The sequence below is a fragment of the Callospermophilus lateralis genome, chromosome X, assembly GCF_048772815.1.
Source record: "Callospermophilus lateralis isolate mCalLat2 chromosome X, mCalLat2.hap1, whole genome shotgun sequence".
Lineage (NCBI taxonomy): Eukaryota > Metazoa > Chordata > Mammalia > Rodentia > Sciuridae > Callospermophilus > Callospermophilus lateralis.
This window is the reverse complement of record NC_135325.1, coordinates 125,025,926-125,095,812: the sequence shown is the minus strand read 5'-3', so window position 1 is coordinate 125,095,812 and position 69,887 is coordinate 125,025,926. Positions and strand designations below refer to the sequence as shown.

The 69,887-nt window shown below is 48.8% G+C and overlaps 3 protein-coding genes across 4 annotated transcripts; 2 read left to right on the top strand and 1 right to left on the bottom strand.

Moving 5' to 3' along the window:
• The first annotated feature begins 9,459 nt into the window (after window positions 1–9,459).
• Haus7 (HAUS augmin like complex subunit 7) lies at window positions 9,460–35,833 on the top strand. Of its 2 annotated transcripts, none has more exons than XM_077106970.1 (10): window positions 9,460–9,594; window positions 10,409–10,524; window positions 14,821–14,888; window positions 16,538–16,599; window positions 23,433–23,524; window positions 24,058–24,216; window positions 24,366–24,462; window positions 25,218–25,442; window positions 26,819–26,933; window positions 35,676–35,833. In XM_077106970.1, the coding sequence occupies exons 1-10, from the start codon at window positions 9,484–9,486 to the stop codon at window positions 35,744–35,746; spliced, it is 1,116 nt and encodes a 371-aa protein (XP_076963085.1). In that variant the 5' UTR covers window positions 9,460–9,483; the 3' UTR covers window positions 35,747–35,833. The 2 variants fall into 2 exon arrangements, with proteins under 2 accessions (XP_076963085.1, XP_076963084.1); XM_077106969.1 differs by having other exon boundaries at window positions 9,473–9,594; window positions 25,230–25,442.
• A 1,962-nt stretch (window positions 35,834–37,795) lies between these two features.
• Window positions 37,796–39,310, top strand: Trex2 (three prime repair exonuclease 2). The gene is made up of 2 exons (XM_077106971.1): window positions 37,796–37,856; window positions 38,466–39,310. Exon 2 carries the CDS (start codon window positions 38,500–38,502, stop codon window positions 39,208–39,210), a length of 711 nt encoding a protein of 236 aa, XP_076963086.1. The 5' UTR covers window positions 37,796–37,856; window positions 38,466–38,499; the 3' UTR covers window positions 39,211–39,310.
• An 8,622-nt stretch (window positions 39,311–47,932) lies between these two features.
• Zfp92 (ZFP92 zinc finger protein) lies at window positions 47,933–63,066 on the bottom strand. The gene is made up of 5 exons (XM_077107183.1): window positions 62,580–63,066; window positions 56,100–56,151; window positions 55,659–55,785; window positions 54,414–54,518; window positions 47,933–54,082 (listed from the first exon to the last, which is right to left on the bottom strand). The coding sequence occupies exons 2-5, from the start codon at window positions 56,130–56,132 to the stop codon at window positions 52,848–52,850; spliced, it is 1,500 nt and encodes a 499-aa protein (XP_076963298.1). The 5' UTR covers window positions 56,133–56,151; window positions 62,580–63,066; the 3' UTR covers window positions 47,933–52,847.
• Window positions 63,067–69,887: the final 6,821 nt, after the last annotated feature.

Here is a 69,887-nt window from a genome sequence, read left to right as displayed (position 1 = left end):
GGCAGAGGTTGTTGGGGGCTAGGCAAGCCCAGAGGCCACCTTGAGGGACTGTCAGCCATTTCAAAGGAGGGGGTGATACCTTCTGGGGCCTCTCCTGTCTCTACAGCCCAGCAGCAGGGGGTACTATTCTTCTTCATGGTGCAAGGGCCTGGACCCACCCAACCACCCCTCCTGCCTTGTGTCTAGGTCTGTGGCAGGAACATCAAAGCATAGCATCAACCACAAGCCTGTGAGACAAAGGCTGTGCCCATAACCCTCATCCTTGAGTCACTGGAGCCCCAGAGCACCAGTCACCCCACCCAACCAGGCCTACCCTTTCATCCCCCCAAATTCTCCTGGTCCCAGTAGGTCTTGGGGCAACCAGATAAATTCCCTACCCAACAAACCCAGATCCGTTCTTCCTTGCCACATCCTATGCAGTAAGCACAAGGCCTCCCAGAGTCTGCAATCCCCTCTTGCCTGCCAGGGAGGCCTCTATGAGGGCCTACAGGTTCCTCTCAGCCCTGCTTGAGCACGCCAGGTGGGCACCAGCTAGGCAGCCTCAGGGGGACCAGCTTTCTACCTACTCACCAGTAGAGGAGCTTCAGGGGAGGCAGGCCCACAGGGGTTGATGGAACCATGGGGTTTCTCAGGCTCAGCCCCTGTTTGGCCAGGACTCCTCCAGAGTAGCACCCTGCCCAACCAAAGAGCCAGGATGAGGAGCATCACACCCTTCATGGCCCCTGCGGGCAGGCCCTGCAGCCAGTAGAGGGCATGGAGAGCTGGGAGACGCAGAATGGTGGCCACAGAAGGACAAGTCACAGGGACACACACAGTAATGACTGGATGGCATGTGACAGTGCTACTCCCTGAGCTTCTGGTCCTGGCTGTGGCACTGAGAGTCATCCCCACCTATCCAAGCCCTCCCCCTGGAAAACTCCCTTCTGCCAAACAATCACCTCCCCAGGCCTTGCTTCCAAGTCCCCTGTGCCCCTTGCTCTCACCTGAGGAGAAAGACAGACTGATTCTTTCCTGGACCTGAGTTCTTGTGCTTTTTCTATAAGACCTGCATTGATTCCCCACTGGCCCAGGTCCAGTGGCCCCCATGAATGGAGCTTCTGTCTCCACACACAGCAGGCCTGTGAGGCCCATCACAGAGCAAAATGCCCACCACAGGCTGCCAGGTCATACTCCCATGGCTGGAAAAGGAGAGGCACAGGGGCCTCCTGGGTCCCCTGGAAAGGGGGCAGTTACAGGGCTACCTAGGCAATGGTGGTCCTGGCTTCTATAGAACCTACTAATCCCATGGGTTTATGCCACAGGTAGCAGGACTCCCAATCCCTGAGGAAACAGAACACATGGGCAGAATGAGGGCAATGAACATGGCCCCTCTGGCCCTCAAGGCCCCTGTACTACCTAGGCACTGGCCTGCCTAGGGACAGGACCGATTTCTGGTTCTTCTATTAGGTTTTTGCCTACTTCTGGGCAATTCCCTCCCCTCTAGGCTCTATTTCCTCCTCTGTAAATTGGGGGGGGGAGGGGTGTCAGTTTGTATGTCTTGTGGCACCCCCATTGAAATTGCATATACCTGGCACTGCCTATGTCCCCCAGACTTCTTGGCCAAGAGGCCCAGGTCCCAGTTGTGACTACTGCCTCACACACTCCCCTGATGCTCCTGTGCCTCCTCTAGACACTGGATCAAAGGGTCCCACGTGGGTCAGGATGGCATGGAGCAGGCAGAAAGGAGGCTGGACTGAGGGCTAGGTGGAGGCAGATGGGCAGGTGACAGAATAAGAGGCAAAGAAATAGCCCTTGGAGGGCTGCCAGCAGTCTCTGCTCCAGTGGCTGGGGTTGGACACCAACCAGAGTGTCCTTGAGGCCCCAGCCCCACACCAAGTTCTGGATCCTAGGGCGGCAGGCGGAGGAGCTGGCAAGAAGCACTGAGCTTACCACAGCTCAGCTCTTTGGGGCCAGAATTGAGGAAGCTTTTCCTACAGCTCTGTCCAGTGTTGACTTATGTTTGGAAGCAATCTGAAAAAATGAGTTAATTGTGGGTGAGGCAGAGGGGGAGGGGCAAAGGCCACAGCCTCCATCTCTGTCTGGGTGTCTGAATCTCTGTCTCAGGCCTGGGGGCAGTGTGTGAGACCCTGGAGGGGTGCAGGAGCCAGTCGAGGTGGTGAGGAGACTCCGGCAAGGGGAGACTCATCGGGTTCCTCAATATTTACCCACTCAGGTCTGAGAAAAGCAGATGTACTGCATGTAGAAGATGATGGGGGTACGTAGGAGCTGCTGTCCCAAAGGAGCCCCCACACCAGCTGACAGCCATGTATGAGCCATGCAGGGTCCATGGTTGCCCCTCCCACCCCTGCCATGCAGGGCTCTGGTTTATGATCTGAATTTGGGACTGAGCCACACACAGAGCAGAAACAAGGACTGTCTGGGGAATGAGCAAATGCCTTGGAAGCCAGGGATGAGGCCACTGTCTGACCGTGCACCCTGTGGGTGACACAGTATGGCCTAGGCCCAACATCCTGCCTGATGGGGGGGGCATTGCTGAAGCCAGGGGTGGGAAGCACTTAGGCAAGAGAGGCCTGAGGTGTGTTTGAGACAGAGTGAAGTCTGCCCAGGGAGCCTGGGAGACTAAGCACCACCAACCTCCCATTTTACAGAGAAAAAACGTGGAGGGGGTGGGGCTCACTCAGTTACCATGTGCCTCCTGCCTCCCGGTCCATGTTATTGCCTGAGCCAGGGGCTGGGACCCTGTCTGAGGTGGGCCTAGAGGTGGTCTGGGGGCGGGGGCTGGAGATGCCTGCTATGGGAGCCCTGGCTCTGCCCCTCCCCCTGACTGGGGACGGATTCTGGAATCCTGGCCCCCTACCCATTTCCCCTGTTCTCGCTGCTCCCCAGGCGCTGACTAAACATCCTGCCATCTGGTTCCCATTAGCTGGGCTGGGGGTGGGGGGGGGGAAGCCTGCTCCCAGGTTTCTCTGGCACAGCCAGTTTGGAAGAAGGAGGAATCCCCACTCTTACCCACCTAGGCAGGAGGGGATGGAGCCTGGGGTGCTCTCAGTTCCCTAGCTCCCACAGAGCCCTGTCCTGGCTGCCCTTTCCCTGGATTGGGGATCCCGTGGCCACGTAGGTGTGCACATGGGAAGTGAGTGGTATGCTTGTCACCTACTCTGTCTGGTCTCAGGAGCCCTGCCACCTTGACCATCCTGGGACTTTGAAGGAACCCCTGCAGAGCAAAGCCAGCCTGTAGGGCATGGGGGGCCTTAACAGAACAGAGGTTCCCAGCAAGTTTCTGTCTTGCCCTCCCTCTCCAGCTCGTCTCTCCCCAAGAGCTCACTTGCGGAAGGACTCCACTGAGCCAGGCAGGGCCCCAGGCCAGCACTGATCCTGGAGCAAGGAGCGGTGTCTGGAGCAGAGGGTGGGAGGGGCATTGGGATTTTCCAGGAACTAGGAATGAGGCCTGGGGGTTGCTGGAAAGAGCTGTGGGCTCCCTGCTCTACCATGGACTGACTGGCCATGTGATCTCAGGAGCAAGCCTTCCTGCTCAGTGCTTCAGTCTCCCCTTCTCAATATGGTGGAGATGGGCTCTTCTAGGATCTGAGAACAAGCAAAGAGAAAAAGCTGTGTTAGATGATCAAGATCACTTCTAGCTGTATAATCCCAGGATTCTAAGGGCAAGGAAGGAATTCCTGCCCCTTCCCTTCCATGCAGCCAGCATGCTCACCAGTATATACAACCCTCTGTAAGTCAAGACTCACTCAACTTGGCAGTGGGGAAGATGACAAAGCAATGCTTTTTGTCCTTTAAGTCTCCTTTCAGTTGCACAGCTGAGAGGTCCCCTCTCATCAAGAGAAGACTAGAGAATGGAATTCTTGCTTATGGAACATTCCTGAGCTCTAGCATGCTGGCTGTGAGAGCACAGGGACTCCTTCAGAAAGAAGCTGGCTATAGTGGCTAGAGGGAGGAACACTTTTGTCAGAGGATCAGATAAAGACCATGAGAAAGTGCCTTGGGCAGGGATGTGAATGAAGAAGTAGTCTTGTAAAAAGAGCTCCAGTAAAGGAGGGCCCTGATTTGAGAAAGAGCAAGGAGACCAGGGTGGTGGAACAGGCTAAATGAGGGGTTGAGACTGGGGAGGGGAAGAAAAGCCCACTAGAGTAAAGTGTTAAAGGGTGGCTGGACACCTCTGCCTTTGCCCTTGAAAGAAACAAGAAGCCTCTGTGTGCGGGCTGCTCTGCAGAAGTCGTAGGATTTGACTTCTATTATAAAGTGGTCCCTGGGTGGCAAGGTGGAGCACAGACTCACTGGGACAGGGAGCCAAAGGTAGCAGTCAGTGAGGAGTTGCTGAGTAGCTCAGGGGACAGCCTGAAGGAATTGGCCCTGGATGGAGGCCATAGGTGGGGGAAGTGGGCAGAGTGAGACACAACTGTTAGGACTCCCCAGAGAGGGGCAACAGGCCCATTCTCAAGCTTTCCAAACTTTTGAGTGCATGTCTCACATAGATGTGGGTTCTTCACTTGCACATGTGGGCAGGTCTCCGGGTACATGTGCCTGTAGCTATGTTTTATGGCAATACAGGTATGGGGGACCTTTCTCTTCTTACTGTTTTGAGAAGAAAAATCCAAACTTTCCATACCCTCTTCCTGTTGCCTATGATCCTTCCCAAGAGGAAACACATCTCATTTTAGTGCCATCAAAACCTCAGAAGATCTGGTCCCAATTAAATAACTTTTGTGGCAGATGTTTTGTGAGCACCAAAGACAGCAGCAGATTTGGGTTCAGACCTACCCTAGGGCTTCCCTGCCTGAGACCTGGTTGGGGGAGGACACAGAACAGACACAGAGGAACACAGAACCTCTGCTGGCACAGGGATGGTTGGAGACATGGTGGAGGTGAGTGAGGCATATGGACTATCAGGCCTTCAGCTGCTGGGGTGTGGGCATCCCTGGGGAGGGTGCCAGTGGAAAGTGACCTGGAGACGGAAGCATGCACAAGAGGGGCTTTGGGGCAAAGGTTCCACTTGGCCCGTGTGGCTGGATGGAGGGAGCTGGCGTGTGGTCTAGATGGGGACCACTTTCCCATCCTTCTTCCTGGACAGAAATTCCAGTTTGTTCCTGCCAAAAAACGTGGGCTCCACTTGACTCCCAGTGAAAGCTGTCCTGCCCTGCTCCTTCAGGCAGTCTCAGACAAGGGACAGAGGCCGGGCACAAACTGGGGCTCAGACTGGGCTGGGGAGGGCACTAGATATAAGAAGGTGAGACTGAGTACCCCTTCCCCCAACCTGGCCTGGCTCTCCAGAGTGGGCACGTTCATGTTCCAGTCCTGGCGTCCGCGTCTCCAGCTCCAGACACATGTGACTCAGCCCTGCTGGCCTTGCCAAGCCGTCTAGACCCAAGAGTCTCCCCATGGAGGGGGCTCTCCCGCCGCCGCTTCCTTCGTTTCCTTCGTTCCTGCTCAGGCTGAGCCCTGCACACATGCGGCCAGATGTCCCCAGCATGTCCCCCACTCCCTACCCCCATCATGCACCAGGACCAAGGCAAAGAGGGAGTGTGGGTGGTGGGGTACTGGGTGGGGTGAAGATGGGGGTGGGGGTGGGGGGGTCATTCAAATGCAAAGGTACCCAGAGGCCCAGCCTGTCTCCCCATTTACAGGGCCTGGGACAAGAAAATGAATGAATACCTTAGTGGTTACCTTTCCCCTGCCCCTGCCTTTCTTCCCAGGCTGATGCATGCAGGCCAGGTACCATCCACTGGTTCCACTGAGCCCACACAACCAGGCTTGTCTGTATCCTGACCAAAAGTGGACAGACTCTAGGGACCCATGCTGGCTCTGGGAGTGGGCTGGGATCCCACTGGAGTCTTGGGTTGTTGAATGTGTTCTTGTAGGAAATTGTAGCCAGGTGAGGGCAGGTGATGGTGGCACCCCTTGGCTCTGAGCACCCCTCAATTCAAGATTTGAATTTGAATTTGAATTTTAGGGCTAGGGCCCTAAAGCAAGAGGCTTATGAAAGATTCTTGTAGGATACTAGGGTGGCACTGCTTTGGACTCCCCTTGGGGAGCTGCCTTTGCCCCAGCATAGATACTAGATATGACAGGAAAAGGAGGTCAAGGTCCAATGGCAACCTTCCCATTTTCATGTGCCAGTAGACTCCCAAGGTGGACACAGTCCACAGTCACCAGACTTTAGTCAGCTCCAGACTTGACAGTCTTATTCATCCAGAGCTAGGACCAGAAATCACCAGACTCCCAAGCTATAGTGATGGCAGGCCCACACCTGCGAGTCCCACAACTTCTCATCCCATAACTGAATTCTCCCTCTGAAGTATTTTCTCTTTCTCAATCCCTTCCCCCACAAGCTCCTCCATGAGCCTGTATTTGGTGCTTGCTGTCTTACTAGGGAACTTCAGGGGTGGGGAAAGTGGACGCAAAGGGAGCTTTGGTTCCTGGCCCCTTGAATGCTGCCTGGGATTCCTGGCTCTGGGCCAGGTGTTGATGAGCCTGGGTGGTGCACTGTGAAGCCTGTTCACCCTCAGGAGGGGAGCTCTTCATCAGGCCTAACTCTAGCCCCTGAGGGCTGCAGCAGAAGAGGACTTCACCTTCCTCTTCAGTGTCTTCCACCAGGAGACCATGAGGGCAGCTGCTAAAGACGACTTCTTGATGACTTTCTCTTGTCCTGATGCCTTCCAAGCCTCCTGTGGTGATCTGCTGCTCCAAGGCCCTCAGGCTAATTCTCAACCGGCAGCTTGGCCATACATTTCTGAGCCCACCACACAAACAGAGGGGCCTCACATGCTTCCACCGCCCTCCAGCCCATCCCCAGCACTGTGGGCCAGTGCCTGTCAACTGCTCTCATTTTCCAGCCTGTTTGCCAAGCACCGAAACGTGGCTAAGGCCCTGCTGGGACCCATGGCCAAGTTTCCCCCTCAATCAGGAGGTTGGTTGCTGCTGCCTGCAAAGCTCAGCCTCCCCCTGCAGGTCAAAGGGGCCTTCAGCCCCATTTTTGGCCCCTGACTCATGCAGCCCTCCCTCACAGAATCCACAGTCTCTGGCAGGAATGCCCCTTAGAGATCTGCCCAGTCTCTCCTCCACTGCAAGCATCCCCCCCTCCACCTTGCTCCCTCCCTCCATGGGCCTACCAGCCCAGGTGTACACACCTCCCAAGTCAGGGAGCTCCCTCTCTCTCTAGCTGGTATGTAGACTGTGCTTCCTGGGAGTAGTGCTTCCTTGTGTTGAGCTTGAGTCTGTTTCCAGAAGCTTTTACTATTGGGCTCCTTCTTTTCCCCTCTCTAGAGGCCCATCACTCTTTCTGTTCACACACCAGTTTCTCTCCAGCCTTTCCTGGAGAATGCCCAGGAGGTGCCATGACTTGAGTAAGGTGGGGGGGCAACCTGTCTTTAGCAGGCATCTCTATGGGCTGGACAGAAGCTTCTCCATGCAGGGGGATGGCCTCCATAACCTCTCTGGATGGTCTTGGCCCCTTCAGACCCTGTCAATACCTCCATGCCCCACCCTGTGCCATAGACAGAGCTGCTGAGTCGGGAAAAGGTCTGCTTAGTGTACTGGCTCCCTGGAACTGGGTGGAGAAGGGGGATTTTCTTCCAGAATACACAGGGACTGGTTTCTTCCCTATCCTCAGGAGCAGAGGATATGGGGAGGGCGGGGGCAGGCGGCCACATTGCCATGCTTTCTGCCGCCAAATTCCCCAGTCCTAGGAAAGATCCACAGAAAAACCCACAAGAATTTGAATGTCTGAGCTGGGGCTGTGATTGAAATGAAATTTTCTAAAGAGAAAGGAAGAAAAACAAAACCAGAAAGAGAGGGGAAAAGGAGTAAAAAAAAAATCTTCATAACCAAAGCCTCTTACAGTTCTCTTCTCCCAAAAGGGCCCTAGGCAGCCAACATGTGGAGAGGGGAAGGGTGCCTTAAGGTGATTTGCCAGCTGCTGGGACCCTGGGCCAGGGCTCTTGGGCCTTCCTCTCCCTAGGTCCCTTCAGCTCAAGTTTGGAGGCTCCATGACCTCAGAAGAGCCTAAAATTTCAAATCATTCAAAAAGCTGGGCCTGGGTCAGGGCCTCCCAAAGCCAGGCAGAGGTCCCTTCCTGTTAGCCCTAGACTCTGCGTACTCCTTCCCAGGATAGATCCGAGCCTTCTCCTGTCATTTGGATGACTGCAGTTTTCCATTAGCAGGTCCCTGACTTCCCTGCCTCTTGACTTGCCCCCCAAGATCCCCCTCCAGGAGAATGTAGGGCAGTTGACAGATAAGGGACAGTTGCTGGCAGTGGCTGGCTATCTACTGCCTGTTGCTGTCTCCCAGCTTCTCCGCACCATCCTTCAGCTCCTACCTGCCTTGTCCAGTCAGCAGAGTCCAGTGAGGGGGCATTCAGCAATCTGAGGGCTTTGGAGTTCTGGGGAAGGAGGGGCTGACAAATTTCACTCCAGTCTGATTCCATAGGCCTGAGAGATGCAAAGAAACCTGTAAGTGGACAGGGCAGGAACTAGCCACAGGATCATCCAGGAGAGTCAAAAGTAGACTGGGGAGGAGGGTTGGCTGGGGCCTAGCATAATAATAGTAAACATCTGCCTGGTGTGGGGGTGCTCATCTGTAATCCCAGTCACTCAGGAGGCTGAGGCAGGAGGATCACAAATTCGTAGGTCAGCTTCACACACTTAGCTTAGCGAGACCCCGTCTTAAAAAATAAAAGTCTGAGGATATAGTTCAGTGGTAAAATGCCTGTAGGTTCAATCTCCACTAACAAACAAACAAAAAACCAAAATAATAGTGAACATTTATATGGTGCTTTTGACCTATTATTTCATAGGAATTATTACCTTAGGTCATTCTCACAGCAACTCAATGGGGTAACATTTCTCATTATCTGGTTAGGCGAAGGCAAGGAGGCACAGAGAGGTTAGGTAACTGGTCCAAAGTTACAGAGCTAGTGTCAGAGCCAGATTGAATTTTAAAAACTTCTAACTATAGTGTGAGCTAGAGAAACAGGAGACAGCACCCCGCGCTGGGAGATGAGTCGCTCAAGTCTCAGTTCCGTTCTGCACCCAAGGTCGCTCCCCTTCGTCCTCCTGGGGACTAGGGTCCGCCGAGCTCTGACCAAGGAGAGCTGTGGCAGGAGCGCCCTCTCCCGGAAGAGCCTCGCCTCTAGGCGTTCTGCTCCCGGGTTGCCACTAGGGGCGATGCCAGCAGGCCTGCAACAGGAAGCAAGTTCCAGCCCGTCCCGCCTCCCGTCCCGCCTCCCGCCCCGCGCGGGTGGCGTTAATGCCCACGCTTGATCCGCTCTCGGCCCGCGATGGAGCCGCTGCCCAATAGGAAGATGCAGTGGGAAAGTGGCGGGGCCACAGATGCTTTAGACCCGGCTGAGAGGCCCCGCCTCCGCCGTGCGCGGACGACGGGACGGGGAGAGTGGGAAGTGTGGTGTGATTGGCAGCCTGATTGGCGAGTGAGGCTGGGGGAGTGGGCGGGGCTCTGCTCGAAGCGCGAAACATGGCGGGGCAGGACGCTAGTGTTGGTGGCGGCTCTGGGGACGAATACTACGAAGACAAAGGCGAAGACAGCGTGTCCAAGGAAGCCATGGAGGTGTTCAGGAAGCTGAAGGTGCTTCGGGTCCAACAAGCCACCCCAGGGAGGGGGGATGGGTAGGGTTCAGCCCACGGCCTGCTCTTATGGGCCGTGCGTCGGCGACGCACGCAGCCACTGTCGTGGGTCCGGGCTGTACTCTGTTGACCCGCAGTGCGGGGCTGCTTGTAGCCCATTTGCCCTTCTCTTTGGGGTTCCCTGGACCTTGGCTCTTGCTGGCTTCACGGCCCGTGCCCAGCCATGAAGTTGAGTTCAGCGCCATGCGTGGAACTCTACAAGACCACGTCTGGGAACTCGAGGCAAGTGCAGAGACGGAAGATGCAGGCCCGGACGTCAAGGGAGTTGTATAGTCTAGGGTGACAGATGAGTAGAACTCAGTGTCACCTGTCAAGTCAGAGAGTTGGGGGGCAGCGTGGTCAGGGAGCTGCCTGGGCCCTTTGCCCTCCCCACACACCCCCTTCCACAACAGGCTTCATGTTCCTTCTTGCTCCCCCTCCCTGTTTCCAGTCTGAACCTGGGATCTGAGTATTTCTAAAGATCAACTCTTTAGCCATTATTTCTAGTCTAGTTCTGCTGCCACCAGAGCCCAGAGGGGGCACACTTAAACGTGATGGGGCAGCAGGCTGCAGCATATGTAGAGATGAGGATGAAGGACTTGCAATTCCTGGCAAGATGGAAGTAAATTAGGAGGAGTGTCCAGGGGCGACCTAAGGGCACCCTGCCCTAGGTTGCTGGCCCAGGAAGGGATACAGAACACAGGCTGGCAGAAGTGCATTGCCACCCTGCCGTGACAGATTTCCTAAAGCTTCCAATTTTCCTTTTCCTTGCTTAGGACCTAAACTGCCCCTTCCTTGAGGGTCTTTATATCACAGAACCAAAGACGATTCAGGAACTGCTGTGTAGGCCCTCGAAGTACCGCTTGGAGATACTGGAGTGGTTGTGTATACGGTAAAACCTGGGTTTCTTCCTCTTCTTATGGGGTGTCCACCACACCAGCAGTCCACCTGGGGGAGATGGGATGTATCTTGTAGGGCTTCATAACAGCCTAGCTGGAGAGCAGCTGGTTATTGGCTACAGAGCACAAATTGGGGGCTAAGTGGTCCTCAGCAGTACTGGGGCTAGTACAACCTTACTCGGACAGTTGGTTTGGCTTGGCTTCTGAGTGTTCTTCTAACTTTAACTACAAGTTTGGAAGTCCAGGGCTGGCAGGACTGAGAAATGCTCTGCTTAAATCCTTCTCAGACTAGAGAGCTGAGGGTCACCTGGATTCATGAACTGTCTTGGATCTGTGGTAGAGGGGGACCAGGAAGGTCTGTGTGATGGGTTTACCAGGTGGCTCTCATGCAGTACCAGCTCTTGATAGCTTCTGTATCATGATCCTGTTTCCCAGTCCTTTTGGTCAGGTGTGGCATGGGGTATGTTCTTCCTGGGTATGTGTGCTGGGAGCAAACCCTGCCCAGGGGGCAAAGGGAACACTCCAGAATATGCCACAGAAGGTCTGCTTCTCAGCAACACCATTACCTGAGACACATGTTCTTTCCCTCAGCTCCTGGGCTGAGCATCTGTCTTTAAGCTGCAGGTGCAGAAGTCTTACCCCATCCTCCCTGGGGAACACAGACTCTTGTGGGATTTGATATGACCTTCAGGAACTTCTCTGAAATGGTGATCATCTGTTGGTATGGGAGTTTCTTATGAGGCCAGACCTGGGCCTGTCTACCTCAGCCTGTGGCCTGCTACCCTTGCCACTGAAAAGGGGGGCTGGGCTAGCTTGCACTCAGCTCATATGACCCGTCAGGCCATAGGATATCAGGAGGACAGCCAGAGGATATAAGCATTTTCACATTTGAACCTCTGCCTTTCCATCAGACCTTTCCTCAGGCTCCTCCCCAGGCCTCAAAATACCAGCACTTTATAACCTTTTGATCTTACTATACTATTTTCCTTCTTGGAAGCATGCTTTAGGTCTCTGCTTGTCATACATACTCCTACAGACCCTCAAAGGTCCAGCTCACATGCCCCATTTCCTTATATATTCATTTTTGTTAATGATGAAACCCAGTGGCACTTTACCACTAAGCCACATTCCCAGTCCCTTTTTATTTTAATTTTGAGACAGGTTCTCACTAAGTTGCTAGAGTGTCTTGTTAAGTTGCTTAGATTGGCCTCAAACTTGTAATCCTCCTGCCTCTGCCTCCCAAGTCATTGGAATTATAGGTGTGTGCCACTGTACAGCTCCATTTCCTTGTATAATGTCTCCTGTTTGCATGGCATGGTGGCATATGCTTGTAATCCCAGTGACTCAGGAGGCTTAGTGAGGCAGGAGGATCACAAGTTGGAGGACAATCCAGGCATCTTAGGGACATCCTATCTCAAAATAAAACATGAAGATGTGTTGTGATATGGCTCAGTGATAGAGTGCTTGTGGGTTCAATCTCCAGTGTTAAAAAAACTAAAAAGTGTCTCCTGTTCCTGGGGTGAATCATTTCTTTTCCCCCTGGATGCCTGCAGTCATTTGAACATACCCACCCCTGCTGGAGTCCTTAGCCTGTTGTTCTCTTGGACCATTGTCCTAGCTGGATCTCCAAAGCATTGGTTCTAGCATGGTGTGGCACATGGTTGGGAGGTGCTCCAGGGTGTAGCCTGATGGGCAGGTGCACACATGCATGTGCACTGTGTGCTGTTTCAGGTGTCATAGGCATAGATTGATATCCTCAAGGATCCGGGGCCCTAGTGGGCCTGGGTTCCGGTAGCAAGCAGAAATAATAGTTGCATGCTGTGGTTGTTGGCAAGGAGCAGTTGGCATTTAATCTGGGAGAGAATAGGTAATGACTAGGTGGCTATGGGTATAGCTCAGTGGTAGAGTGCTTGCCTAGTGTGCATGAGGCCCTGGGCTCAGTCTAGCACTGAAGAAAGAAAGGAACAAACAAATGAAAGAAAGAAACAAACAAAAAGGGAGGGGAGGGGAGGGCAGCACAGCAGTGGCCCAAGGTGGCATCTTGGTGCAGCTCACTCAGGGCCTGACAAGCCTTGTGAACTTCATGTTCTGGGTATGGCAGGCAAGGGCCCAGAGGAGTGAGATGCCAAAATTGGCATTATGGGGGCTCTGTGGCAGATGAAGTTTTAGAGAGGAATCCTGGAGGTAGGGCTACCAATACCACAGGAAAGGATGGTAGAAACCTGGCTTAGAGTACATACAGCCTTTGTGACAGCTATTGCAGTCCTGAAAGGACCAGTGCTTGGGTCCAGGAACCTGGGAAGAAAGGTATTAGTGGCAATGGCCTGGCCAAGTATAAGGTCTTGAGTGAGGCCCCAAGGAGGATGCTCTCATGGGAGGGAGCACAGATTTGCCAGGCCCAGGCAGAAGCTGGGACCAGCAGGAACCAGGGTATTCTGCTGGCCAGAGAGGATGGGTAGGGGGCTGAGGCCACATCCCTAGAATGCTTCCAGTACTTCTAGTGTATCCTAGAATACTTCCAATACTTACTAGAAACAGAATCCTTTTAAGAAGCAGCCAAGAAAATATAATGCCATTTTGTGATTCCAAGTTGGTAAAAGCACCTTAGGCCTCTCAAGGGATGGAGCATATGCCCCCATGCCCCCCTTAAGGAGGAGATTTGGTGGAGTGCCTAGGTGTTGCCAGACTTCATGACTTATAGTCTCATCTGGAACTTGTTCTACTCAGAAGATTGCTGTCTTAAGGCATGGTGTTTTCTGGAGTGATCATTGTGACCACCGTCAAGGCTGGGGCAGAAGATCTGGGACATTGACTATAGATTCTATTACAATAGGAACTTCACATGGCTTAAAGCGGCTCTCAGCAAAGCCTTTCTGGTGAAGGGCTAGTCAACATTGTTAGTCTGTGTTGTGATCACTCCTAGAGGAGTGGAGGTGGGTGGGTGCTGATAAACCTTTATTCACTAATTGTTCTGCACTACTGGGGATTGAACCCAGGACCTTTTGCAGCTAGGCAAATGCTCTACCACTGAATTATGGCCCCAGCCTTCAATAAACCTTTATTTACAGAAATTGGGAGCCTACTTGTGGGCTGTCCCCATCTTTCAACTCTGAATTATGGGTCTTTTTTTTTTTTGATACCAGGTACTGAACTCAGGGGTGCCACAACATCCCCAGCTAGTTTATTTTTTATTTTGACACAGGATCTTGCTAAGTTGCTTAGAACCTTGCTAAATTGCTGAGGCTGGCTTTGAACTTGTGATCCTTCTACCTCAGCCTCCTGAGCTATTGGGTTTATAGGTATGTGCCATCACACATGGCTTCTTTTTTTTTTTTTTTTTTTTTACATTTGGAGATAGGGTCTTGTTAAGTTACTTAGTCTTGCTAAATTGTTAAAACTGATCTTGGACTTGCAATCCTTTTGCCTCAGCCTTGCGAGCCACTGGGATTACAGGCACCTAGCTGAATTAAGTTTTGTTTTTTTTTTTTTTAAACAGGATATCTCTGGAAAGAGGTTAGCATCAGTATTTACTAATAGCAGAGGTGGTGGTCATTCATTCATTACACACTCACTGGCCTCCTCTGGGTTGTTATCCAGAATTGTGCTAGGCTCCAGAGATATAGAGAGAAAGCCAGCTTCTGGCCTCAGCAAGACTGCACTCCAGCTCTGCTGGGATGGAGGGCCACCAGAATGGTTGCAGGCTTCCCTGGGGTGGCCTTTGTGAAATGTTAGCCACTGACTTGGGGATTGGAGTTTTGCCCACCTTTATTTATGTACATTACCAGGTTAAGGACAGTTTCCGCCAAAACATGATAGGAAAAAAAAGAGGTTACAAGACAGCCCCATAGGGAGCAACCAGGGTGCTTCTAGGAGTGCCATGTGGTTGGACCACTGGTAATGCTGGCAAGAATCACTGTCTCTCTGCCTATAAGTGCAGCAGTGGAACAACATACTTTTAAAGTGGCTGTCCCACTGGCAATGCCTGGGAGACCCTCATTCTAGGCTCTAGTAATATCCATAGGGTATGCACCTCCCAGAACAAAACACCAGTCTGATGGAAAACTCAGTTAAGAAGGGGGATTCTCCATGGGCTGGGGTTGTGGCTCAGTGGTAGAGCACTTGCCTAGCATGTGTGAAGCACTGGGTTTGATTCTCAGCACCACATATAAATAAATAAATAAATAAATAAATAAAATAAAGGCTCATTAACATCTAAAATTAAAAAGCGGCGGGGGCGGGGGGATTTTCTAGTCCCTTCAAGCCTGACTGGCTTTGCTATTTTCCTGCAGGATCTGTCCCTCCTTGCAGGACAAGTTCAGCTCATTGAAGGGGGCCCCAGTGGAGGTGAAGATTCAAGGTAGGTTTCTTTATGGGAGTGTGGAATGTGATGGTAAATTCTGGGCAATTCTAAGCTTGATTACAGTTCTTCTTACTAACAGCTGTGCTTGCATGCTAGGGATTGAACTTACGAGTGCTTTACCTCTGAGCTATGTCTCCAGCCCTTTTTATTTTATTTTGAGGCAGTGTCTTATTTAGTTGCCCAGGCTGGTTTCAAATTTGCCCTCCTCCTGCCTTAGCTTCCCAAGTAGTGGGGATTACAGGCCTGTGCTACTGCACCTGGCTTAGGCTAGTTCTTGAATTCATTTGATGTGCAAGGAGCTTATATGTTAGGTAATAAACCAAGAAGGTCCTAAAATTCTCAGTGCATGGGATGGTAAGAAGAACTATAAAGACTTGGGGGAAAAGGAAGGTGGTGCCTATGGTGTCTGGGGGAAGCATGGCCCTGTTGACATAAAGATGGCAGGAAGGGAGGAGATGAGCCTGGGTGATACCCTGGGTGTTTAGGGTAAAGGGACAGCAAGTGCAAAGGGCCTGAGGTGGGCTTGTGCCTTGAAACTTTGAAGAAGAGTCAGGAAGCAGATGTGGCAGTAGAGGGAAGAAGAGGGAGTGTAGGAAGTCCAGAAGTGTTGGGATCACATTAGATGAGGCCTTGTGGCAATAGAAGTCCATTGGCTTTTACTCAGAGGAAGGCTACAGTCCTGTATTGAATTTCCCATGTTCTATGGGCTCACTATGGTTAGAATAGGAGCATGTTGGCAGAGGCATGGAGACCTGTGCTGGGCTCTTGCAGTGACTGATCTAGTTGAGAGATTGTAGGGGAGTGCTAGCCAGGTCCTGGATTTATAGTTGAGGGAGGGTCAGCTGGACTTGCTGAGGGGAAGAGATGATTCAGGGAGGACGTGGGTTTAGGGCTGTGAGTACAGCAGGCATGCTTGTGGGGAGCAGTTGGCATTTGTAGAACATTTCCAGGGATATTGAGAGCTCACACAGATTCTTTGCTTCCTTCTTGCATAGGCCTCCCAAAGCACTGGCCCCAGGCATTCTGGCTCCACATCTTGGCCTTTCTTCACACTCTAGATGGTTACAAGATGCCCTGGGCACCCTGGAAGATGTGGCTAGGTGTTCTGTGGCCTGCGCAGGGATTTGGGCTTCCCATCTATAAAATGGAGCCATTACCCTCTCTCAGGGTTGCCACAAGATGACAGAGAGGAAGGCATGAAAAGCCCTTAGGGTGTGAACCAGTGTGAACTGTGGTTCCTTTTGCTTTGGCTTTGAGAGGGCTACGCACACTGCATTTCAGAGGTTCCCTGACCTCTGTTGGCTCCTCAGGCAGCTGACTGGTCTCTATTAGAATCCAGCATTAGAGAGTTCCATACATGCGAGAGCACAGAGGATAACCTCTCATTTTCAGCAAGGAAACTTGTTCAGAAAGGGGCAGCGAATGGGTGCAGGCCACATAGCAAGGGCACCGGGTGTGTCTTTTACTTGCCTTCTTGTCCTCCTGTTCTTCTATACTCAGCCCAGCCTAGTGGGTGCTGCTGCTGCTGCTGTGGCAGAAGCCAACTCACTGAGGAAGAGCCTCAGCACCCCATTGCCGTGGCTTACTGGGTGTCTGGTGTCCGCTGTTTGGGTAGGTATTGTAACAGGGTCTTTGTACTCCAACAGAAATGGTGAAACTAGCCCATGAGCTGATGCTGTGTGCGCCGGATGACCAGGAGCTTGTAAAGGTGAGAAAGGGTCCTTGTCTGTCCCTGCAGAGGTAGTGCACATTTCCTTTCCTAGGCTGGGGACTTCAGTGATGCTATTGTGGGGATGGGAGGGGTTTCTGTTTCCTGTGCCTTTGAAAGTTCTCTTGCCCCAGAGTCAGCCTGGTGTCTGGGAAGGCTGTTTCTGAAGGCGTCCCTAGGGCAAGAACTGCTAGGAGTCTCTTGGGTAGATAACTTTAATCATCCCTTAGGCGAAGTGGGGAGGACAGCCATGGAGGTAGAGGCAGGTCTGTGGTTTATGATAACCAAGGGATGGGGGAGGTGCTCTTTCCTCAGTTGATGCCATACTTGCCTGGCACTGTGGTAGGTACTTTACATCAGTAATTGTCACACCCACCCTCGGTACTAGGTGTTTGTCTTAGCCCTATTTCAGTCTACTTACTCAAGGTCACATGGTGACAGAGCCAGATCTGAAACCCAGGTCCCTGGCACCCAGGCCCATGTACTTTCTCTCTCACATGGCCCACCCAAGGTTTGTATGCAGAGTTGCCTGATCCACCCCACAACTAGCCAAAGAAACCCACTCCCTGCCATGAAAATGTGTACATTTCAAAGTATTTGTTTCCACTCTTTGTTGTATACAACACAGCTATGCAGTCTTATTATTATTGTTATTATTTTTGGTTGTGCTGGGATTGAACCCAGGGCCTTGTGCATGCAAGGCAGGCACTCTACCAACTGAGCTATATCCCCAGCCCGCCTTGCTTATTTTTTTGAATGAATCCTTCTTTTCACTTCTTTTAGGTGTGTGACTTCGAGTGGGATTGTTGGGTGAGGTGGTGGCTCTGTGTTTAACTTTCTATTCTTCTGTTAAGTCTATCTGGTCAGGTTTCTTTTTTTATAATAAGTAGACTTTAATACACTAATAAAAGCCAAAAAAAGTAATATTAATGTTAAACAATAAGTACAGAAAATTCTCACAGACTCCCCCCACAAGCCTCTCTCACTATCAACATTTGTTACAATCAGTGAACCAACATTGACACATCATTATCACCCAAAGCCCATATCCAGTCAGTTTTTATTTCAGCTTATTCTGTTTTTCTGTTCTCAAGTTGCTACATGGTTGTTGTTTTATTTTCTGCTTCTTTGCTGATGCTTCTGGTTTTAACTTTTGTTCATGTTCATAGTTGCTTATTCAAGCATTTTTATAATGGCTGTTTTAAAATCTTTGTCAGAGCATTCCAACATCTGTGACAGCTTGTCATTGGCATCTATTGATCATCTTTTCTCGTGCAAGTTGATGTTTTTTCATGTGCCAAATAATTTTGGATCACATCCTGAACATTTTGGCTATTCCTTTGATTCTGGGTCTCATTAAATTGTGTGGAGAATGGTAACGTGTGTTCTAGCAGGTATTTGACCTGGTTAGGCTCAAACAGCAAGGTGCAGCCATCCCCTGTGGCCTGCGGCTCTGTTGGCAGCTCAACTTCTTCCAGTCTGTCCTACATGTGCTCCACCCAGTGGTCATCCTGGGACCTGGGCCTTGGTTTAGTAATCCAAGTCAACTGTTAGGTCGAAATCAGATCCATCCATGCACAGGTAGGGCTCAGCCCAGGCATTCAGAAATAGATGAATGACGTTACTTTCTTGAGCTCCTTCCTCTCCACCATCTCTTTAAGATGTTTTCTAGTTTGTTGGGGCTTCCTGTTCCCATTCTCCATGACCATGGTGCAGTGGTTTCTGTAGAGAGAGTAAAATGTAGTAAGAAGGTTATCCCTGTGCACTTGATGCTACTATCTCTGTGCCCCTCAATGGAGCAGAGGCTCCCCCCATCAGAATTTTTATTTTGAGAGAGTCTCAGTAAGTTGCTGAGGCCGACCTTGAACTTGTGATCCTCCTGCCTCAGCCTCTCTCTGGGATTTTAAAGGCATGTTCCAATGCTCCAGCATTCATCAGAGTTACAGCTTCTGCAGATTTCTCTCTTGGCTACTTCTGTCACCCCCACCATATTGCCTGGGGTCTGAGTGACAGATTTCCTACTATCTCTGAGCCTTGTGGGTTCTCTTCTCTGCTCCTTGAGCCAGAACTACCTAGTAGGTATGTCCTAGGGCTCTGTACATCTGCTCTGAAGCACTCCCTTCTGGTGTTCCATCTGGCGAGCTCTCCACCAGGCTGAATGATGGCTTTGAATTCTGGTGTTCCTCCCCGACCACCTGCTGGCATTTACTGTCCAGAGATTGCAACTCCTGCACCCTGCCTTCCAGCTCTGACAGACGGGTCTTCAGTGGGAGAAAAAGATGGTGTATTTTCTCCTGCAACTGGAACCTTTCTCCTCTCTTTAGTCTTTCGTAGTATTTATTTTGGCAAGCTGCACATATTATAAAATCCACTATCTTAACAATTTTTAAAAAATTTTCCAACAAGCTCTGAGAGGGCTCTACTCTTTTTGTTTATTTTTATTTTTATTTAGAATACCTTTATTTTATTTTTATGTGGTGCTGAGGATTGAACCCAGGGCTCTGCACATGCCAGGCGAGTGCTCTACCGCTGAGCCACAACCCCAGCCCCAGCTCTACTCTTTTTAAAAGAAACATTTTAACATACATATAAGATAAAATTTGCTATTTTTATTATTGCCACTATCCATGTCTAGGATTTATTCATCTTCCTGAGTTGAAACTCTATTTTTTTTTTTGTTTTGTTTTGAGATTGAACTCAGGAGCACTAAGCCACTGAGCCACATCTCCATCTCCAGCCCTTTTTGTTTTTTATTTGGAGTCAGGGTCTCACTAAGTTGCTGAGAGCCTCGCTAGGTTCTTTTTTTTTTTTTTTTTAATTTTATTTTTTTATTGGTTGTTCAAAACCCTACAAAGCTCTTGACATATCATATTTCATACATTAGCATACATTAGCTTCAACCTCGCTAGGTTCTTGAGGCTGCCCTTGAACTCACAATCTTTCTGCTTCAAACTTGTGAGTCACTGAGATTACAGTTGTATGCCACTGTGCCTGGCTGTACTCAAAGTTTTAAACCATTTTTAAAAGCATAAAAGTGGCATTTAGTGCATGCATTCACAATATACTACATCCGCTGCCTATAATTAATTCCAAAACATTTTTATTCCCTGAAAGGAGACCATGTACCCATTAAATAGCCTCTTCCTGTTCCCCACAACCCTGACACCCATTCATTTAGTATCTTTGTGTCATTTAAATGGGATTTTTCACTGAGCACAATGTTTTCAAGGTTTTTCCAGGTGGCAACACAGCATATCAGGGCTTTATTCCTTGTATGGAATGAAAAATAGAAGCAAATGTATGATTACATTGGCATTATTGAGACATGGGAAAAACATTTGTAAGACTGGAAGGTTTGGTCAAACTCTGTCATCCTAAATTTTAATTGGGAGTATCAATGCTAATGTATTTTTAACTTTAAAGTGTATATGCATTCCCTTCCCTTGTCCTCCACAAAGGTCTAGATCAGTGATGGCTCAATTGTAACAGTGATGGCTGGGGGGAGGAAAAGTACAAATTGAGCCAGGAATACCTTATGACAACAAGGAGGAAGGCAGCCATCCATGACTTAGGGTGACGTCTGTGGGACTCTGGAGCCAGGTAATGATAGAAACCTTCACTGGCCAAAGAGGGGGCACACATGAGTGCCATGAGCACAGTAGCTGCTGTGGATTGCTGTCCTTCACATACACTCCAACCCAGGTGTTCGTAATGGTGGTTTAAAGAGTCATCATTTGACATGAAAAGCACAAGAAACAAAAGAAATAGGGCAAGTGGACTTTATTAAAATTAAACACTTTGGTGCACAAAAGGACACCTTCTAGTAAGTGAAAGAGCAACCTACAGAATGGGTGAGAATATTTGGAAATCATCTATAAGGGACTTATCCAGAATTCATAAAGAAATCAATAACCTATTCAGAGAACCCAATTCAAACATGGGCCAAGAATCTTGAGTAGATACTCCTTCAGAGAAGACACACTGATGACCAATAAGCTCATGGAAAAATGGTCAGCATCATTGGTTGTGAGAGCTCTTTGAATCAGAACCACAGTAAGAAGCTCTTCACACATACCAGTGTTTTTTTTTTTAAAGGAAAATAGCAAGTGTTACTGAAGATGAGGAGACATTAGAACCCTCACACATTGCTGATGGGGATGTGAAATGGTGCAGCCACTGTGGAAAACTATCTAGTAGTTTCCCAAAAGGTTAAACATGGAATAGCCACATGACCCCAGCAATTGTACTCCCAAGGGAATTGAAAACACCCGTGCACACCAAAGCTTATATGTGAATGATATTACCATAATAGCCCCAAACTGGAAAAAACACCGAAATGTCCATCATCTAAATGGATCAACTGATTTTCAACAACAAAGAATAAATATTGGGGCTGTGGTTGTCAGAGGTAGAGTGCTTGCCTAGCATGCATGAGGCCTGGGTTTGATCCTCAGCACCACAAAAAAAAAAAAAAAAAGAAAAAATATTATAGCTAGGCACAGTGCTATAATCACAGCAACTCAGGGTACTAAGGCAGGAGGATTGCAAGTTTGAGGCCAGCCTGTCTCAAAAAATGAAAAGGGCTGGGGATGTAGTTCAGAGTGAGAGTGCTCCTGGGTTCAATCCCTAATACTGTGAATAAAAAGAATAAACTATATGGGGATCCTTGAGGACATTAGCCAAGAGAAAGTACTCAGGCACAAAAGGTCACATACTGTGATTCTATGTACCTGAACTGTCTGGGAAAGGCAGATCTATGGAGATACAAAGGAACTTGTTGCTAGGGGCTGGGGACAATGAAAAATGACTGATAATGGTGACAGAGATGTTCTAAAATGTGACTTTGTCAACAACCACCAAACCAGTACTTTAAAAGGGTGAATTTCATGGTATGTGACTTAAAACTTGATAAGTATCAGTCCAGCCACATGGAATGACAACATCTGGGAGAACAGCAAGTACAAAGGCCATGAGGTGTTGTGTTCTTGGTTATGTTTAAGAAATCCCAGCAAGCCCGTTAGGCCCTGGTAGAATGGAGGGGTGTGTCAAGGGTATGGAGCAGGGTGGGAGGACCATGAATACCTTTGTAAGTTCCAGGAGGCCTTAGAGTGGTGGTGGTGGTCATCAGAGAGTTTCAAGTTCAAGAACACTGATTTCCATCAAGTATCACTGAGACGATTATGGCTAAGGCATAAAGGTTGGGTGGAGCAGGGGTGACCATTGGGAGGTTCATTGGTAGGTTGGCAGTGTCCAGATGTGTGTAGTTGCTGACTTGAATGGTGGTGGTAGCGGAAAAGGTGGGGGACTTTCTGGGTTTGGCCAAGCCCATTGGACTTGCTGATGGATGGTTTGGGGTGGGGTGCAAGGGGCTTTGTCCTGGGGTTCAGCATGGTGTGAGGCCTTATGGATTCATTCTGTAGATCTTTCCAGAGTGCCTTTGCTGGGGAATAGGGAGAAGACAGGGTTCCAGCAAGGTGCCTGCAGACCTGTCTGGGCTATGTACAGAGGCCAGCAAGTGCCCTCAGGCCTTGTAGGGGCTGGGCCCTAGTGATCCAGAATAGACTGGGTGGCCAGCCCTGTGGCTTTGGAGAACCATAGGGAGACACATGCCAGGACTGCCCAGGGGAATCAGTGCTGTGGCCATAACCTGAACTTAGGCTGGCAGAATGCTAGATAGGCTACTCACCTTTTTCTGAACATTGGGAGTAGGGTTCCTGGAGCTGTCTCTCCACTGAGGAGGTAATAGCAGGCAGTGGTATTTCATCCTAGGCCACTCATCAAAGCTTTGTGACGTTTTGAGTAAAGACACTCTGTGTTTTTGTTGGGGTCATCTCTTATCTAGACAGTCCCACCATCCAGTGTGTGTGTGCCCTGCAAGTGTGTCCTTTGGGTCGATTGGGAGACTGAATCAATAGAAAAGGAATAAGAAAGTCCCAGTGGCAGTCTATGGTCCTGGAGTTGGAAACTTCTAGAAGACACTGGTCATTTTCAACTTGGTCACATCAGTGGGAGCAGGCCTGCTGAGAATGGCAGGCAGCTGCAGATGTGGGACTTGGTACCTATGGACAGAAATAGGGAGCTGAGCTACCCCCAAGTCTCCTCACCAGGGCTGACCAGCCCTTTTGTTGAAGCCTGTGCCTTCAATGTGGAAGTTCAATATAAAGGCTTGTTGTAGGGCATTCTAGAAAGTTGCCAGTGATATTCTCTGGGTCAGTTTATTCACTTGTGCTCCCCAGAACAACAATGAGGTAAAATCTGTGAGACTGACCCGGCTTTTATCCTGGTGCTCTTACTTTCTCAGGGCTTTCTAGGGCATGCATGACCTCTGAGGTTGTTTGGTTCTGGGGATCAGGGCCCTTTCTGGAAGGAGGCAACCCTTAAATTCCTGGCCAGGTAGCTCCTTCTAGGAATTTCAGCGCAGGAGATCAGGTCAGCCCATCAGGAGCTGCTTCCTGAAGCCTTCCTGACTGGACCTCCAGTCCCCTGCTGGAGAGCAGGCCACCTCCAGGGCCCCCTCATATCACACCCCATAAGCCATGCAGCTGGTTGTGTGACAAACACACTGCAGTATGTTTCTACAGCATTTGTCATTTTTCAGAGTAGTCCTAGGTGTCATTGCAACCTGAGGTGGGGGCTGGGCAGGGAACACTTCATGGCAGCAACTTTTGAGACAGTCCAAGATGTTGCTGGGTGCAGACAGGGAGCTGGTGGGCCAAGTCCTTCCTTTTCAGTGTCCCCCAGCAGGAATCCACATGAGAATAGGGCATCTAAAACAGATAAACTGGGCTTAGCCTGGGTCTAGCCAGCAGACATATGTGACCTTCCCTGTACAGGGCTGTGCCTGTGCCCAGAAGCAGCTGCACTTCATGGACCAGTTGCTGAATGCAGTTCAGAGCTTGAACATTAGATGCTTCACTTGCTCCAGGTAATGGTTCCCATAGCCCAGCAGGGCACCCTTGAGAGGCTGGTCTTGTTCTTAGATATGGAACTGGAAGGGACCAGGACACCTTTCTAGCCGGGATCTTGCTGTCTCCCTCCTGTGGCACCAACTGCTTACTGGTCCAGGAGCTGGAGGTACAAGCTGAGAAGGACTGTGCTCTGGGGGACTGGCTGGCTGGTCAGAGGCCAGCAGTGTACTAATAGGGTGAGGTACATCCTTTGGATACCAGGTTGCTGCCCAAGGTCCCAGGCACTGAGCCTAAAGGGGTGCTGTGGTCTTTGGAGAATACAGTCTGGGCACATTGGAGGAGGGTGAGCCCCTGGGTGCCCATGCAGATGAGTGGGCTTCTTGGAGGAGCCAACAGCAGGCAGGGGCGGTGAGTGATGCCGAGCAATGGGCTTCATACTCCCTTTCCTTCTGCCTGCTCTCCTCTTGCCTCTTGGGTCTTTCATGTGGGCTGTGGGCTCATTTGGTTTGTGTTCTGCCAGTGATGATGTGTCCTGGGTGTGCCTTTGCAGCCTGAAGGAGCATTTGGAAGACACCACAGACAAGAACGAAGCATTGCTGGGAGAGCTCTTCACCAGCTCCCACCTGCGGATGCTCCTGAACCCCAGGTGTGACCCATGGCCCCTGGATGTGCAACCCCTTCTCGATAGACAAAGTGACAACTGGTCAAGGTAGGGGTCACAGAAGGCTCCTGTCCCAGCTCCAGCCCTGCTTACTTCTGTCATCAAAGGCAGATCCTTATGTGTGGCCCATAGTGTGCCCCACTGCCCGTGGCAACAGTGGCAGACAGCTGGAAGTGTCTCCCTTTCTTTCCCTATAGGGCCAGCCCCTCTGCTCACTCAGAGGAGGAGAAGGTGGTACAACTGGCCAGGCAGCTGCAGGAGAGTGCCGCCAAGCTGCAGGCACTCAGGGTAGAGGTGAGGGGCATCAGCTTCCATGAGCTATGGGGCTTAGGGACTAGACCCTGCTCTGTGTCCTAGGGCAAATGACATCATCCCCAGCATGGGGTGCTCTGAGACTTCATTGAAGTGGCTTGTGTACATGGCCTGCTGGGTTCTAGAAGGTAGAAGGTGCTCATTTCACATGGAGTTGGGGAGGTGGGTGCAGAGGTGGAGCTCCCTCCATATCTGGAAAGCTTCTGAAAGAAGGGGAAGGCTTGGCTGGGTGCAGTGGTGTACGCCTGTAATCCCAGTGGCTCAGGAGGCTAAAGCTGGAGGATCACGAGTTCAAAGCCAGCCTCAGCAATGGTGAGGTGCTAAGCAACTCATTGAGACCCTGTCTCTAAATAAAATACAAAATAGGGCTGGGATGTGGCTCAGTGGTCAAATGCTCTTGAGAGTTCAATCCCTGGTACCCAACCAAAGAAAAAAAAGGAAGGGGGGAAAAAAAGGAAGGGGAAAGCTTGGTCTTGGGCAGCAGCCATGTGCCAGGCATATACCAGGCCTGAGCTCCATTGCTCCTGTGTACCTTGTTAAATGTGGCCCTCCCAGCAGCCCTTGACTGGGCCTCTTTGTTGAGCCACTCGAGCATCAGCAGCAGGGCGCAGGCTGTGCTCAGCTCCTCCATCTCCTAGTTTCTGGAAGCTTTCCTCATCCTGCTTTGCAGTGCTTAAGATGCTGGCTCCTGGCCCAGCCAGGGCAGCGTCTAGGGACTGTCCCCTCTGACTTTGCAGTGCTTTGTGCAGCATAAGCCAGGAGCTGCTGCAGGTGGAACTGATGCTAGTACCCTAGACCAGAAGCTGCGCCTGGTTGTCTCCGACTTCCACCAGCTCATCTTGGCCTTCCTCCAAGTCTACGACGATGAGCTGGGAGAGTGCTGCCAGCGTCCTCGCCCTCACCTCCACCCAAGCGGCCCCATCGTCCAAGCCGTGTACCAGACTCTGACTTCCTGCAGCCAAGTAAGCATCCTCCTCTCCTCTTCCCACTGAGAGCTCACACCTTCCCAGGTTCAGGAGCCTCAGCAGCCCCTGATGAGGGACATGAGGGCTGGGACAAGGGACTGCAAAGGGCTTGACTTTGGCTCCCCAAGCTAGTGGTATGGCAGGGCTCTGGGCTCTAGGCCTGGGGCCTTTGGTGGGTTGGAACAGACACTCTGTGCTTATGCAGTGGAGGGGATGAGACCTGATGTGGATGTTGTCCCCAGGAGACCCACTGCCTTCCAGTAGAAGGGGCATTAACCAAGCCAAGAGCCTGAGTTCTGGAGAGGTCTGCACATGGCCTGGGTTGGGTCTTCATTGATTCCATTTGAGATCCTTTTCCTGGCCTTCCAGCCCCTGTCCCTGTGGTGGTCTTGCTCCATTTTTACACTATGTCCCAACATACCAAGGTGCCTTCAGTATTTTGTATGACCAATCTGTGCACCAGATACACAGACAAATGCTTGTTGGTTTGTGCCTATGAGCCACCTTGGACAAGACAGGAGAAAACTGTCTCAAATAGCTATGCCAACTAAGTAAATGTTCTCTTGCTTTGTTCTGCATTTTGGCTCCTGTTAGGCCAACCTCAAATGCTGGGTTAATATCATTGTAGTTACCATGTGCAGAACTCTGACCTTGGCTCAAGGGTCATGATGTTTCTTCTTCCTTCCTTCCTTCCTTCCTTCCTTCCTTCCTTCCCTCCCTCCCTCCCTCCCTCCCTCCCTCCCTCCCTTCCTTCCTTTCTTACATCCCAAGAGCATTCTCCCTCTGAGCTACATCCCCAGTCCTTTTTTCTGTTTGTTTTGTTTTTCCTTATTTTTTTACTTTGTGGTAGGGTCTCCCTAAGTTGCTGAGGCTGGCTTTGAACTTGTGGTCCTCCCACATCCTCCAGAGTTGCTGAGATTACAGGAGTGTACCACCATGCCAAGCTTATTTTGGGGTTTTAACAGAAAGGTTCTAAGACTTCCAACACTTGGGCCAGCCTGGCCAGGAGACCCTCAGCAGGACAATTAGGGCATTGTGTCCTCTCATCAGAAAGGCCTTTTTTCCCTTGGGACATTTCTTTTCCTACTTTACCATTTGCTTTGCTTGGGCTGGGATGTCACACAATGCTGGCGTGTCACTGAGCACTGAGGGTTTCCAGAGTGATATGATTGAGTAGTATCCCCACCAGGCCAGGAGGAAGAAGACTTAGGTTTGATTGGTTATTCTCTGGGTGGGAGTTCTGCCCCTTGCCCTTGGCTATTTCTGGGGTGACTGCTACCTGCTGAGGGTGAGTTTGCATGGGAAACAGCAAATACCATCTCTGGGTCAGAGCAGCAACACTGAGTGCCTGCATGTCTCTCTTCCCATGCCAGCTGTTGAAAGCAGTTGTGGAGGTGACCAATACCTCTGCAAAAGCTGTGGAGATGGTGAAGAAGCAGCAGGACGAGCAGATTTCTTGGGGCAGCAGCAGCTCCGTGATGAGTCTAGGTATGTGACTGCCACTGATGGGGAATGGGGGCAGGTGTCCCAATGCATGCCCAACACTCACTTGGCTCAGGACTCTACTAGTCCTTGGGGAGCATTTGGGGACTGGCCCTTTCGTCTTTTCTTTTTCTAATGCATGTTTCCTTCCCTGGAGAAAAAAAAATACTCTCAACAGATTATAAAATAAAAACATTCATAATAGAAAATTGGGATAATCCAGAGATGTACAGAGGTATAATGACAATCCAGAGGTGGTCAGTGTTACTGTTTAGAATCTGTTTCCTGCTATTCTTTCTCCTATTGTCATTTTTAATTTTTTATAACTTAAGTGTAGTCATCACATATACAGTTATTTTTTTCCTTTAACTTCATTTTATATGCCTTTTTTCAGTTTTCCTAGTAAAACTTTTCTTTTTTCCTTTGGGTACCAGGGATTGAACTCAGGGGCACATGAACACTGAGCCACATCCCCAGCCCTATTTTGCATTTTATTTAGAGACAGGGTCTCACTGAGTTGCTTAGTGCCTTGATGTTGCCAAGGCTGTCTTTGAACTCATGATCCTCCTGCCTCAACCCCCTGAGCCACTGGGATTGCAGGCATGTGCCACCCTGCCTGGCCCTAGAAAACATTTTTACTTGTCAAATACTATTCCACTCAGGCATTTGCTGTAATTTGCTAAACATTTTCTATTACTGAGTCTGGAAATCATTTTCATTATTTTCTATCGTATATAAAAATAATGTAGAGTTCTAATGTTGGGTAGTGCTTTGTTAATAATGTCTATATGGTGGGACAGTAATTATTGTTTAAAGAGTTAGTTACAATGACATGAGGGAATGCATACTATAAAATGTTAAAGGAAAAATCTAGAAGAAATCCTTGAAGGAAATGACCAGGATATGGACATTGATTTTTCTTTGTGTTGGAATCAGTTTGTTTATCCTTCTGTTTGTGTTTGTGTTTGTATCTCTGTGTATGTAGTATTTATTGTGGTGCTGGAAATTGAGTGCTTTACCACTGAGCTATATCCCTAGCCTTTTTTGTTGTTTTAATTTTGATACAGGGCCTTGCTAAGATGCTGAGGCTGGTCTTGAACTTGTGATCCTCCTGCTTCAGCTTCCTCAGTTACTAGGATTATAGGTGTATACCACTGTGCCTAGCTGAATTTAATTTTAATTAAACTTTTTTTGTCTAAATTTTTCTCAATTATGGAAATATACAGTCAGAAAAGCTTTTTTTATTTGTTTTTTAATTAAAAAAATATCATTCTGGGAAGAGTCTCATTTTTCAGATCCATAATGATCAACTGGTTTGGATATTTTCCCAAACCCAAATTGATGATTTCTAGGACAATGGTGTGGTGACCCAGGTGGAGAACAGAATGTAGCTGTGATGTGCCCTCAAGGTCACTGCTGACCTTAGTAATAATTCTTTGTGAGATTTATCTACATCATCTGTGTCTGTAATCTGCTCATTTCATTGCCATGTGGCACAGGCCAGCAAGCTTTTTCAGTAAAAGACCAGATAGTAAATATTTGCAACCTTGCAGGCCACATGGTCTCTGTGTCACTTCCTCTTCTCTACTTTGCTAGTGAGAAAGCAGCTCTCTGGGATGCATAAATGAATGAATGTGGCTGTTTCAGTAAACTTTTACTTATAAAAATAGGTGGGGCTGGGATATAGCTCAGTTGGTAGAGTGCTTGTCTCGTATGCACAAGGGCCTGAGTTCAATCCCCAGCACCACAAAAAAAAGCAGGTGGTCTATACCTTGTTGACTCCTGCTATATAGTGTGCCACCTGCCTACATGGCACGGTGTCTGCTCTTCCCGGACAAGTGGGTTCTTTCAATTTGGGGGTCTTGTGAATAATGCTGCCATGAATATTCTTGAACAAATCTCCCTGTATACACTTGCCAGTTTCTCCAAGATGTCATCCTTGGGGTAGAATTCTCCACCTTGCCATGTTGCTGGTCCATGCACGAGCCATCTCATTGCTTCATGTCTCATCAGTACTTGCCATGTTTTGCCTTGGTGATGGGTGCTATTTGGTAGGTGTGTAGTGGCCTTTCAGTGCAGCTTTAGTTTGCATTTCCCTATTTACTAACAGGATTGTGCTTTTTCATACTTTTTTTTTTTTTTTTTTTTTTTTGCAGTGCTTGGGATTGAACCCAGCGGTGCTATATTGAGCCACATCCCCATCCCTATTTATTGCTTTTTTCCAATTAATTAATTAATTAATTAATTTTGTGGTACTGGGGACCTAACCCAAGGATGCTGTACTACTAAGTTACATCACCAGACCTTTTCATTTTTTGTTTTGAGACAGGGTCTTGCTAATTGGTGAGACTGGCCTCAAACTGGCCTCAGACTGGCCTCAGCCTTCCAAGTCTCAGGGATTATAGGTGTGTGCTACCACTTCATGCATTTATTTACCATTGAAGTTTTCTCATGTGAAGTGCCTGTTTAACTATTCATTTTTATATTGGGTTGACTTGTCTTTTTCTCCTTGATTTGACCCCTTTTGTATTATAGATACAATTTCTCAAATGTAAAATATCTCGTGGATATCTTTTTTCTTTTCTTTTTTTTGGGGTACCAGGGATTGAACTTGACCACTGAGCCACATCCCCAGCCCTATTTTGTATTTTATTTAGAGACAGGGTCTCACTGAATTCCTTAGCACCTCACTTTTGCTGAGGCTAGCTTTGAACTGGCAATTCTCCTGTCTCAGCCTCCTGAGCTGCTGGGATTATAGGAGTGCAACACCATGCCCGGCTCTCATGGATAGCTTTTGTTTCTGACTGAAGAATACTTTCCTATTTCAGCTATCATCTTCCAAAAGATTTATATCATTACCTTCAATAGTGAGGTTAGTAATCTTCCCAGAGTTGATCTTTGAATGTGGTGTGAGGTGGGGGTCTAATTTCATTTTTTTCCTATAAGGATACACATTTGTCTTGGCCCCATTTAATGGAAATCCACTCTTTCCCAATTGGTCTACAGTACCATTGCCTCTGTTAGTTATTTAGTGTCCATATATATGGATTTTTGGGTTCTCTATTCTTTTCTATTTCTGTTTTCTTTCTATCCTTGTATCAGCACCATATTTAACAAGATTAGAAAATATGTCAGGTACAGTGGTGCATGCTTGTAATCCTAGTAGCTTGGGAGACTAAGACAGGAGAATTGTGAGTTCAAAGCCAGCCTCAGCAATTTACCAAGGCCATAAGAAACTCATCAAGACCCTGTCTCTATTCTTTTGTGTGTGTGTGTGGTGCTGGGGATTGAACCCAGGACCTTGTGCATGCAAGGCAGGCACTCTACCAACTGAGCTATATCCCCAGCCCAAGACCCTGTCTCTAAAGGGGCTGGGGATATAGCTCAGCTGGTAGAGTGCTTGCCTACCATGCACAAGGCCCTGGGTTCAGTCCCTGGTCCCACATTAAAAAAAACACAAAAGATCCTGTCTCTAAATAAAATATTGAAAAAGGGCTGGGGGGTTGGGGGCTGGGGCTGTAGCTCAGTGGTAGAGTGCTTGCCTAGCATGTGTGAGGCACTGGGTTTGATCCTCAGCACCACTTAAATATAAACAAATAAAGGTATAAAAATACAATAACATCATTAAAAAATGGCTGGGGATGTGGCTCAGTGGTTAAGCATTTCTGGGTTCAATTCCTGGTACACACACACAAAAAAAGTCAAAGCAGCAGGTGTAGTGGCACACGCCTGTAATCCCAGCGGCTTTAGAGGCTAAGACAGGAGCATCACAAGTTCAAAGCCAGCCTCAGCAACTTGGTAAGACCCTAAGCAACTTATTGAGGCCCTGATTCAAAATAAAATATAAAAAGGGCTGGGGATATGGCTCAGTGGTAAACGCCCCTGGATTCAATCCCCAGTATCAAATATAAATAAATAAAAGTCAAAATAAACCCAACAAAAGAAGGTAAAGGTAGTTTCTTTATCTCTATCAGTGCTCCCTTCCTTCTTTCCTCCCTTCCTCTCTCCTTTTCTTTCTTGTGCAGGAGATTGAACCCAAAGCCTTATGCATGCTAAGAGAGCATTCAAGAGCTGGAATTGTGGCTCAGTGGTAAAGTGCTCACCTAGCATGTGCAAGACCCTGGGTTCAATCCTCAGAACCACATAAAAAAAAATAAATAAATAAAACAAAGGTATTGTGTCCAACTACAACTAAAAAAAAAAATATTAAAAAAAGAGAGAGAGCGTTCTACCTCTGAGCTACACCCCAGCCCTATTTTTAGTAACAGCTTTAACTAAGGTAAAATTTATATAAATAAATTTATAAAATTATTATAAATTTATAAAATTCACCCTTTTAAAATTGTACAGTCCAGTTGTTTTCTTTTTAGGATATTCACAGAATCACATAATCATTACTACTATCCGAGTCTACAATATTTTCATCACTCTGAAAGGGAACCTCATACAATTAGCAGTCAGTCCACATTTACCCCTAGCCCCAGCCAACCATTGATCCATTGTCTATCTCTATGGAAAATTTATTTCTTCTGGATATTTCCTGTAAATGGAATCATACAATATGTGGTCTTTTGTTTCCTGTCTTCTTTCTCTGGGCATAGTGATTTCAAGGTTCATCCACATACTACATTTTTTTTGTGGGGGTACCAGGGATTGAACCCAGGGGTACATAACCACTGAGCCACATCCTCAGCCCTTTTAATTTTATTTTGAGACAGGGTTTCACTGAGTTGCTTAGGGCTTCACTAAGGTGCCGAGGCTGGTTTTGAACTCATGATCCTCCCTCAGCCTCCCAAGCTGCTGGAATTACAGGTGTGCACCACCGTGCCTGGCTGGCTGGCCTCTATAGGTTTTGATATGAAACCAGATTTTAATTTTTTTTGGCAGGGGATACCAGGGATTGAACCCAAAGGCACTTGACCACTGAGCCACATCCCCAGCCCTATTTTGTGTTTTATTTAGAGACAGGGTCTCACTGAGTTGCATAGCACGTTGCTTTGAACTTACGGTCTTTCTGTCTCAGCCTCTTGAAGTGCTGCAATTACAGGTGTGTGCTACCACGTCTGGCTCAGATTTTAATTTTATTGAGGATCCTTTTATGTGAGAAATGTCTTCATTCTTTTTTTTATTTTGTTTTGCAGTGCTGGGGATTGAACCCAGGCATGCTCCACCACTGAGATATACCCCCAGCCCTTTTTATTATTTTTTTATTTTTTTTTAACTTAAGACAGGGTCTTGCTAAGTTGCTAAGCCTCTGGGGTAGCTGGGATTACAGGTGTGTGTCCATGCTTGGCTTCTTCACTTTCTTTTTTTCATAATTGTATTGGACTCTGAATTTTGACAGTTTGGTTATGATGTGTATTGGTATGGGTCACCTTGAGATTATTTGATTTGGAGCTCTTTGGACTTTTAGATCTGCAGATTTCTGTTTTTCATCAATATTTAGCCAGGCAGTTGACAAATCTTCCTTCTCTACTTTTTTCTGGCTTAGGGCCTCAAGGTCAACTGGAAGGAAGAGCTAAGGACTTTTATTGGTCTCCCCTGGTCATTCACATGGCCTTAAGAGCTTTTCAGAGTGCTGTGGACAAGCTTGTTTCCTAGTCTTTCTTTTCAGGCCTTTTGGTTAGCCTTTTGTTTGCCACACTGTTATACATCACCTCAGGCAGCACCAACCAAAGCCTTTGTCTGTGAATGTTTTCCACTAATGTGTCCCCAAGTAGTGGCTTCACGTAGCCTCTGAGCCCCCTCCTAAGACTGTCAATGGATGAACTCTCCAGCTGGCTCTCTGCGCTCTGACAATTGGCCTTCTTGCCGCTCTTGTCCTTGGCACTCACCTGCCACATGTAAACCAGACACTTAGGAGTCTATTCATACTGATTGAATGGCAACTGAATCCTCCATTTTAAAATTTATTATAACATTTATCCTAATCACCACTGTCACTCTGACTCTTGCCGCAGTCTGTATAATTGCTGTTAGTAAAATGCTTATAATCTATACTGTCATTATTATAATAATGATTACTAGTATGCTTAACAGTATGCCATTTCACTGGTCACCAGGGAACAACAGGACTGGTGATAGGTGTGACTTTTCAGAGTGGCACTCTTTATGTCTAGGCTTTGTGAACCAGACAGTGCTGGCCCTGGCCCCACACTTCAGTGCAGGGAGGTGGCTGCTCACCTTTGAGCTCTCAGCAGCCTTGGGGTTCAAAGCCAGGGCTCCTGACAGCTCTTGTCAGTGCTGCTTTCTGATTTACTTTAAGACATGTTCTTAGACTCTAGACATGCTCAGAGAAAGGAGCCAGTATCATATCCATGCCAAAGGGCACTTGGAATGGTCCTTTACTTCTCACCTGTCTCCCAGCATGCACATTAGGGCCTTGGTCTCAACCTCCTCAAGCCCCACCTCTTGGAAGGATTTTTGTTTCTACCCCTACCATTCTGGGTGCCAGTAGCTGAGCTGTGTTGGTGACATGTCCTCGAGTATGAAGTGAGGGTTTGTGTGAGGTGATGAATGCACCTGCTGTGAATGGAACTACCATGAAGTCACATTTAGAAGACAAAGCAACACTGTCAGTGCTGACAATGAGGGAGTGTGTCAATGACCCCAATACATGAAAGATGTTTACAGCTATAGACAGTAGGAAGGGAGTGGGAGCCATTTGCCTGATGCTGTGCCTGGGGAAGCTGCAGGGACAGGACAGCCAAGGCAGCAGTGCTTGGGGAGCTAGTCTGCCTGGTGGAACTTGCCACAGTGGTTCCAGGGCCTGGCTGCTCTAGAAGTAAAGCAGGTGAAGCAGGCCTATAGAGAGGGGACAGCTACTAGGCAGATGCCCCCCAGCAAGATTCTAGCCTGCCCTGGTGTGAAAAAAAATGATGGAGCCAGGACATGGGCAGGGCACAGGGGCAGCCTGCCACCCAGGCTCCTCTCCCCAGTCCAGCAACTATCCAGGGTAGGGGATGAACACTAGCACCAGGAAGAGACGAGGCCTGGGCATGCAGGAAATCTGACCTGGAGAACTTTCAGAGACTAGACTGAGAACTTGCTCAATGTGACACCCAAACACGAAGACCTAGCAGTGAGGAAAGGCAAACAGGCAGCACATGTCTAAGAGTGTGGGGGGGGAGCCAGAAAATGAGTACGAGGCTCAGAGAGGTAGAGGCTGGATGGAGGTGGCCAACTGTCTCCAGAGCCAGAGAGGAAGGGGAGCCTTGAGTGGGCAGAACTGAAGTGGGTGAGTCTCCATACCAAGTCCAGAGCAGATGGAACCCAAAACATGCAGCCCAGGACCCATCAGGAGTGCCAGGACCAGCGACCTGAGGGCAAAGCTTCCAGAGAGAAAGCTCAAGCAGGGCCTCAGGAGCTGCCATGGGGGCCAGATGATAGTATCTTACAAGGGCCAGGCACAATGGCACATGCCTGTAATCCCAGTGACTCTGGAGCCTAAGGCAAGAGGATCACAAGTTCAAAGCCAGCGTCAGCAACTTACTGAGTCCCAGTCTCTACATAAAAACTAAAAAGGGCTGGGGATGGAGCTCAGTGGGATAGCATCCCTGGGTTCAATCCCTAGATCCCCCCTCCACTAAAAAAGTAAGGACCAGGTAGATGGCTTAGGGCCTCGGATACTGGACATAGCCAAGCTCCTCAGAAAAAAGCAAGGCAAAGCAGCTGGAAACATGCCAGGGTTTGATAAAGGCAGATGCCACCCAAACTAAAGGCAGGATGGAATCTGGGAAAACACCATCTGCAGAGAGGAATGGATTGCCACAGGAAGCCCTCTCAACTGGCATGCCCTGGAAGTACTGGCGGCAATTGGCAAGGGTCCTCAGGGCAAGGTTCAGAGTGGCCAAGCACATCCCCTTTCTGGAAGAAGTCTTCCACTCAGGCACACCTATGTATGAGTCTTGAGCTCTAGAACCACCCTTGGGATGGGTAGAGGATGACAAATTTAGGTCATCACTGGACCTAATGTCTGTGTTAATGACCTTGAAATGTGCAAGGCAAAGTATAGCTGAGGGTGGGATGTCCTCCCAAGGAGAAGGTGGGGGTGGGGAGTCAAATTGGTAGAGGAAGAAACAGGTTTGTGTTTAAGTTAGGAAAACTCAAAGATAAAACTTAGCTCTGGGTGGGAAAGGGCAACTGAAGCTGATGGCTGGGGAGGCCTATGCAGTTACTGGGTACATCAGCTACAGCCCCTCCCTCCTGGGCAAGCTGGGTAGCTCATATAGTGAGTGTAGTTCCCTGTAGGGTGGGGTGGGCAGCAGAGACAGGAGCTCTTCAGCTAAGGTCTTAGAGCTGGCTATTCCATATCACTGGGTTAGTTACTGTGCACACACATTATTCATCTGATTAAAATAGACACATCATCATCAGTCAGAACAAGCCCTGGCTTCTCACTGTATTGCGTCCCCTGGGCTCTGGGGTGGCGGGCAGGGGCAAATTGTGACTGACCTGAGCCTCAGCTCCATGCTGTAGTCAGTGTGACCCAGCCCAGTACTCTGAGCTGCTTGCCTGGCACTTACAGTAGTTTCTGGGCACAGTAGCTACTAAGACTGGCACCTAGGTTTCAAGCCCTATGGGGGCCAGGTGGGGCCCCCTCCCTGCCACTCAGTCATGTCTGAGAGGGAGGATGCGGGCCTCAGGTGGAAGCCAGGAGGCGATCCTGGCAGGTGCTGCCCAACACTGCCTTTTCCAGGCCCAGAAGCACTAGACTCACTTTTCTGTTTCTTTTTCTTTCCTCTGCAGCCACCAAAATGGATGAACTAACCCAGAAGTATAAGGTCTTCAATGACAGTCTGCAAAAAGGCACAGGATAATGCAGGAGCAGGAAGCCCTCCCAGCACGCTTGCTGGAGAAGTGGTTCCAATACCCATTGTGCCTCCATTTGCTGGGTTCCTTCAGCTTCTTGGGAGGGTGGGTGGGAGGGCAGAGAGGGCCAGGGCTGTTTGAGATACAAAGAAAGGAAACCTAAGACTCTTTAAGAAGTTGCCTCTAGCCTGCTCTTTGCTTCTGCCATTTGGGTCCCTTGTCTCCCCTCTGGTCTGGGCTACTGAGCTCCCTTCCTGTCCCTAGTATCACAGGTCTGGGGTCTGCTGTCCTGGTGGGCCTGGGCCCTGCCTCTACTCCTTCCTATTATTGCCTGCTTAAACTTGGCTATGCCTGGTGGGCGTGGGCCCTGCCCCTCGCCTGTTGCCTTCACTCCTTCCTGTCATTGCCTGGTTAAGTTTGGCTGTGCCCAGCCAAGGCCTCCACTCACCATGCATGCACCCCTCTCCCTGCCACCCCTGGCCTGTCCCCATTCCTGTGTGAACACTTCTCATAGCCCCTCAGGAGCCCTCATCATGCGCCTGGGAGACAGCTTGTCTGTTCCTTCCTCCCAGGGTGCTCAGCATCTATTGGGGAATTCTTGATGTGGCCTGACTGGTTGTCCAGGAAGCTGCTCTCTGGGCTTCCCAAGATGACCCAGTATCTCTCTGAGCAGTGTGCCTGTCACAGACACCTCCCTTCCTTTGAGCATGGGAACAGGAAGGACTGGTGGGGCCTGAGGGAGGGGGCTCCCTCTTGCCTGAGGCTGCTCTGCCTACTCAACTCCCTGTACCGTCACCTTTATTCTCCCAAGTTCCCCTATGGGCACTTGAGGCAAGGAAGCACCAGGGAACCAGGCACCAGGCCCTCTCCTGCTATCACCTGGAGTGCCCCTAGATTGCTTCTGTGGGAGGACAGGCAGACCCGTGCTCACCACTGACTGGGTGAACTGACTGCCTTGCAGGTCAAAGGACACATGAGGGTTTGCACTGGGCAGAGAGCAGCATCCTGATGGCCTCCCTATTCCCCTAGCAGGAGATTGGACCTGTAGTGTGTCCACTGCCAAATGCTGGCATGTGGTGCTCTGGAATGAGGTTCTTGGGATTCTACACGCTTCCTGGACCAGGGATGGTTCTCTCGCCATCCTCCCATCTTGACGGTGCCCTTCATCTGGAGCCAGGTGGAAAAGGGGTCCCAGGAGCTGGGCTTTACTCCTATTCTGTGGTCCTGGGGCCATCTAGCCCCTACCCACCCCCCATGTTGTGTGTTCCTATAAATGGAAGAATCTGTACAGGCACAGCCCATGGGGCTTGCTGGGCCAGGCCCAACCACTTCTCCAGCCCAGCAGAGTGGCTCCTGCCTCACCTCTTCCCTCCCTGGCAGCCTCTGCTCAATGCTTGTTAGACATCATGGGTCATTTCAACCTGGAGCAGATAAACATCCCACTCCCCTTCCTGATGGAAGATGAACCCACAAGGTGGGTGAGCAAAAGCCAGGCAGTGTCTATACTGGGCACATCCCTGAGGCCACCCCTGGTCATTAGGGTGACCCAAGCCTGTCCTTAGCACCCCTCCTTCTTCATAGGCTGAGTAAGATATGTGAGTGCCTGTTTCACTGTTGAGGTCACATTAGGACAGCCTGGTCCCCACTGATGGGCAAACCAAGGCCTGGAGAAGGTGACAAGTCTGTGTGACATGTCCATCATGGGGCTTGGCATCAAACTTGGGTCTGCCAGACCTGGCAGCTGCAACCTGACCCTCATCAGACTCATAGGCAGGACTAAGTAGAGGGCACAGCCTTCTGCCCCACTCCAGCTTCCTTGTACCTGTGAGGACACGTTTCTGCAGCCCATGGCAGCACTCATCACTCACTGGAAGCCTGCGTGTGGCCAGAGCCTGCTTCCCAATCTGTAAACATGGGGCGTGTTTCCCAGTGGTGGTGAGCTTGAGAGGGGGTGGCAAGCGAGCCGGCCACACAGGTCCTGCGGCCTCAGGCCTCCTGGTTGCCCAACAAGCTGCTGGGGGCGGGCCACAGCTACTGATTAAAGGCTGCCTCAAGCAGCCTGTGTGGAGACAGGTGTCCCTTCCTGCAGCCTAAGAAGCCGGCCAGCGCCTGCCCCAGGTAAGCCAGTGTGGTGGGGTTGGCAAGGACTGCTTCTGGGAGCCAGGAGGCAGGCAGAGGCCTGTTTAGAGCTAATTTTGGAGGAGGAAGGCTAGGACCACTGTGTGGGCTTTCTTGGGTGTCTGCTCCCAGTCTTGGTATCTACGAAGTGGCCAAAGTGCCATTCCTGGGCTATATCTGCCTCCCAATGTCCCTGAAGGGAACTGCGGCTAGACAATGGCCTGGCAGCAAAAGGCGGAGGAAGGGCTTGGGACTAGGATCTAGGCTCCGTAGGCCTTCCCTTTCCTCTGTTAGGTGGTAGGAAGTGTGGCTGGCTAGGGAGAGATGTGAGGGATAAAGGGGGATGGGTCCCTAGCAGGCCCCTTCCTGGACAGAAGTTAACAGGTCCTGATCACTGGGTCCCAGCCCTTTAGAGGCCCATTCAAAGTCTCCTTGGACGTAGGCTTTAGATATCACTTCTAGAGCCAAAGCTCTGTGAACTGGAGTGGGGGTAGCAAGGAAGTGAAACCTAATGGGGTCAGAACTTTGACCAGAGAGATGGCTGTGGGTAACAAGGCCCAGGTGTCCCCATCTCTTTAGCATTCAGATTTATGCCTCTTACTCTGGCAGCTCTAGGCCTCACTGCCCCTGTGAAAACATCACCATGTCTGAGCCACCCCGGGCTGAGACCTTTGTCTTCTTGGACCTGGAAGCCACTGGGCTCCCCAATGTGGATCCAGAGATCGCTGAGATATCCCTCTTCGCTGTTCACCGTTCCTCCCTGGAGAACCCTGAGCGTGATGAGTCTGGCACCCCCATGCTGCCCCGTATCTTGGACAAGCTCACATTGTGCATGTGTCCAGAGCGCCCCTTCACTGCCAAGGCCAGCGAGATTACGGGCCTGAGCAGCGAGGGTCTGGCGCAGTGCCGGAAGGCTGGCTTTGATGGTGCTGTGGTGCGGACGCTGCAGGCCTTCCTGAGCCGCCAGGAGGGCCCTATTTGCCTTGTGGCCCACAATGGCTTTGACTACGACTTCCCTCTGCTCTGTACAGAGCTTCAACGCCTGGGTGCTCACCTGCCCTGGGACACTGTCTGCCTGGATACGCTGCCAGCATTGCGGGGCCTGGACCGTGCCCACAGCCACAGCACCCGGGCTCAAGGCCGCAAGGGCTACAGCTTGGGCAGCCTCTTCCACCGCTACTTCAATGCTGAGCCAAATGCAGCCCACTCAGCTGAGGGCGATGTACACACCCTGCTCCTCATCTTCCTGCATCGTGCTGCTGAGCTACTCGCCTGGGCAGATGAGCAGGCCCGCAGTTGGGCCCACATTGAACCCATGTACACACCCCCTGATGGCCCAAGCATTGAGGCCTGATTTCACCTCACCAGTTCATCCAGGCTCTGTGGCCTGGAGCTGGTCCTCACCACGGAGACTTGCTGCCCCTTATCCTAGTTCTTAGCTGGGTGACCCAGGCCTGGTTGACTATAGAGCCCAAGAGCCTTTAAGCCCTCCTCCAGGCCTATACACCCTCTTGCTGGCCTGCACGCTCTTGCCATTGGCAGCTTTGGGGATTCCATTCTTCCCCTGTTTCTCAATAAACATCACTAACTACTTACCTGCTGACTTACTGGCCAGACCTTGAGGCCAGGCTCCCTGCCTAGGCCTCCCATCATCCTGTCTAGAGAGGGCAGGCAGGGAGCTGTGCCTACCATAGAAGAGCCCCCAGCTTGCCCCACTGTGGTCTGTCCCTGTGGGGATGTCAGAATCCATGGGCTATTGACCCTGAGCCACTGGCTGCCTTCCTGGCTTGTCTTAATGTCACCTTGAGTATGCCTCTCTCTATTGTTGCCCTGGAGGTCTAAGAAATGAATGAACAGGGTCTTGGGTTGAGCAGCTTCAATCTGTGCCAGGAAGGGAGATGGAAGGGGGATCTGAGCCTAGAGAATTGGCACCTATCAGGATGCAAAGCCCAGTCCAGCACTCAGCCATTGTGGGGCCCATCCAGAGTTGTCTCTGTCCTGTGAAGTGGTAACAGGGTGAATTGATATGGGGCACTGGGAAAAGGGAGGTGCCTCCTATCCACATGCAGGCATAGTACATGTACATGCTGAGCCACAGGAAGTCCATGGAAGCATGCGGGAAAGGGGTGCACAGAGGAGGTTATGTTGTAAAACTGGCCTGAGGCGTGGAAGAGGGGTAGGTAGCCAGCACAGAGGGCACTACCTAGAAAGGAACGTATCCTGGGCCCCACTTCTAGAGGCGCAGCCCTAGGAAGGCTAGGAGGGCACCTCACTAGCCAACTCAGCTGGGCTTTGGGTTGCTGGTTAATCTGTCTCTGGAGCCCCACCCTGAGGCACTCCCATCTTGCAAGGAGGTGGACAAGGAGAGACCTGTCACCCAAACGCTGGGATGGGTAAGAAGGGGTGGAGTGGCCACATCTAAGAGTGACTCTCACAAGCAAAGCCTCCAGCCTTGAGCCAGCCAGGCCCGTTTGGGGAACCCTAAGTAGGTCAAAAAATCTAGGACTTCTGCAGTATGCAAGATGGCAAGATGATAAGGACAGAACAGAGGCAGCAGCCACACCATATGGTCCTCATGGCCTGGCTGGAACTGAGCCTGATGGTAAGGGTGAGTTACAGATGGTTGTAAGCAGGAGAGGGCAGGATCTGATTATGTGTAGTTTTCAGTACCTCTCAGGCTGCTATGTGGAGAATGAAACTAGAGGAGGTATGGGGAGGGCGACAGTAAATAAGAGACAGAGAAGTAGAAGGGTTAGGGATGTGGAAGGAGAGTCATCAGTCTGGTTAGGGTCAAAATGGTGGGGACAGGGGAGGGATGTAGTAAGGGGAAGCCCTGCAGTGGCTAGTTTTGGTGTGGGCTCAGTAACCGGGTCTCGTCACAGCCAAGCTTTCTGATCAGAGCTGTGCCTGAGGGAGTGTTGCAAAGCCAGGGCTGGGCGGGCGGGGCCAGGCCTCAGAGAAGCTGAAGGAGTAGGGGGTACAGGGTTTCCCAGAACTGCCCACCAGGCAGTTTGTCCCTTTTATCTGTTGGCTGGGCTCCAGGTGGGTAGCCTGAACCAGCAGGTGGTGCCCTTGGAATGCTGGCCTTACTGCTGATTCAGGTCAGAGGGCGCTCAATGCCAGGTCCTGCAGAGAGAAAGACTGCCCAATCTGTGTCAATGTTGCTTCTGAGGGTGGTCTCCAGTTTGTGTCCTCCCATCCCTCCAGAACCAAGGTGCTTCTCTCTCACCATTCTGGGCTCCCTTGACCTCATGGTGTCCTGGCCTCAGGCACCCTCCCTGAGTTGATGCTCACCCGGACCAGCCAGGACAAGTGTTGTGCTTCCATGTATTGTAGACAGGCTGTGACCTGCCTCCTGCTGTTTCAAAGCAGTGTTGTGCTGATAAATGTGTAGCAACTGGCTATCCAGGAAAGGACCCGGAAGCATTTGTATTTATATTTGTATGTTTGTGCCTGAGCTGTGACAGCATCTGATGAACAAACGTAGTTCCCACATAAATGTTGGCTGAGATTCTCATTTATCTTAAGGTGAAGGTGAAACAACGAGGCAGTATGTTGGAGCATCCTTACTCATGGTGATCATAATGTCATGGTCACAGACAAGACATTCTTCAGTTCGATCTGTATTATTAACATTTGCTAAGTCTAGGCAATTAAAAAAAAGCAGAAATAAATTGCTGAAGGTGGACTTGGCAAGAGATTTTACATAACATGCTAGACCATCCACTTCCACCATGCAGATCTTCTAGATGAACAGCAACACATAGAAAAATATGGTCAAATAAGATGTGATGGTGGGCTGGGGTTGTGGCTCAGTGACAGACCACTTGCTTGCACATGTGAGGCACTGGGTTTGATCCTCAGCACCACATAAAAATAAATAAACAAAATAAGGATATTGTGCCCATGTATAACTAAAAAATATTTTCAAAAAGATGTGGTTGGTTTTGAGTATCATCTTTCTTTTTAATAAATGGAAGGTGTTCTTGCTACATACAACAGTTTGGATGAGTCTCAGAGCAATATGTTGAGTGAAAGGAGCTGTGGTGTGTCCTAAGAGCCAACTCCAGAGCTCCAGCTTGTCCATGGCCTACCACCTGCCCCTTCCAAGCTGCATTATTGACTGACATGAGACCATGGGGGATATCTGCCCATGGGGACGTCGCTGTGATAACAAGAGCACACCTGGGGAACATTTGACACAAGCCAATCGAAAACAGAATTATCCACAGAAAGAGACAAACACTAAAATTAAAAGACCATAAGCATTTCTAGCTTGTCTGTGCAGGAGACAGTGACAAGAACAGTTATAGCTCTTAGTTATAGAGGCTGGAAGTTCAAGACCAAGGTAATAGCAGGCTCAGTATCTGTTGACAGCTCCCTTCCTCATGGGTAGTACCTTCTTGTTGAGTCCTCATGTGGTGGAAGGGACTAGCTCACTCTGTGGGGTCTCTTGTATGGGCACTAATCGCATTCATGGGACTCTGCCATTATGATCTATTCACCTCCCAAAGGCTGCATCTTATAATATATAACCTTGGTGATTAGATTTTAAAATATGAATAGAGGGCACACTCAGACCATAGCACACAAAGATACACAGACACACACAAGTTTCCATTTCCCCCCATGTATACACACCTCTAAACCCTCACGTACTTCCACAACCTGTTCACGCACATACACACATACATGTCCCTCATTCCCACATATTCACTTATGATTTTGTATAAATGGCATTTTACTAGATGCTGCTTTTAAAAAAAATCATAAAAGCCTTTGTTGTTCGAGTTTTTCTTCTTGTTGCAGCACTGGTTGTTGACCCCAGGGGCACTTTACCACTCAGCTACATCCTCAGCCCTTTTTTAGAATTTCAAAACAGGGGTTTGCTAAGCTGCTGAGATTAGCTTTGAACTTGCTATCCTCCTGCCTCCGTCCCCTGAGCTGCTGGGATTATAGGCATGTGCCACTACACCTGGCATTATTATTTTTGTTTGTTTTTGAGGCAGGGTCTCACCATGTTGCTTATCTTTCCCAGGCTGGCCTACACCTCTTTATTTTCCTGCCTCGGTCTCCCAAGTCACTGAGATTACAGATATTTGCCATTATACCTGGAATTTTTAATGATTTTCTAGTTGATTTCCTCTAGGTTTTCATATGTCTTGCCATCATTCTTTTCTTTTGTTTTAAGTAGAAATTTTAAAGCAAGTGAGCAGAAATTTTATTAAAAAGTAAGAGAAATATTCAGAACTCCTGGTGCAGCATGCCTGGGAAGAGGGAGAGTGTTCCATGACTCTTCTTCAGTATCTGTACTTATGTCTCCTTTCCATTGCCGGTCATGTGTTCATGTGTGGTTATTTTTTACTTTACAAGGATCATAAGAGATTCATACATTTTAAAGAAGAAAACAGTATTTTTTTGGTACTAGGGATTGATCCCAGGGGATGGATCTTAACCACTGAGCCACATCCCCAGCCCCATTTTGTAGTTTATTTAGAGAGAGGGCCTCACTAAGTTGCTGAGGCTGGCTTTGAACTTGTGATCCTCCTGCCTCAGCCTCCCATGCTGCTGGGATTACAGACATGTGCCACCATGCCTGGCAGAAAACAGGATTTTGAATTCTTTCTCCTTTTTAAATTATCTGTTTCATTAACTTCAGCTTTTATTTTGATTAATTCCAACAATAAATTTTCTTTGGTTTAATTTTTGCTCTTTCTTCCAGTTTCCTGAGATGAAGACTAACCACCTTTGTCATCCCCCTTCTTGAAAGACTAAAGCATGCAAAGGCTGCAATTGTGCGCCTAACTATGTCCCATTAAACAATCTTCTTTGCTTTGCTTTAGAGCTAGTTCGTGATTTCGCCTTTCATTTTCTTCCCAATCTAATGCTTGTTTAGTAGAATTTATCTTAATTTTGGAGTAGTGAAGATTTTGCAGTCATCTTTTATTGTGTATTTTAGTTGGATAAGATGTGAGAATGTGTTGCTTAAAATACCATCTTTTTGTCTGGGTGCAGTGGGCATGTTTGTAATCCCAGGGGTTTAGGAGGCTGAGGCAGGAGGATCACAATTTTTAAGGCAAGATCCAGTAATTTAATGAGACCCTGTCTCAAAACAAAAAATCAAAAAGGGCTGGGGGATGTAGTTTATAGAGGTAGAGTGTCCTTGAGTTTGACCCGTGGTACCCCAAAAAGAAAAATCATGACTGAATGTTATTTGGGGACTATATGAGTTTTCTAGGGCTGCCATAGCAAAGCATGATAAACTGGGGGACTAAAATAATTGAAACGTATTATTTCATAGTTCTGGAAGCTGGAAGTACAAGATCAAGGTGTCATCAGGGTGGGTTCCTTCTGCGGGCCATGAAGAGTCTGTGCCATACCCCTTTCCTAGCTTCTGGTATTTGCTAGCAATCTTTTCCATTTCTTGGCTTATTGGTGCACAATTCTGATCTCTGCTTTCTTCTTCACATGGTCTTCTCCCTGCATGCATTCTCTGTATCCAAATCCCCCCTTTGTATAAGGACACAGTCACCATGGATGAGGGCCTAACCTAATAACCTCATCTTAACTTGACGACCTTTATAAGAACTTTATCTCCAATGAGGTCACATTATCAGGTACTAGGGTTAGGACTCCAACATATTTTAGGGGATGAGGTGACCCATAAAATTGGCGAAAATAATGAATACTTTAAAAAAAATGTCACAGACTCTGAAAATTTGCGTCTCCTTAAGGCACATGGGGTTTCTATATATTTCTAAAAGCTAGTTTGACAATCATATTACTATTTAATTTCTTTACAGTTTTATTGTTTTTTAAAAATCAATTACATCTGTCTAATTCTATGACAATATAGGAAAATATTCCATTTTAATTTCCTTTCACTGAGGTCTTCCTTCTGGTCTAGTAGTTTTTCTTTGCACATGTGCAGCTGCTGCATGTATGCTTACTGCTTTTGTGACTGGTTAGTCTGCATTCTCATAGTGCCTGTGTGTCTATCTATCCATCTATGGAGAAACCTTAAGGCGTTGGCTCTTGTGATGTGGAGGCTTCAGGGCAGACTGGGAACTGAGGGAAAAACTGCAGTTTGAGTCCAAAGGTCACCTTTCTATTCAGGTGATCTTAGTCTTTCTTCTTAAGGCCTTCAGGTGATTCAGATGAGGCTGCCCCACATTGTGGACAGAAAATCTGCTTTACTGAATGTACTGGTTTAAATGTTTAATCTCATCTGAGCAATATTTTAGCATATTCAGACTGGTGTTCGACCAAAATCTGGGTACCCTTGATACAGGAGTCAAACTGATACCTGAGCCAGCTTCACAGTGACTAGCCCAACACCACTCACCTGGCAGGGAAAGGAAAGTGAAGATTGAGAAACTACTTCTAGAAGCAAAGCCACCAGATCAAATAACCCTTGAAACCACAGAGATCTCCAGGGGGAAGTGGTAAGAGGAGGTCATTCTTGTAAACTGTATGATCCATTCTATAAAGTGACAACAGAGGGGCTGGTAGAATATTCTGGGAAGCCTAAATCCAGACTTGGGACCTTATGCATTAAGAAAAGATCAGAAAATAAGGCAAACAATAAACCAAATGGGGATGATGACAGGCACTCCAGTCCTCTACTGACATTGCAGAGGTCATGAAAGGAATCTCACCCTGTAGCCAGGCAGATAGCATCTCAAGATAACTCTAACTTGTCCTAGTTCATTTTGAGTATACCTGGTAATTAGGAGTGGACATTTAGGCTACTGAATTGTCTTTACCCCAAGGGGGCATAAAGCTCTCTCTAGTTAGCACGAACTTGGAGCCAGAGCCTAGGCTGAACTCCCACAAAAGCAGGGAGCCAGGCTCACCATCTAATGTTTGCATTTCAAGGAAATGATTCCAGGTCCTTAAGAAATACCTCCCTGGGCTGGGGTTGTGGCTCAACAGTAGAGTGCTCAGTCCACACGTTTGAGACCCTGAGTTTGATCCTCAGCACCACATAAAAATAAATAAATAAAATAAAGATTTTTTTTTTAAAAAAGAAACACCTCCCTGGGTGATAGGGCTGGTGGGAGGCTTATTGAAAAGGTTTACAAACATATACTCATATCCCCAAGAGCCAGAGGGAGGATTCTTTTATTTTTTTGGTACTGGAGATTGAACCCAGGGACACTTTACCACTGAGCTACATCCACAGTCCTTTATTTATTTATTTTTTTTTAATTTTGAGGCAGGATTTCACTAAGTTGCATAAGTTGCTAAGAGTCTCCATAATTTGCTGAGGTACCCTTGAATTTGTGATCCTCCTGCCTCAGCCTCCCATGCCATTGGGATTATAGGTTTATGAAAAACTCTGAAAAGGGGGAGAGGAAAGAGTTCTTCCAACAGGGAACCCATGGATTTTGAATGACCCTGCTTTCATGCTGAGTAAGGTGGGTACCCAGCCTAGCCATGCCCCCTCCTCTCCATTTGGCTGTGTAGTTGCTCAGGCCAGGTAAGGGATGAGCTCCTGCTGAAGGGTTCCTGGTGGCCATCCTAGGCACTTGTCTGCCTGTGGGCTTCCCTCTCTAGGTGCACATGTATCCCACAGTCTGTCTGATTCTCTGCTGCTGAGGGGTAACCTCCATGCACACTCAACCCCAAGAGTTGGGCTGGAGAAAGAACTCAGTCTCCCTTCCCCAGTAGGCTTGGCCTTGCCGAGTTCTACCCTGTGTCACTGCCCTGAACCTCAGCATCAACCAGGGCTCCTGGAAAGAGTGCTCAGCAGCCCTGCTGTAGGTGTCCTTGTTACTGAGCATCTTTAGAAATGCTTGGCCTTTAGGGCTTCTTAACCTCAGTTAAGTGCTGTCTATCACCTGAAGTGATTATTTTGACAACCAGATGAACATGTCTGACCACTCATTCAATTTCTACCCATTGCCACATACTGGCTCCTGACCCCCCAGGATTTACATGCAAAGAGTCAAAGGCCCATAGGTAGAAACGGAGGAATCAGTGGGGCTGTACTCCCTCAAAATGCTCTAGGGAAGGATCCTTCCCTGCCTTTTCCAGCTTCTCATGGTCCCACAGGTTTTTATTGGTTATACCCACATCACTCCAATCCCTGTCCTCCCTTGGCTGTCTTTACCTTATGTGACTATGTCTACACATGACATTTGCTTTTCCATTCCATTCCCATAAGCACAGGAAATAACCAAGATACCTTGGACCCCAGTGTTCCATCTCTGCAAAACTAAACTACTCTTATTCTCCTCAACCATGCTTTCTTCCTCCCTCCTCTATCTTTCTCCCTCCACCCTTTTTGTGCCTGCCTGACTTGATTTTCCTCTACCTCCTCATACCTTGTTTCCACTCAACTAGCTAAAGTGTGAAAAAGCACATCATATTATTAAGTGGAGAATATTTTTACTGAAAAAACCCCAACAATTAATTTGATTATTTGTTTTGATTTGATTTTGTTTTTCTGTCAAAAAACTTTGCTAGAAAAATTTTTTTTTCAATCTTGGAATAATTATAAATTCTTGGAATTATCAACATGGGATACATACCTCTGTTTTGTATTTATGGTCAAGGCCACTGTCAAATCTGGGCTGGATAAATAAAACACAATAAGAACAAATGATTATTCCTGATTCTGAGTCTAGGCAACATATATATCATATTCATCCTCAACTCAACAGTTAAATGTTCAGTTCTGTGTCCACTGAGTGAATAGATACCTAAATGAGAATGTAAGGTTACTAAGGATGGTTGAAAAAAATAACCCCAGTATCAGTAATCACATAGTCAGAGAAGGCCTGGATACTGAAACTACAACCTAATGCTGAGAGGAATTGAAGAAGGCCCTCAACATGGAGAATATACCATGTCCTTGGTTTCAAAGGGTCAATACTAAGATGTCAATCCTCCCCCAAATGATTCATCAATCCAATGCAATCCCAGTGAAAATCCCAGCAAGCTTTTGTTTTCCCTAGAAATTGGCAATGTATTGTAAAACTCATGTGGACTTTGAAAAATAAGAACAGAGAACAAATTCCTTATTGATTTCAAGATTTAGAAAGCTACAGTAATCAAGAGTATGGCATTGACATAAAGGTACACAAAATGTCTTAGTTGGTTGGGATACAATAATAAAATACCATACACTGGGCAGCTTAAACAATAGATTTATTTCTCATCATTCTGGAGGTTAGGAAGTCCAAGATCAAGGTGCTGTCACATTTGACTCTTGGAACATAGCTTCATTCTCTCTGTAGCTTTACATGTTGGAGAGAGGACATTGGTATTTCTTACCTTTAGGGAACTAATCCCATCATTGAGGCCTCTCCCTCACGACCTCATCTAAACCTAACTTCCTCAAAGATCCCACCTCCCTAACACCAGCCATCAGGGCTTACACACATGACTTTTGTGGGGACACAAATATTCAATCCATAGCACTGATGTAGCATCATGAAGACTCTAGAAACAGACTCACAATCATACATACAATTGATTTTCCACAAAGGCACCAATGCAATTCCACCAAGGGAACAACTGTTTTTGCAACAAATGATACTGGGGAAACTGGACATACAGATAGGAAAAAGGGAATTTTGAAAGACATGTACCGTATAGAGTCCATTTATATAGAACTTTAGGAAATACAAATTAATCTATAGTACAGAAAGTAGAGCAGTGATTATAAGGATAGGGGTAGGGAGGCACAGGAAGGAGGGGCTACTGGGGCCAAAGGCCATTACTGTCTTGATGGTGGGGATGGTTTCATGGGTATACACACATGCCCAAATCCATCTAATCGTACACTTTAAAGATGTGTAGTCTATTATATGCCTATTATACCTCCATAAGTTGTCAAAGAAGGGTTAAAAAACCAAGAACCCCCAGTAGCCCTTCATTTCCAGCCTGAAAGTTCCTAGTTGGTGGAAAAGGACTGAGTTTAACCTTCCTAGACACAAAAGAAGGCACTGTGCCATTCACAAATGCCCAAGGCCTTGAACTTGATGGTACTTCTAACATAAAAATAAGGATCTTCTGAGAAGCTGTCCAGGAATCCTGGAGGGTCTGGTATTGTGAAGTCATAGTTATACTGGGGCCAGCAAAAGACAAACCAGCTACAAATACCATGGCAAGTGGGAACTCCTGAGGAATATGGTTGTGGCCCCTGCTATGCTTCCCTTTTATGTTACCTCATCATGTATAGTGGACTTGAGCCATACAGAACCATATGTCACACCTCACAGAGATAAGAAATATCATCTGGATAGTTATTGTATAGACTACACTTTATAACATTGGTGGTTGTTAAGATATAATTTACATTAATTTTCCTTCCTCCATCACAGAATAACTCATGTTTTGAAAACTTGCTCCTCACCTAGTACCAGCTAAAGCCACACTCTGGAGTGTGGCATCCTAAGCTCTCCATACTTGAGGTCTAATTGACCTTAAACCTAGAACAGTCCTGGAGAAATCCCTCAGCCTTTCATGGGTTCCCCCAACATACCAAATGCTCACTCTCCTTTCTTTCACCTGTTGCAACTCAAGCACTTCTCAGCAAACCCACAACAGAAGTCCCTCTACTTCCACTTCCTGTCTGAAGAGCTGGGCACTCTCACTTGTGGGTGTGGATTCTGCCATGTTGTGTTGCCTGAAGTCTGGCAAAGAAATTGCCAAAGGCAGAGCTGCTATTCTCAGGAGGTGATGTGGCAGCTTGTTAAGGAACATACCAGGCTGGCCAAATATCCCTTCCTGGTCACAGTCATGGTATCCAACCAGCTTTAGTTGGCTGTCCATAACCCAGTCAGAGGAGTCTATACCCTGTTGTAGGACCCCAGACAGAGCTCCATGCACCAGGGAACCCAAAGGGTTACCAAAACACTGGCTCTGGGCTCTTCCCAGATTCCTGGTGAAGGCTTTTCCTAAAAACTTTAACCAAACTGCCTGTTTAAACATTCAAAATAGCCCCTACCTATTAGAGGGCTTCTTTCAAGGCCAACACTTGTAGAACTTCTTTATTTGCAGCCAAAGGAAGTGGAAGCAATCCCATCTCACAACAAATTCAGCCAGGACCACTTACCAGTTGCATGGAGATACTGCCACAGCATGTATACACCTCTTGGAAAAGCATTCATTCAAAGTTTCAAAGAACAAATGGTCCAAAGGGGAAGGGGCCTAAGATTGGCATCCAGGAAAGATCCTGGGGAGGGGGAGCAGCTGGAGGAAGGAATGGAAAGCAGCAGGACTTTCCTGGATAGTTTAATCTTTTACACTCCTTTGTCTCTCAAAAAACAAGGGCAATCATCCCCATCTCCCACACAGCAGGAGGGATGGAGCCCAATTTACAGGCACCATAGAAGGAAAAAAAGAGTCCTTTCCAGGCTCTGTCTTCCTCTCTTATTCCATGCAAAACCCGTGTTGCATACCTGATTACCCTACCTGAAAGAAAAAACTACTCTTATTTGAGTTGTAGTGAAAATCTAATTAACAGGAACTAAATTACACTGAGAACAGGAGAAACAAAAAAGACTAGCTTGCCATTATAAGCATCATTTACCTAGGCAAGCACTAGAGGTTTTGGAGCTTTCCAGGGCACTCAGACAAAGTCAGAGAGCAGTGCCCTGTATCTCTCCTGGTAGACCCACTTTCTGCTGAAAATGCTACACATGATGCTTTCTGTATCAAGTTATCCTTGGGTGTAGGACTAAGGTGAAAAAAAGGTGCTTATGTTAAAAATAGAATTAGCTTATACATTAGAACCAATGGAATGTCACTGTCCTGGGAGAGCCAGCTCTTCTTCAGTAGAAGTTGGTGACTGTCCGGCTTGTAGGAACTGAATAGTTCCCTTCCCAGAGCACTGGAAATGGACATTAGAGTACATGGGACAGAGACCTTGCACAGCCTTCTGCTATGGATACCTGCTCTATATGGGAACTGGTTCCCTGCATCTCTGCAGGCCCTAGGAGATCGTCTGAGACTCAGAAAAACCCCAAATGCCAATTACCTCACCAGGAACTTCAGAGACATGTTCCTACTGGAAAACATAAAGTTGCAAATGCTTTGGATTGCCTCCACGTGAGGCTGGAGCTGAGGAGACTGAGCCCAAGGGCAATGTGCTGAGTGCGCAGAGTCCATTTCACGTGCATCTGCTAGTGCCAGACCTGGGCTGTTACAGAGGATACAAGGCTGAACATGACACACAGCTGTAGGCTTATGGGGCACCAGCTTACAGACAAGAAGGCAATCAAAGGACAAGGAAATAGGGAGCCACTGGACACAAGCCATCTTGAGACAACAACAAGTTACAGAACTCTGGAACCTTCCACAAAATAGTTTATATATATATATAAAACTTATATACATGTGCGTGTGTCTACATGTCTGAAATTTCTGGAGTTGTCCTAATGACTGGCACTCCAAGCAGCATCCTTGGAAGGAACCTGGATTTTCAGGTCCTCCCACATTCTCCTGGCAGGAGGAAAACGTCTTTGAACCTCCCCTGTCTGGCAGGAAAGTGCATGCTCCACCTTGGGGTCCCCATGGGTGGCCTGTACCACACCTATCACTTACACACCCTTGGAGGGGCTCTCTCCTGGGAGTGTAGCAGGATGGAACGGGTGGTCAACTGACCAGGATGCTGGGCTGAGAATACCAAGGGGTCAGAATTCCCAGGCCTCCAGGGACAGTGTGGGTAGAACAGGACAGTGCCTGCTGGCAGCTGCCTCCAGTTCGTAGCAAGCTTTCCTCTTGAAAACTCCCCTAAGATTTCATAAACTGCCTTCTGAAGGGTCTGCCCTGTCCATGGGGCTGAAGGGGGGGGGGCTGCATCATCCCAGGGAGAAGAGGTGCAGGCTTGCCACCAGCTTATCAGATGTGGGCCTGGGATGGCCCCTTTCTCCTGCCTGAGGTCTTGTCAGGGGGTTGGGGAATTCTTATTTAAGGAGTGATTCCCTGCACTCTCATATGGCCAAAATCTCCATTATCAACTTACACTATCCCTGAATACAAAAACATTCCAAGCAAGGGCATCTTGGATATTCTAAGAAATGTCATGTGAAAGGCAGCTGCCCTGTCACCCAGATCCAACTCGGGGGCAGTTAAGTTTAAAGCTTTAGGCACTGGCGGGTGTGGGGGTAGGCAGAGAGGCCGGGACAGCCTTTGCTGGGTAGGCAGGTTTGGGGTCTGGTTGACAGAGGCAACAGGGCATGAGCTGGGGGCTGGTGGGCAGGAAGGAGACTGAAGCCAGCAGGACAATGGGGGCACAAATGTTGCCATGTGTTGTTCAGAGCCCACTCCTGTGAGGAACCACAGGAGGTCCATCCAGGGCTCCTCTCCTAGAGAGGAGAAGCTTAGGCTCTCTTAGTCTTATCCTTTGTGTAGAACTCAGGGCAGCCATTTCCCAGAAATCCCCACTGAGAGGAAATGGGGCTATGTGCAGCTCCTCCTCCGAGCAGAAGGGGGCGCCCAACAGGACCGGAATTTTCAGGCACAGGCTCCCACGGTTCCCCACACCTGCAGGGCTTTTCCGCGCTACTAGCTAGCGGGGTGCTCGTGCCTTGCCTAGGAGCAGCAGTCTAGTTTCAGAGCTCTGTGCGTTTAATAAGCCCTGAAAGAGTTAAAGTGCTTGTAGTGTCTTCTACGCAGAAACACTAACTCTTGGCAGGAGGCGAATGGCCCCGCCCTGGAGTGAGGACAGGGGCCATTACCGTGTAAACTCCTCGCGCGAGGCGAGGCGAGGCGAGGCGAGGCTGCCTCCTCCCTCCACACAGCAGGCAGTTGTCCGCGGACGGGGGAGCAATTCCGCAATGTACAAAGCTCAGCCGGCGCCTCCGCACGCGTGCGTGGACGCCTAGGAGTACCCTGCTAGGCTGGGCCGGGCCTCGGCGTGCAGTCTCTAAGCATCCACGGGCCCCTGTCCCTCCTCCCCGCCCTACCCTTAGGGACAGAGCGCACTTGGGGAAGGGCGCGTCCTTCCACTCAAGAGTCGTGCTCTGTTTCTTGGCCTTAGGGAGAGGCTTTGCCCTGGGTCTTCCCAGAGCCCAGAACGCTGGCCCCGTGGCCGCCATCGCTCCCCTCAACGAGTGACTTCCCCTCCAAAGCCACCGCCAGCAGGCTGCCCGCCTGGGGCTTCTCGCCGCCATGGGAGTGCCTGTGGCCACTCAGCTGCGACTTGCTCTCCAAGGCCTGGCCGCAGGGCTCACACGTTTGTGGCTTCTGGCCGCTGCGGCTCCGCCGGGGCTCGGCCGAGCTGCTCTCGCCGCCCTCCTGGGGCCGCGGCCCTCGGTGCCCACGCCTCGGCTCAAGGAGCATGCAGCCGCGCCTCAGCCCCTTGGCGCGGCCCCGGCGCTCGGAGGCCCGTATGCCACCGTGCACCGCCTGATGCTTGAAGAGGTTGGCGCGGCGGCCAAACGCCTTGCCGCACTCGCTGCACTCATAGGGCTTCTCGCCGCTGTGCACGCGCCGGTGCTGGCTGAGGCCAGAGCGGCCACGGAACGCCTTGCCACACTCCTGGCACGCGAAGGGTTTCTCGCCACTGTGGCTGCGCTGGTGGTGAATCAGCTGCGAGACGCCCTTGAAGGCCTTGCCGCACTCGGGGCAGGTGTAGGGCTTCTGGCCGCTGTGGGTGCGCTGGTGCTCGATGAGGTTGGAGCTGCGGCTGAACGCCTTGCCGCACTCACTGCACGCATAAGGCCGCTCGCCGCTGTGGATGCGCTGGTGCTCCAGCAGCGCGAAGCTGCGCCGGAACAGCTTCCCGCACTCGCTGCAGGCGAAGGGCTTCTCGCCGCTGTGGATGATCTGGTGCTTGATGAGGTTGGAACTGCGCGTGAAGGTCTTGCCGCACTCGCCGCACGCATACGGCTTCTCACCGCTGTGGATGCGCTGGTGCTCCAGCAGCGCGAAGCTGCGGCGGAACAGCTTCCCGCACTCGCTGCAGGCGAAGGGCTTCTCGCCACTGTGGATGATGCGGTGCTTGATCAGATTGGAGCTGCGGCTGAAGGATTTCCCGCACTGTTGACACAGGTACCGTTTCTCGACGCCCTTGGAAAGCTGTTGCCTTAGAACCGGATTGTGTACAGAGTCCTGGGGACCTCTCTGTGCAGACACTCTCTTGGTGTCTCCTGGCTGGGGAGGTGACCCTGCCACCTGACCCCCCTTGCCGCCCTGAAAGTCAGGTCCTGGGAGTCCTCTTCCAGGATGTTTCTGTTTTGAAATGGCTGTCTTGCTCTTTATCCTCTCACCTGCAAAGAGAAAGAGTGCCAGGCAGTGTCAAGTGTCACCCCTCTCTCGGACTCTATTGAAGGTTTTACTCTTCTTCACCTTGGCAGAAAAACCAGGCAGCCAGACAGAAGGAGAGACACAGGATGGACTGGAAATGGTGGCTGAAAGGGTGTGAGGCAGCAGGACCGAGGCTCTCGCTTCACCAGGATGGGAGGGAATCCCTTGGGAGACTGACATCTGACACTAAAGACAATTTCCCATCCAGGGTGGATGTGCCAAACCATCCTGGTTTGGTAGCAGCTCTTTCCTTTCTGGGGATTCAAGCAAGTGGGATGAGCACTCCTCACTCACCTGCATGTGATTCTGCCTCTGCTTGACCTCTAAGGGAGTCTGCTACCCAAGGCCCCTCCCCTCGCTCCAGCTGGGACACCAGGCGAGGCTTGGAGAAGGCAAATCCTGTTCACAGAAATAAAGCAGGTTAGCAACACTATGGCTAAGGACAGAGTGACTCCTAAACACAGTACAGCCTTAACATCTGCAGATAATAGAAAGCAAAGAACTTTCTAGAAAGTGCCACTAAGAAAGTCCAGAGAAAGGTCACCCACAGCCATGCTCCTTGAAAGGTGAATGTCCCTGTTTCACCATCCAACTCAACTGAGAATCCTGAAGTTTCCTTGGAAAAAGATGTGTCCCCATCTGTCTGTTGAATGTCAGAGAAGCCAGGGGAAGAGCTAATTTCTCTCAATGGGGTCAGGTTACAGAATTGAAGTCTGTAGAGTCCAAAGAAAAGGGCCCAGTGCTAAATGGCCTCCTCACAACCCCAAAGGCTTTGGGATGTAGTGGGGGAGCCACCTCTAGATTTACAGCCCACTCCCAGCAGCCAGGAAAATGCTGGGAAAAGGAAGGCCTCAGCTCAGCTGTAGCCAATAACATGCTAGTCTGCAGGAGGGGAAAGGCCAGTCCCTGAGCTCCTCAGACACAGGAGGCAGGGCACTTGTGGCAGTCACTCTCTCAAAGCTTCTGCCAAAGCCCCACCCACCCAACCTGTGACTCTTGGTTTTGCCCTTCAATTAGCAAAATTGACATCCCTCGTGGTGTCATAAAGAAGTTGGGGGCATGTTGACAGAGGAAGGGAAAGGCTGCCTGCTCACACCTGTCCCAGCTTCTTCTTGGATTCTTTGAGGCACATCTAGTGCACACTTAGTCCTTGCTTGGCATCGCCATGGCTTATGTGAGAAAATCCTGCTGCTAAATTCTACAAAGTGGGATGAGTGGAAAATGAAACTATTATAAAGATAAATCAAGTTTAAAATAGTGCATATAAATATTGCAGCATAACTGGCATTATATTATAAGTAGAAAGATATTTAGTCAATTCATGACTTTATATACAAGATAACTGATTTGGCACTAAACCATTTAGCTGAAAACTCCTATTGAGATGACAGCTGGCCTACAACAGATGACTGGTCTGGTGGAGATGGACAAATGCATTTATTCTTGGACTCATAGTAATTAACCAAAAAGAAACTCAGAAATAGAGTCCAGAGGCAGAGTAAGTGGGCCTGGGTGTTTGTATATGGCAGGGTCACTTACCCAGTGACACTAAATGGCCATAGTTCTCCAGCATCACCTGCTTGTAGAGGATTCTTTGTTTGAGATCCAGAAGCTTCCATTCTGTCTTTGTGAAGTACATTGCCACGTCCTCAAATGATACTGGGACCTAAAATAAGCCATTCCTGCAGCTGTAGGGGAATTCAAGCCCTTGGGTCCCAGGATGAGCCAGCAGCAACAGAATGTGGGTGTCCCCACCCCACCCCCAGAGACCTCAGCAGGAAGGGCAGGCTGAGTTGTAAGCAGACCACTTATGAAAGAGGAGCTGACAGAAGTCAGGACACCTACTTTGTGGCACTCAGGAAAGGGACATGATGCTGAGGCTAGCCTAAGCTCTCCTGAGTAGAATGGAAAGGTCCAGAATCTGGAGGGGCATTGGAGACCACTGAGGGAAGATACTGGGGGGGAGGGCCACCCACTCACCTTGGGCCTTGTCCTCAGGAGAATGGCCGCCATCACCAGGCACCTGGAGAAGCTGAGGGAAGTGCAGAGCCCTGGTGAGACCAGGCTGGCCTAGAGCACCAACCGGCTGCTCAGAAGCCAACCACAACTTGTTTCAAACCCTGGGTGGTTTTTCTTGTCCATTGGAGCCGAGCAAGGTCGGGCTTTGGTGAGTGTGGTGGTGAGGTGGAGCAGGAACAAGCGAGTGGTCTCTCCCTGAGAGGCCCAGGACTCAGGTGTCCCACTGAGTGTGGCTGCTGTACACTTGCCCACTGCACACCTTGATCACATCTGCAAAGACCCTATTTCCAAATAAGGATACCTTCACAGATATCAGGAGACAGACCATATACATGTCTTTTTTGGAGGAGCACAATGTAGCCCCCAACATGTTCCTAAACAGCCTCCATGCCCTCTTTTCCTCTGTGCAGTGGGCTGAGGGCCAGGGATCCCATGCCTACCTCTCACACCAGGCCCACCCATCTCACCTTCCAAGGGAGTCTGTCCTTTCTTTTTTTGATTTCCTTCTTTTATTAGCTCTATTCTTTTATTAGATTTAGGACCCCCTGATCCTAAATCTCTAGCCTTTCTGAATAAAAGAAGGATCTGTTAAAGTGGAATGAATGCTAGAACTATTGTCCATAGGGCAACTGGCCCAGTCTCCTCTGCAAATCATTGTCAGTGGGAAAAACGAGGCTGGGAAGACCCTTCTAGAGGGAAGTAGATTTAAGGGGCCCAACACCCAAGTGCAAAAGGGAACCTCAATAAGATGCTGGAGTGAATGAAAAGTCATCAAAATTATTGGGGAAGATGGGAAGGTGGTGGATGATGATGAGGTGGCCATCAGAGGACTGTAGGGGATCATTAGTGCTCATGTGTTGAGTGGATACTGGCACTGAGTCATGTAAGAAAATGTCTTTTTTTCTTTTTGGTATTGGAGATTGAACTCAGGGGCACTCGACCACTGAGCCACATCCCCAGCCCTATTTTGTATTTTATTTAGAGACAGGGTCTCACTGAGTTGCTTAGCACCTCGCTGTTGCTGAGACTGGCTTTGAACTCATGATCCTTCTGGTTCAGCCTCCCAAGCTGCTGTGATTATAGGCATGTACCACTGTGCCTGGCCCTTTTTTCTTTTAAAATGTAACTTGAGAAGTGCACATATGTTGGCCCTACCAAAAGTAAAGTCATGCTAAGAAGTTATAGAGAAATGGTTAATTTGTATAACTATCCAAAGGAACTATGGGGGCTTAAGGTTTAGCTTAGTGGTAGAGTGCTTATTTATAATGAGAGAAGCATGGGTTTGATTCCCAGAGTGTACACAGTCAAAGTTATAAGTTTATCTTGAGTTGATTTAAGTCTTATCTAACAGATCTGCTAATGGAAAAAATTTGGATCTTCCGATGTGTATAGGTGAAAAATTATTAAAGCTTATTTTCCTAAACTCACTTGGCTGTTACCCCATTAGGACCTTAGGCTACTATACTTAATCTTCAAGTAAAATTTGTATCTTCCAGATCACAACAGTATCATGGGTAAGCCCCATACCTCTTCTCAGACTCCCAGTGGCTCCAAAGGCTCATCTCCATCTGACCCCTTTTGAAATAGTGTATGACAGACCGTTTCTGTACACTGGCTAGTCCTGAGTGTGCTGTCAGCCTAGATACCATGGTTGAGGCCCTTACTGACTGATAGCAACAGGTCAACTCCCTGGCTACTGAGGTCCTACAGACAGGTGAGACTTGGCTATGATCACTGCTGCACAGGGGTGAGTCTGCATACTGCTCCAACAGGAGTGCTGTTTGTGAAGCAACAAGTCAGGACAGATTGGGATAACATTCGCACACTAACCTTCCAGGCAGGCGTCACAATTAAGGGAGAAAGCAGCCTAGGGCGGGTTCTCTTGTAAGGAGACTTGGTTGTGGTTCTTACTAGGACTATTAATCTCAATCCCACTTCTCTGGTTTGATTCCTGTTTGCTAAACCTCCTCACTAAGTTTATCTCTTTCCACCTACAGGCCATCAACCTGCAGAAGTCCCTGAGGCTTGCTGGGGACTATTAACTATCGTGCCTGAGGCCTCACTGCCATCATCATCTGTATCAGATCAAGGGGGGCAAAGATTCTACAGTACTCACCTGCCAGCAAACACCTCCTGTAAAGCAAGGAACCCTAACACTCCTATCCCAACCCCTTGACACTTAGCAAGGACTCAGACTTCATGCCCCTCTCTAGAAGAAGTAGCGGAAGATGTGATCTGATGCCCCAAATCTGAAGGATTTCAGAGTTCTGAGTCCCTGATGGAGCAATGGTAGATTAGGTAGATAGACAGGAACAGGGGAGGTGGGGAAAGGAAATCCAGGTTCTTCCCCTGGGGGCACCCAACTGACTGTTACACTGTCCAGGGATCACTTTCTTGCAGTCAGACAGCTCCTTGTCAATATAGAGAAAATGGATATGATCTGTGCTGGAAAATAATTTCACCATGGCAAAATTGGTTCAGACAGAGTAAGCTCTGGTGGAACCACACTGACGAGCCCAAATAAATAATTCATGGGGCTGGAGGATACTAAACAGGCCATAAGCACCCACAGTGCAGAAGACACAAGGCTGTTTCCTCTCTTGTTGGAGTATCATTCCAAATTTTTTAAAAAAAGCACCCTTTATGCATTTCTAAAACAAACAAAAAACAGAAAAAACACCATAAAATGTTAAAGAAATGTGTATTGAAGCATTTGAGGAGGAAATGGTATGCAACTTGCTAAAATTATATATATATATATATGAAAAAAAAAGGATGAAGCAAAATAAGGCAAGATGGCAATTACTGCTAAATATGGAAGGTAGGAACCTGGGATTCTCTAGACTCTTCTTTCTACCTGTCTGTACAATTGATAGTGTTTGCTGTAGTTTGGATCTAGAATGTTCCCCAAAGGCCCAAGTGTTAAAGGCTTGGTCCCCAGGGTTAGGGTATTGGGAGATGAGGTCTAGTGGGAGGCTTTTAGGTCAGTGAGGGTGTGCTATTGAAGTGAATAGTGGGACTCTGGCCCCTTCCTCGTCCTTTTGTTGCTTCTGTGTGTGGTGGTGAGTGCTGTTGCTCTGCCATGTCCACATGCTATGACATACTGCCTTGGCATAGGCCCAAAGCCAGGGGGCCAATTGTTCACAGATGAAAGTCCCAAACCTGTGAGGCAAAACAAGTCTGTTCTCTTTATAAGTTATCTTAGTTATTTTGTTATAGTAATGGACAACTGACTAACTTGGTGTTCACAAAATGGAAAAAAGCTATGGAAACCATTTTGGTCATTCCTCAACGAGTTAAACACAGTTACCATACACCAGCCAATTTTATTCCTGGGTATATACTTACAAGAATTGAAAACACATGCTCAAGAACTTGTATACCCATGTCCACAGCAGCATTTTTGACCAAAGCCAAAAGATGAACACAAACCAAATGTCCATCAGCAGATGAATGGATAAACAAAATGGTCTGTATATACAATGGAATATTATAAAATGGTTGGAAATTCTGACACATGCTACAGTGTGGGTGAACCCTGAGGACATTTTGTTAAGTGAAAAAAGCCAGACACAGACATAAAAGGCCACATATTGTATGATTCCATTTATATGATGTAATACGATATTTCACAAGAGCTCTCTTGACCTAGTTTTGAAGTTGTAGCTGGAAACTCTCTTCTCTCTGTCCTTCATGGGCAATGTGTAAGCTCCCATTGTCCACTACTTCTTGTATCAGGATCCAACTCTCTGGGGCCACCAAACACACCCCTATGGATTCCTTATTGGGCTCCTACACTCTGGGGTCAGGTTCCAGACAACTAGGAACAAATACAATTCCCCAGAGCCCACAAAATTCTTCAAATTTGTGAATCCACAGACAGCCACCCCACTCACTGACTAGGCGTAAGTTGTCCCTACATCTCCAGCTTGCTGTTGCCCTGTTACTGGGTGCAACCCCCTTTGGCCCCTTGTGGCAGCCTTCTCTTGTTTAGAGCTTCAAGAATCTGAGTTCTGCCGTTTGCAGAGCCCAGCGTTACTGTGCAGTGAGCCACATCCAAAAAATCTGATGTAACATATGACATGCCCAGAATAAGCAAATCTTAGCCCCAGGAAGCAACCAGGGGCTGGGGGCTGGAGGTGGGAAAAGACTGCTAATGGGTCAGTGTTTTCCTTATGGGGTGATGAAAACTACATACAGACGGGGTCACACCACACTGAATATACTACATGTCATTGAATTGGTCCTTTTAAAATGTTAAAGTTTGTGTTGAGAATCTCACCTTGATTTAAAAAAGGGGAGGGGGTCCCACTGGAATTGTTCAGATGCTCATAGGCCACACATATATTTTCATTGTGATGCACTGTCAGTCACTGGGTGCCCTGGGACTCTAAAGAATTACTGATAATTTCAAGGTTTTCAGGATGAAATTATTGTTTTGAAACCCAGCATAAGCTTGTTTTTCACTGTCATAACAGTTCCTCAAAGTTATTGTCTATTTTGGAAAAACTAGAACGAGGAGGAGGTATCTGTAGTTCCCCCACTCAAGACATAAGAGGTAGGTCTGATTCCAGAGGGGGCAGAAAGCTGTCAGATAGTGATCCCTGAGAGATCCAGCCCATGGTCAGGATTCTACCTAGTGGAGGCAAGGCCACACGAGGCTCCAAGTGTCTGTCTTTGAGATCTACTATGGAAAGTCAGCTATAATTTCAACTTGGCAAGAGGACTTGACAGGCCTGTACTCACAGATCCCAGCAGTGACTTCGGGGCTGGCAGGGTGGCACTCCCTAGTATGTGCAGAAGGAGGCACTTGGAGGGCCACCAGAGCACAGGACAAGTTGAAGGATGACCCAGGCCCTAGAGCTCAGGTTTTCTGCAACATGAGGCTGGGCATGCAGATGAGGCCCTTCAACCCGTGCCTCAGGTGAGGCCAGGGAGGCCTGTCAACCTGTGTACCCAGAAGCCTCTTCCTGGGCTGGTCCACTTCTTTGAGGGGCCTCGGCCCCCGGCCAGCAGCACACTTCCCCCTTCCTTCCTCTGGCAAAATGGAGTGTTGCTGGGCAGCCTCACTGCAGGCTGGCAGCAGAGGAGAGGAGGCTTGGAAGGAGTCCACTGCCCAAGGAAAGAAAGCCTTGGTGAAAAGGGAAAGCCTGTCAGCGCACCTCAGAGTCATCCTGAACACCAACACTAGGTGGGGCGCTTTCCCCAGAAACAGAAAACAAACCAAACAACATTAATTAAAGCATTCAGAGTTTCGGCTTTTTCAGGTGGAACGTCCTCGGGTCCATTAGCTCAAGACCCCAGCTGCCTCCTCTGAGCCCTGCTAGCTCTTCTTGTACTGGGGTCCTAGTCACTTGCCACCCACTTCGTGAAATGGCCAGGGAGGAGGAAATCAGCGTGGAGGGCCTGCCTGGGCACTCTCACAGATCAGCCCCTGGGCCAAGGCTCCATGAGCCTAGCTTGGTAAGGTCCTCTGGGGAGCTCTCCTACCACTACTGTGTGCAGGCTGTGGGGACAGAGGCTGACCTAGACATAAAAAGGGCCGTCCAAGTTGTTTGCTGAGGATCCTTCCCACAGGTGTTCAGGTCCTGCCCTTTTCTGTTCACAGATCTTCCTGAGATGCCCATGTCACTTAGAGCAAACCCTCATGCCCCTTCCTGAACCATTTCTCCCTCACCCTTTCCTCTGCTCCAGGTATACTGATGTCCAAGCTCTAACTCCCATAAGCCAGGCCACTCCCGCCTCAGTGCCTTTGCACCAGCTGTTCCCTCTGTCCAGAATGCTCTTCCAAAGCATAAGCACATGACTCTTTCTTTTACCACCTTCAAGTATTTTTGGAGAAATAGTGCCTATGAAATGAGACCTATTCTAGCTTCACTATGTAAACTGGAAACTGAACCTCCCTTCCCCAGTTCTTACCATCTTTTAACATTTTTTATAATTACTAATTTAAAACGTGTACTGTTTATTGTCTGTTTAGCCACCAGGACTAGACTAGTGAGCAGAGATTTTTTTTTTCTTTCTTGTTCCCTGATAGATCCTGGATGTCTGCAGCAACCTGGCCCATAGAGGGTACTTGGAAGATATTCATTGGGCTGAACTAGTCATAACAGTTCCCTGCTCAGATTAGCTCACCTTGCTCCCTCTTGCTCTTCCCCACCTTCCATTTAGCCCGTCCCTTCCTCTTCCTTAGCTTGGTTAAGCTTATGCCCTTCCCTGGTGTAGGATGGGATGACACACATAGACACGCACTACTGAGATGCACAAACCCCCACCCTAGATAGCCACAGGAACACAATTTTGTATGTCCCCCTATCAGGGGACCCTCTGGTTCTGTGCCTGTGGACAGTTTGCCAGGTGCCCCTGGGCAACAGTGTCATGGCCTCACAGTGGTAGATTGTCCCTCGTTTCCACACCCAGAGGTGCAAAATCCAAACTTACCTGGTGGATTAGCGACGGGATGCTTTTGCGCCAGCTCCGGGACCAGCGGCAGAAAACCAATCAGAGTAGAGAAACTGGAAAACATGGGCTGAGGCTCCCCAGGCGTCCAGCTCAGGCTGATCCCTCTCCTGTGGTGCCCCTGGAAGCGGGCAGCCCCGAGGGCCAGCCTGGCTGCTTTTCGCCCTCGCCTGCCTCCCAGGACGTCCCTGACTGTCGCCGCCGCTGCAGCTCCTTCTACCCTGTGGCTACCTGCACCCGCCCTCTTGTGCCCCTGCAGAGACTCCAACCCGCTCCACTGCGTCCCTGCCCAGCCGGCTACCAGGTCTCCTCGGGCGGCGGGGGCTGTCGGCCTCCCCTCCCGCCCCCCCCCCCCCGCAGGCCTGAGGCCAAGGCCGCCGCCTCCGAGAAGCCCTCCGGGGCGGCGTCCCTGGAGGCGGGGGTGCCCAGCCAGGTCTCGACCTCGCCTGCGGGCGCTCCTTGGGAGGAGCGTCCTGAGTGTCTGTCCGTCGGTCAGGCAGGCTGGCGCTGCTGAACGGGGCCGCAAGCGGGCGGGGCTGGGGCGGCGGCGGCGTGGGAACGGGGCGCGAGGGGGGGCACGGAGCATGCGCGGCGCGGTGGGAGGGCGGCCCGGCCCTCGCCCGCCCCACAGGGGCGTCTGGCCTCGCTCCCCACGCACCCCTGGGCACTTCCGTTTTCCGTCTGGGCTGCTCCCAGGGCTTGGGGTCACGGTAGTCACTGTACTGAAGTCCCTGAAGGACATAGGGGAGGGGCTAGCATTGGCAGAGTACTTCCCATGGGACAGACCCCTGGACATTACGTCCATCCATTCATCCATCCATCTCTCTGAGGTCTACGGGGCCCCTGCAGAGTGGCTAGCATCAAGTGGGGAGGCTATGGTCTGGCAATAAAGGACCAAATTGAGTGCACTGGAAGGAAGGGATCAGAAAGTGGTGGGGGGCATGAAAGGGGACTTGGGGAAAGTGGGTATGGAGGCAGATGGAGAGCAAAGAGGAAGCCAGCAAATGCAAGAGGCAAAGACTTATTGGGTACAGAGGCCTGCCCCTCAGGTTTTCCCACATGAGCTTAAAGTCAGCCCCCAGAATGGGCATTGGGGTTGCCATTTTCCCATAGGTTATGGTCCACATGGTGGAACCAAGATGGCAACTCAGTGCTGACTTGGGTGTTGCTCTGTTGAGGATTATGACTTCCTTGAAGAAAATGTAGGAGAGTGAAAAAAAAAAAAAACTAAAAGAAAAGTATCAAGGAAAAAAAAAAAACCCAGTCACACTGCAAGTCTCACCTGCTACAGGCAGGAACAGGGCCTCCAGGGCAGCAAACCCAGATTTAAAAATGGGAGAAGGACCTGGGTTGGAGAGGTTACAGTTTCCTCCCCTGGCTCCACTTTTCCTGCTGCACCACCCCTTCATTTTCCCCTATCCAAGACTGGCCTGGAATGGGCCAGCAAGCTCCTGGGCTGCAGGGAACAGGCGCTGTCCTGGGGCTGCAGTGCTGCCTGCTGAGCAGGGGTCTGTGTGAGGTAATTCTATCCTGGGTGCAGGAGAGCAGCCAGGCTTGGCTGCAGCATATCCCCAGGGGCTCCCATGGGGAGGGATCTGGAGAAGGGGTTCTGGGTGAAGCCAAGCATCTGTGGAAAGTTGAGAGAACCTCTTGAGAGGGTCTAAGCCAGTAGGTGAAAGGTCAGGCCCTGTGGGCTCAGTTTGCATTGGGGCAGAGGCTGGAATGGCTGAATGTCCTCTGGGTCAGCTAACATGCTCTGCTGGCCTGTCTGTGGAGGGAGGTGGTTTGGGGGATGTGCAAATCTTTGAGAGGTGTCCTCCAAGCCCCAGGTACTGACTGGGTTGATAGAGCCTGGGAGCTTAGGTATGGACAGGCTGTGTGGTTTCTGTGCAGCCTCACCCTTGCACCCCTGCTGGAAGGAGCATGCAGGTTGGGAGGGGGATGTCCAAGCTGTGGTCTAAGGAGACAGTGCCTCTGGCGGGCGGTTGGGAGCAGTGAGTGGAAGTGCATGTGGAAATGCCCCAGATCACCCTGGCTGCTCTTTGACCATGCAAAAGCATCAGGGTACTGAGTAGCCTGTGATTTGAAGGAGGCCATGTAGTATATGAGGTCAGCTCTCACACCCCTGAAGCCCTTAAGGCTTTATGGGACCCTTATGGTGAGGCAAGTGGGTGGTGATAGTGTGGCCTGGGTACCAGGAGGTAGAAGTTTTGCCATGGTTGGGAGAGAGCTACTCCCTACCGAAGGGACTATCTTTGCCTTAGGATGCTTGTGGACTTGACATGTGAGTCAGCTGGCACCACCACTGGAGGTGATCTGTCATCCACCTGCTGCCTGAACTGCAGCTTCTTTTACAGCTTCAGCTGAAGCAGTGGTTTCCAAATGTCTCAGAAAGGAACCACCACTGTCCCTCTCCTCAGTGTATCCACCACTGTCCTTCATGGCCCCTCCCAGTATGGTCTTCCATGTGGCTAACACTGTCCCTTGACTGTCCCTCTCAGTGTGACCACCCAGCTTCCTCACTATCCTGAACTGTCACTCAGGACTTTACATCTTCAGGTCTTGGCTCTGGTTTCAGGCTGCTTCTGTGTGCTTGAGAGTGTTTCAATGTCAATTAGGATCACATATTTCCTTGTTTTTGCTCAAAGAGAGAGAAATCTCTCTTCTGTGGAGAGAATAGGAATGGTTCCCCCAAGTTCCAGTGGGTCATGGAGCCAATGGACTATTGGAGTCATTAACAGTTGCTTTAGGAGTGTCAGGTGCAGCTATGCTTTGACTAATTAGGATCTGCTTCTGAATTTGGGGATGAAGGTTAAAATGCCCTGAGCCCTGTGGGGGAGTGTTATGGTTTGCATATGAGGTTCCTTCCGAAAGCTCATGTGAGACAAAGTAGTAATGTTCATAGGGGAAATGATTGAGAATTGTAACCTAATTACTGGATTAATCCATTTGACAGTTGAATAATTTGAAAGGGCTACTGTGGTGGGTGATAACTATAGGCAGGTAGCATTGGCAGGAGGATGTAGGTCACTGGGGGGTGTGCCTTTGAGGTTTATATTTTGTCCCTGGAACCTTGCTTGCTCTCTGCTTCCTGGCTGCAATGAGATGAGCAGATTTCTTCCACCACACCCTTCTACCATGATGTTGTGCCTCACCACAGGCCCAGAGCAATGGGGACGGCCAATTATGAACTGAGACCTCTGAAACCATGGCTCCAAATTAACTTTTTTTACTTTAAGTTGTTCTTGTCAAGTATTTTGGTTAAAGTGACAAAAAGCTGACTAACAAAGGGTGAGGCAGGCACTTCAACAAAAGGAGGTCCTCTTTTAGCAAGGAAAAAGGGGGAATGGCTGTTGGGAGGGCAGTCGTCAGTGCCCAGTCTCCAGGCATCCATTCAGGTGACAGGGACCACATCTAGGAGGACCATCAATGGTGAGGACCTGAAGAGCCATCACACACTTTTCCAGAACTTCCTGGCAGAGGAGAAGGCTCAGTATTCCCATGGCCCAGGACAGTTACTCAACCTGAGATTGGCCTGAAGCTGGCCTGCCCTCTCTAGTGGCCACATTCCCTCATGTCCACGTTTGGAGGGAGAGGTAAATGAAGCATGCCTATGAGTGGGTTCATTCTTAGATCACCTGGAATCTTCCATGATACCCCATTTCTGTCCCTACCCCAGACCTTTCCTCAGAATTCCAGCTCCTTATATCCAGCTGCCTTCTTGATTTGGATTTTTCCACCCCACATATCCAAAACTGAACTCATGATTTACTACCAGGGCTGCTGCTTATCCTGTGTCCCCAGCTACAGTGAATGGAACCCCTGTGCATTCTTGTTAGGTGCTAGAAAGTAGGGATGCATCTTTTGCTCATCCTTCACATCCCACTATACTTGGTATTTGGTCAGTTTACCACATTTTAGATCTGTAAATCTTCCCTTTCTGCTCCATGACACTACCATTACTGTTTTTCACAAAATGGGCATCTCTAAGGGGGACTCTCAGTTGGCCCCTATTACTCTTCCTGCACCCATTCTTCTTCCCATATAATTTCTTACAAACAACCAGGTTCTTGAAATATAATGTGATCACATTACTCATCTACATGAGTGTGTGTGTATTACTTTTAAACTTTTCAGTGAGTTCCCAACTCTTTTAGAATAAACACTAACCTCTGCTCAAGGCTCACAAGGATGGCATGGTCTGGTCCTTCCAGCTTCAGTGCATAGTTCTTGTTCTCTGTCTTCCTCTCTGTCTTTCCGTCCCGCAGCCACACTGCCCTTTTGTTCGACACTCACCATATTCCCCAGAACTTTTGCACATGCAGTTCTCTCATCTGATAGAGTAGGGTCCACTTTCTATAAGAGGGGTGGAAAATGCCAGTTCTGGGATTTCCCAGGTTTTCTTCAGTTAAGGCATGAGTACATGACCCAGGCTCCACTCATCACATACACCCATTGGTAACTGAATCTGAGGCTCCAGACAAGAGGAAGCAGGAGCCCCACAGATCCCACTTGGGCAGGCTGATGGCAGAAGGGGCAGTGATACCTGTTTCCAAGGAGCAGAGGCACCTGTGGCTCTTGAGGCAGCATCCCAATCTCCATGGTGTCTGTGACACCTGTGGGTGTGAGCCACAAGGAAACCCTCCCCAGCTAAGTACTGTGGTGGGGTCTTGACCTTTGTCCCTCTCTGCAAAGCCCCAAAGCCTGGTTCTCCAATCCTACCCCAAAGCATGGGGGATATCCTAGAGCAATTCCTGCACTGTGTCCATCAGCCAGTTTGTTTGTGTTGTTTGCCATTAGGAACCTTAAGGGACCAGGTCTCTGCAGATGCCATCTGATCCCATTCCAGGGCTTAGGTACACCACTTGCTCCTGGTTTGCTTCTTTGTCTTCGGTGGCTTTTTATAGAGTCTTTCACTGGCTCCTGTTCCTGCAGACTTCCTTTATGGTTGGTGTTTGTTCATAGTCGTCAATGTTTAGAGGCTTTGCATCACTTGTTGGCTAAATGATAGTATCTCAGGTCCCACACAGTGATGCCTCCCTGGGTGACTATTTACTGGGTACCATTTACTAAGATGATGTTTCTCAGAAGAGGAGGCTTGGAGCAACATTTCTAGTGCTATTATAAGACTTGTGGGCATTAAGGGGCTATTGTAGTGTTTTTGTTTTGAGACAGGGTCTTGCTAAGTTGCTGAGACTGGCTTTGAACTTGTGATGCTCCTGCCTCAGCCTCCTGAGCTGCTGGGATTACAGGCATGTGCCACCATGCCTGGAAAGTTATCCATTGTTATATGCCAATTGCCCCTAGTGGCTTAGCTGGGAAGTTCTGGCTGAGGGTCACTCAGGAGATAACACTCAAACTGTCTTGTGAAGCTGCAGTCTCTGAAGACCTGACTGGGGCTGTGGGATCCACTTTAAGCTACTCATATGGCTGTTGGAATGTGACTCAGTTCCTCACCACATGGACCTGTCCATAAGGCTGCTCATGTGGAGTTCTCCACTAAATGAATGATTAGGATGGGGAGAGAGGAAGGAAGGGAATATAGAGAGGCGGCAGGGAAGGGATACCCAAGACACAAGTTGTGTTCTCTTTTAACCTACAGTTGGAAGAGAATTTATAGCATGTTGATTCTGGATTATTCTGTTTGAGTCACTATGTGTAGACTTCACTCCTGAGGACAGGGATTATTAGACTACACATCTCAAAAAGAGGAGTGTCAAAGAATTGGTAGATCTACTTTTAAAATCATGTATTAAGATATGTATGGTAATTCTTCATCAGGTGCCATGAGAGGGTGGGTTGGACAGGAGATAATTCTTAAAGTTTTAGGTCAGTTAGGGGCCTCTTGCTATGAATAGTCAAGCCCAATTGATGATGTTAGACTTAAGTCAGGTTCTGCTCTTAGCCAATGGTGGAGACCAATCCTTCTGCAGATAGTAACTTGAAACCAGGATGAGATATTAACAACAAAATTTCCTGACAGCATCAACACTAAGCAGCAGAAGCAGAAACTATGGGAATATTAACATGAGAAGGGACAGCAGGAGATAAGTTTCTTGCTTGTCTGCAAGTGAAGGTGGGCATTGAGGACATCACGGTGGATGGCCAAAACTCAGAGACATACTTCAGGACTTCTACAGCAGAAGGAAAGCAAGAGAGATGTGATCCTGGAAAGGACAGAGAGATATCATGCCAGAAAGCACTCTGCTTGACCTCTGAGTCCGCACAGGAAAGAATCCAAGAATGGAGCTGAATGATATTTAAGTTGATGCTCAATACAAGGGAAATAGAGTTTGGAGTTTGAGTTTAGCTAAGTCTACAGCCTTGTAAAAGAACTGTAGCAACATGAGAGTCAACAAAATCTCTTTGGAGAAATACAATAGAAACCAAGAAGCCAGACCTACAGAATTCATTATTGGCAATGTTTAGAATATAATGCTAAATTACTAGAAGAAAAAGAAAGAAAATAAATTACTAGAAAAGAAAGAAAATGTCCTGATATTTAAAAATTATTTAAGGGAAACTGACCCTGAAATGACCCTGACTAGGATAATTTGGAATGTTTTAAAAGTATGCTCAAGGATATAAATCATGCTCATAACAAATTTTTAAAAAGAACATCTCAGATGTGGAAAAGAAAGTATCAAAAAGAATCAATTACAAATTATAAAACTCATAAATATATATGAAGTGGAAATTTTACTGAACTTTTTTGGGGTGGTACTGGGGATTGACCTTGGGTCTTGAATATGCTAGGAAAGCACAGAGCTACATCTTCAGCCTTTATTTTTTATTTTGAGACAGAGTCTTGCTAAATAGCTCAGACTGGCCTTGAATTTGTGATCCTCTGCCTCAGCCTCCTGAGTTATGGGGATTGTAGGTGTGTGCCAGTAAGCCTGCTAGATGGCATTTTTATTTATTCATTTGTTTATTTTTTTCATTCTTGGTAATTTACCCAGGGACATTTTCACGTATGAGCTATACTCCCAGCCCATTTAATTTTTATTTTGAGAAAGGGTTTCTCTAAATTTCCTGGGCTGGCCTTGAACTGGTGATATTCCTGCCTTAGCCTCCCAAGTTGCCAGGATTCAGGCATATGCCATTGTTCTGGGATAGATGGTCTTAATAATAGACTGTAGATGACAGAAGAAAGAATTACAAATCTATGGATGGATAAATAGACATGACTCATTCTGGAAAATGAAATAGCAAGATTTTTAAATTTGCTCTAATTAGTTATACATGACAATAGAATGTATCTTGACATAGTGTACACAAATGGAGCACAAC

Excerpts from the sequence above, each read along its gene's own strand:
- Trex2 (XM_077106971.1), top strand. The coding sequence starts at position 38,500 with ATGTCTGAGCCACCCCGGGCTGAGACCTTTGTCTTCTTGGACCTGGAA.
- Zfp92 (XM_077107183.1), bottom strand. The coding sequence starts at position 56,132 with ATGGCGGCCATTCTCCTGAGGACAAGGCCCAAG. Across the intron at positions 55,786-56,099 it reads TCCTGAGGACAAGGCCCAAG|GTCCCAGTATCATTTGAGGA; the intron begins GTGAGTGGGTGG and ends GGCTTATTTTAG. Across the intron at positions 54,519-55,658 it reads TGGCCATTTAGTGTCACTGG|GATTTGCCTTCTCCAAGCCT; the intron begins GTAAGTGACCCT and ends TTCTGTGAACAG.
- Haus7 (XM_077106970.1), top strand. The coding sequence starts at position 9,484 with ATGGCGGGGCAGGACGCTAGTGTTGGTGGCGGCTCTGGGGACGAATAC. Across the intron at positions 23,525-24,057 it reads AGATGCTTCACTTGCTCCAG|CCTGAAGGAGCATTTGGAAG; the intron begins GTAATGGTTCCC and ends GTGCCTTTGCAG. Across the intron at positions 26,934-35,675 it reads CAGCTCCGTGATGAGTCTAG|CCACCAAAATGGATGAACTA; the intron begins GTATGTGACTGC and ends TTTCCTCTGCAG.